Source organism: Ascidiella aspersa, chromosome 6 (assembly GCF_963924565.1).
Source record: "Ascidiella aspersa chromosome 6, kaAscAspe10.2, whole genome shotgun sequence".
Taxonomy (NCBI): Eukaryota; Metazoa; Chordata; class Ascidiacea; order Phlebobranchia; family Ascidiidae; genus Ascidiella; species Ascidiella aspersa.
In genome coordinates, this window is record NC_139452.1 from 26,146,131 (window position 1) to 26,218,219 (window position 72,089).

The 72,089-nt window shown below is 37.0% G+C and overlaps 1 protein-coding gene and 1 pseudogene across 1 annotated transcript; one reads left to right on the top strand and one right to left on the bottom strand.

The window, feature by feature from the left end:
* Positions 1 to 713: 713 nt before the first annotated feature.
* Positions 714 to 7,141, bottom strand: LOC146141022 (homeobox protein SIX6 pseudogene; annotated as a pseudogene).
* Positions 7,142 to 12,758: 5,617 nt separating this feature from the next.
* LOC146141023 (nephrocystin-1-like) lies at positions 12,759 to 42,384 on the top strand. Its single transcript, XM_083393107.1, has 19 exons — positions 12,759 to 12,906; positions 15,492 to 15,632; positions 16,339 to 16,413; positions 17,046 to 17,167; positions 18,602 to 18,754; positions 19,279 to 19,518; positions 20,603 to 20,647; positions 22,135 to 22,177; positions 22,624 to 22,812; positions 24,195 to 24,323; positions 25,527 to 25,613; positions 30,163 to 30,273; positions 36,202 to 36,284; positions 37,100 to 37,176; positions 37,799 to 37,898; positions 39,044 to 39,230; positions 39,898 to 39,942; positions 40,240 to 40,356; positions 41,535 to 42,384. The coding sequence occupies exons 1-19, from the start codon at positions 12,832 to 12,834 to the stop codon at positions 41,688 to 41,690; spliced, it is 2,175 nt and encodes a 724-aa protein (XP_083249233.1). The 5' UTR covers positions 12,759 to 12,831; the 3' UTR covers positions 41,691 to 42,384.
* The last annotated feature ends 29,705 nt before the right edge of the window (positions 42,385 to 72,089 follow it).

The following is a 72,089-nucleotide window of genomic DNA, read 5'->3' on the forward strand; positions in this document are numbered from 1 at the left end:
AATTCTACGACAATAGGGGGGTAGGTCCAGGATTTGGGGGGCGAGGGCATAAAACAAAATTACGTCATAAAACAATTAATCCTAAAAAACCTGTTGTTCTCGAGCGAAATCGCGAATGTGCAGCTGGACTTTGTAGCGTTTACAGGTCACATGTGCAACATGCCTTAGTAAGCATCTGACTTTTGGGAAGAATAGATTTATTTAAACACTAAAATGTTCATAAGTATGAAACTAAACAAACACCTTTAGGCACGCCATTTTAAAATTCCAGTATATCAAATTTGCGGTATTTATTATGCGGCCCCCAACTACATGACATTATAAAGGTGAACATTAAAAATTACCCTTCCCACAAAAAGTGTCAGAAGGGCTCACATTTGGGCCGCGGCCCACAGTTTGCCGAGCTGACAATTAAGTTGACGAATTACTGATAGCCTAGAACGCGACGGGTAACTGCGTACAGGCTTGCAAACTAGGATATTCAATCTACCTTCAAATCCAACCTTCCAAAACTCCCCATATACTTATTTTCCGCCTGGGGCTATCGCTCGCACAGGACTTGACATTGAATTGCTATAACTATGACTTGACTGGGACTTGAATTGCGACTTATTGAAAAAGACTTGACTTAGACTTAAGTTATTTTACAAAAGACTTGACTGGAACTTAATTCATTTTAAACGGACTCGTTTACAACACGTCGGTATATATACTTACTTTTTCGACTGCGGCGATCTGTCGCGCTGCCTGCGGTTCTTGAACCAGTTGCTGACCTGCAGTACACTGAGGCCGGTAATCTTGGCCAGCTGTCGCTTGTCGTCGGGGTTCGGGTACTTCTGTTTCTTGTAGCACTCCTTGAGCGCGTTACGCGACTTCTCCTTGAAGCAGTACACCATCTCCTCGCCGTCCCAGATGGTGCGAGGCAGCGGCTTCTTGCGTCGGATGCGGTACTTGTCCACCGCGCCCAGCCGCCTACCGCGCACCTTCTCCGCTTCGGCGTAGTGCGCGCCGTACCACAGGCCCTGCAGCAGCTGGAAATTCCAAAGTTGTGAGGTTAGTCTGAAAGGTTCCAACACTGTGCTTAGCATTTTTGAAACCGTATAGACCAGGGATGTGCTAGCTTTTTAACCCAAGGGCCAAGCAAATGGGCTTTGCCTGGTCAGATCACGGGTCAAATACGTGTATGCGGGTTGGACAGCGGCTCAAACGCATTGCTAATCGACCAGATATTGGTTAAGCAAAGTGCTGACCACTAAGGGCAATTCACCTGTGTTTTCATTAACGTTTTTAATTTAAGTGGGCATGAAACTACTATAGTTTGAGGATCCGTATATAACTTTTAGTGCTTCTCAGCGTTGGGAAACTAACTTTTATTGAACATATACGGTAATTCAAAATAAGTCATGTATTGCACTAAAGGCAAAGGGCTGAAAAGGCTCATCACAGCATGCTGCGCACCTATAAAGCATTAGAAGACTAAACAAATAGATCATATCTTTGATTGCTTTTAGCTTGCAGTTTTCATTCAAAATTCATTTTGTTACGTCACAGTGGTAGCAGCATAACTACTGTCGGCGTCTTCGCGTATAGCTTTTATTGTTTAAAGTCTAATGCTTTTTTGTGAAAGGAAACAGTGCTCCTGAAAGCCTGGGCTCAGAGATCAGAAACCTGACCCTTTAATTACCACCCAATGAACTGCCATTTTCATGGTTTGGCGATGCCCTGTTTTCAGAGGCTCTAATTTCAAAAACGCAATGTCACCGCAAGTATTATAGGTTGTGGTACGTCGTAATTACAACACCACTTCATAATAAATGGCAAAATGTTTGTTGAAATCATAAAATAACTTTTATCCGATAAAAATATCAATCGTCTTAGATCTTTTAACTGAAAGACAGGTTATAAATCAATATTAAACTTCTAATTAAACCAGTTTATGCCAAAGGTTGCTGGCCAGTAGAAAAACTACACAAAAAAGAAAAAAATCCTTATTCCTTGAATTCGTTCATGGTTACCAATTTACGTGAATAAACTTTCGTTTTTTTTTTAGCCTAACAAAAATATGTTTTTTTGTTACTCGACTTTTCTCAAGTTCCTAAAACTTGCTGGCAACAGCCGGACTGAGAATTCGGCAAATCTGTTGATTTGACTGAAACACTTTATCGCAAGTGGATTGCTTAAAATGCACCAGATTTTACGAATAAATAAAAACACAGGGCTATTGAGACTCGGAGATGAACTCGGGACTTAGCGAGTCGGTTATTTGACTTAAGTCGAACTCGTGACACCGGAGCCGGACTGGACTTCACGATTTCGGTCGTAGTCGGATTCTTGCTGTATTGAAGCCCAGTGTTTCGCAAACTTTTTTCGCGGCGGTCCGAATTCTAAGCGTAAGTAACAACTAATCTCTGGCGACCCAGTTGTTTTCAAAGCATTTTTTTTAATCGGACAAAAAAGAAAATAACATTAATAAGTTCCAATATTATTTTATAATAATCAATGTATCCTTATGGCTTCCGCAATTTGCTCAAATTCACAGAGAAATTTCAGAATTAGTTCAAACGAAGAGAACTACCGCAGTCGGCGAGCCAAATTGGGTGGTGATCAATGAGTTGAGGAACACTGTATTAAACTGACCCCGCAACCCTGCTGGTACCCCGCGTTATTTTCCAAGCAGCTGTCCAAGTCATTCACATGAACGTTTCGCGAAGTAAAAACATTATTGCATAACACCTTTTGTTCGCTTTAAAAGTTTTATACGGGACGCAAAGTCTATAGGAATTTTATATCAGGTGATGTGTTTTTGTTTGATTTACTTAAACCTATTGCCTATACATTGTGAAAGCCAAAAGGCTCTAGTCCCCATTCCTTTCGAGGCTAATTATGCCTAATTGCCGCATTGGTCTATTTTATATATCCTCACAATAAAAAAACCTTTTCAGGATAAAAACAGATAGGATATGATTAGTAGACCAGATATTTTTGAACCACATGAGAAGTCAGCAATGCTGCACGAACCTTATGGTTTGAAGAGTCAAAGGTGTGTCCCTCCAGTAATCGGTAGAGTTCCTGGAAGCGCTGTTGGTTGTAGGCCACCATTGCTCGAGCCTTCAGCATGTGTTCGTCAGTACCACAAAGCAGGTGCTTGGGCAATGAGCTGATCAGCACGTTGAGACGGTCAAGTTCTCGTCGCTGCAGAAGGTCGTGACACATGCACGACACCTGTCGGCCCCAAGAAAGATCAGATTTGCTCGTCTTTTGGTGTTTTTTTTAATTATTATTGGGAAACACTTTTTCGTGACATTTTGATTTGGATGACTCCGCGGCGTTACAGCTTATCGCTTACTTCAGCGACGTCTAGAATTATTAATTTTAATCTACGTTCTTTCAATTTTTTACTTCTCAGTATATAAGATGGCTAACTCACTCTCGTTTTAATTATTAACCCTGATGAGGTCAGCTGGTATCTGCTGCCGAAACGTCGGTTTATAATTCGTTTACACCAGAAGAGCGATTTCTATCTATTGATATGTTGCCTGGTGGAGCTAACTCTATTTTAAAGTTGACAAGTTGGATTTATGTTATATATTGGTGCTGTGAAAGCTGAACTAAGTTACATTAATTGTTAATGCATATTTTTAAATCTCCGTTTAAAGAAGATAACCTCAGTGAGATCGCAAACCAGGTCTGACAAATTTATTTTTGGATCGGCAACGCTGTTGTAATGAGTCAAGTCAATGACTTCACTTAAGAACACTTAAGCCAATATTTTCAAGTGAATTGACTTGGTCGTTTTGTTAAAATGGCTTGATGTGACTTAAGTCATTGAGTCAAGTGACTTCGGTCAAAATAAGGCGCCTTTAATTAACATCTTATGTCAAGTTATTTGTCTCTTGAGCTATTTAGCTAAATGATTAGATGTAAAACGATTAGACTGCTACGTGTTATTTTGTTATTTTTTATTTAAATTATTTCTTGTAATCAGACTAATTTACCAATTTCAATACATTTTATATTAATTTTTATATCGGTGAATTTACTTGAAGACTTGCTCTATAATGGCTTGACATCGGCAATTATTAACTTTCAGTGGGACTTGGCCTGAAGTTTATGAAAATAACTTGAATTGGACTTGAGCTTCTCACAAATAACTTTGCTGGGAATTAAGTCATTCAAAAATTATTTGCTTGCAACACTGTGGCACCAATGCCAGCGCAATACAGGAAAAAATGTCGACGCTACAAATTGGCATCGCGTATATACTCCGAAGAAGACCCTGTTCATGCGACACCATACTTTTATTGCAGTGGCTTTATGCAAAGTAAGTGGGTTTACATGACCCTAGACCAGTTAAGTCGTCAAGTGTGTTTCACACTCGGCCTATAGGCACCAGGAAAACCACCCACATGCCATTGGCGTCAGGGAAGCTACAAAAGGTGTAATACGATCTTATATATACGCAGGCAAGCTAAAAAGGGCGAAAAGCCATTCATACCCTTGAAGGGCGAGATCGCGAAAACATTGATCGTTGACCGGGCTCGCACAAAAAAATAACCACCATCAGTTGGTCGGTCATAGAACGTTAAACTCATGTTTGCCGTGATGTAAAGAAGCATTTGTTTTGTTTAGTGTTCTGGGAAAAAATACCTGGACAAATAATGTGGCGGCACGTTTAGACCAAAATCAATTGGGATTAGGCATATGTGAAGATCCTCTGTAATTGTGCTGCTAATTAAGGTGTCCCGTACTCAGTGTTATAATGACTTAAATCAATGACTTGACCTAAGTGCACTTTTGTCACTATTGTTTAATGACTTGACTTGACTTAAGTCTATTTGAAAAATGAATTGAGTTGAAAAGAAGTATTTTCGATGAGCATTTTTTAATTAAAATCGATTAATGATCTTAGTTTTCGCATAACACTATTTGCCTGCTATATTTTGCGCTTTGTGATGTTTTTATTTGAGATATTTCTCATAGTAATCGATTGAGTTTACGAATCCTAATAATTTAACGTTTAATTTTTGACAAGGACTTGAGGTGGAATTAACTTTCTCTAATTGACTAGTTTTTCTCTAATTGTACTTGGACGGGACTCGACTTTCTATTTATTCAAAAATATATGACTTGTACTTACGTTTTTACAAATTGTTTTGTCTGGGACGTAAAATATTTCAAGATGTCTTGTTTACAACACTGCCGATATTTGAAATTTGATTCCTATACCGATCCCAGGTGTTTTTGACAAAATTATGATGACCCGAAAACCGACCTCGTTGTCCCGAAAGCTTCCAGTTTCCAATTGAGTCACTGTTCTACAACGACCCATCTCATTTCCAATATACAGGAGCGCGATTGGTCCGGGCTGATTTAAATACAGCTCAGGTTATATGGAGATAGGTACATCCGCCCTTTTCGGTTTACATCCAAAGTTGCCAATCTTCAAGAGACTAATTACAATCTCCCGTTTCCCGAGTAAAGCGAAAGCAGCGAAATTCAAAGCACATCGAATTATGTTGAAAACAGTGGTTCTCAACCTTTCTTGTCGCATACCACTTATTGGCCTATTTAACTGTCCCTACGTATCTGTTTTAAAAAGAAACTATTTTGCTTCAATTAACTTCCATTAGTTAATTAAACCCAAATCGTCGCTATAATTAGCCGTGTATTATGGGACGATCTTATGGAACTGAATTACGCGACTGACGATTACAGTTTGGGCGAAATATATACTGTATTCCTTCAAAAAAAGGTATGATCCTGGCTTCACTCGGGCCTGGCTTCACTTACAAACTGAGTTTTATTGGTGTTTTACGCGTCAGGGGAACAGAAATCTTCTGCCAATCGTTTTGGGTTCTATGGAAATAGGCCTTTTTTAGAACGATTTAACGGAGCAAGAACATTTCTGGTAACGTTCGTCATGCGAAAACTTGCGTAATTTATGATCCTCACGGAATACTCAAGGTTTCGCTTATGCTTCTCATTTTTTTCGCCACGACCCGAATGCCATCGTAAATATGGCAGCGAATTTTTGCGACCTATAGTTCTATTCACAAAACTTTTCATAAGTGAGCAAAACATATATTCTAATTTAATTAATATGTGGCATTTCTCCGTATTTAAGCCAAAGTTTTGTCAATTTTTGCATGAATCTTGCCCTGAACCTATCTTAATAAATCTAACCATATAGTTGCGTTTAAGTATAGAAAATACGCTGCACATGCGAACAACTGTAGTCGGCGACCAGACCTAACTAAACGGCGACAAAATTTCGGGTCTCGACACATAGGTTGAGAAAGACTTGCGAACCACTAGTACGTGTGTTATTTTTTGGACAAAAGTGATCTCTTAAATTACCTAAACGGTCTTTTAAAATATAGCTTAATTCAGTACAGTGGGAAAATTAATTATTTATCCAGGAACTATAGCAGGATTATTTTATATTTGTCTGCGATGGCTTTCAGGGTACTAATGCTATGTTAGCCGTAATCGTTGATCAGAGAACAGCAAGAGCTACATCACAATTGTTGAACATATATGTGTTTGAATCTTTCATATTTATATTAGGCCTAAGAAATATTTGCTCTTTCACCAAAAACCTTCTTTGAAAAAATATTGTCCTTGCAAAAGTTACCGGTTACCATAGTCAAACTTTAAAATGCCCGCGTATATTAGACAACTTATATATTCTATTTTAGATGGACACATCACCAACCTGTTCTGCGTTAAATATTGTGCTCCTTTCTACGTTGCTCGGCTGCGGGACAGCCCCCGATGCTTCGAGACCCATCTGGGGCTGAATCCGATGCAGAAAGGGGCTCGAACTCGCGGCCCCCTGACCCACGATCTGCTGCTGTTGCAGGCTGTTGTTGTTGCTTACGTTTCTCGACAGTAGCGAGCAGTCGCTCTGGCAGCTCGCAAACGCACTTTTACCGTCATAAAGGGGCTTTGCGATAAAGTCAACTGAAACATTGTAGTTGTTGCTGCTGCCGCTGCTGCTTCCGTTGCCATGGAGCCCAAACGCCCCGGGGCTGTCCGGCGCCCCGTCGCCGCCGTGGCCTCTTAAATGGGGAAATTCCTTGCCCGGGGCGCTGGCCACTTGCCCCCCTAGGACCGCTGTCGGGGCGGCTAGGGCGGTCATCGCTGGTGCTGGTCGAAGGTACGTTGAGGTAGTTTACATCTTCTTTCGGTCTCTGATGACTGTGCGAGACGCAATCTAATTTAGGTTCAGCAAGTTTATTTGCAAACTGCAGGGCTAAATTGTTCTCTGCAATCAAAATGATGTTTTTGTTACACAAATTAAAGTTTAGGCGTCTAATATAAAAGAAATCTCCAATACACAGCAAGAAAATATAAGTTCAGCACGTTTATTTACGAGGTGCAGGGCTTAAGTGTTATCTTCAAGCAAAATAGTCTTTTCACAACAATCAAATTTTAGAGGTCTAATTTAAAAAATAACCTCTAATACACAGACAATAAATATAACTCCAGCGCGTTTATTAGTATGAGGTACAGGTTTTGTTCTCTGCATAAATAACGGTTTTGTGTTACAAGAAATAAAGTTAACAGGTTTAATAAAAAAAGGCTTGAATACACTTTCTGACCGCTGAAACAGAAATAAACTGAATGTTTGTGCGGCTAACTTTAGAGATTGCACTACAAAACCTACCACTTCTATAAACTGTACCTTACTATAGTACAGTGGTTCTCAACCTTTTTTCTTTGGTGGCCCATTTACGTTGCAAAAAAATTCTGTGGCCCCATAACTTTTTTGAAAGAAAAAAATGTAAAATAGGTTTACAACAAAACACAGCAGGACATATTCCAAAACAGATTATTTATTCAACCGTGCATTAGTGAGATACTTGCTGCTGAACAATAAAGTTACATTCCTTTTTAATTCCTCCCCAAGCCATTATTCCTGTACAATTAAATATAATGACACAAATGAAACTAAATCTTGCGTTTTTAAATTGGTCTGTGGCCCACCTCAAATGTTCTTATGGCCCACCAGTGAGCCATGGCCCACTGGTTGGGAACCGCTGGTCTAGACCAAATAACCATAAAATAGACTGTTCAAAAGCTTGTCAGTGTTATCAAATCAACCCATTTTTCAGGTGAATAACTTAATAGTATTTTGGTTCTGAATAAGATTCCTTTTATAAAACAGACCGCTAGGTTGATTTAAAATGGATGACTGTTTCCAACAGGCTTGTTGATGGAGTAACTCTTCATAATCGCTGTTTTTAGGCCCGACTAGATTCCATAACTTGTGGCCGCCAACGATGCGTTTCAAGAAATATTTTTGTCAATATCTTCACCTAAAATTGTGCCACATCCCAAAATGGTATAAACCTTATTTTAAATTTATCAGGCCCGGCACATTTACGCCGAATAACGTCAGTGCAAGGTTTTGCGCAAGTGTACCACGCTAAAGATTTCGGTGGGAAGGCTAAGAATGCAATAGGGTTTGGGCAGTTGGCTTCGAGAACTTATGTGATAGTTTACTAGTTTCGAGCCATGGCCCACTGGTTGAGAACCGCTGCTATTAACCTATTTGTAGGTTCAAACAATTTCAAAATTACTGTCGAAATTTTTCCTATACGTAAAGTATACGTAATTACTATAGTTAATATACTTATTTGTTGGTTGAAATTTGTTTCTTGTTTGTCCATTTAATTGACGACACTCGTTTTGTCCTGACAGATTTATAACTCAGCTGGTATTTTTTAATTAAGGCGATTTTCCAGTCTTAGAAAAAAGGGCCAGTTTTTTTTAATTCGGATGGGTCACGACGAAATAATTCTTAATTCCTAGGAGTAACTTTTTTACGCTTTAACCTTTTTATTTGCACGCTTAAATTTTCATAACACAAATTTATGAGTGATCCGTAAAATGTCGTAGGACCACTCCTGGTACTTTTTGGACCATCTTTTATGTTGCTCCGGAGGTATTAAAGCTAAACGAGTCGATAAATTATCCAAATTTAACTTGATAACATATGATTTTTCTAGAAAACTGCAGTTTCACATTTAGCGAAAAGCGTGCGGTAATTTTCCACTGATGCGTTTCCAGTAATCGGCAATACGTAACGCGGCATTTTCGCCAAAACCGGCTCTTCTGCGCAATTTTAGAAGCAACATTTTGCGCGATAGAAAATACTTCCACGAAAATTACCGGGCCCGTTGGCCCGTTCTACTGGATGCAGATCATCCGACGACATGCGCGCGCTACGGCAATTATGCTCCATCCATCAAAGTTGCGTTAACTAATAGCTTTTTCAGTCTGCGCTTCCTTTTCGTATTTTCACGTCGCGTAGCCGACATAGGCACGATATAGTTTGGCATTTTTGCCCCTCATTTTTTTAAAACATTTTATTAGGACTATACTTCACCTTGACGATAGCGATTTGAACTGGTTGCACAAACGTTGGTTAACGATTACAAACAATTGTTTATATCCGCGTCAGCGGAACTGTGATCGACAAGCAGAAACCTGCTGCCAATGGTTTTGGATTCCATAAAAATACGCCCTTCTATGTATTAACGATTACAATTACCGGAGGACCAGTTTTCTTGATTATTAGTACTGTACCTGGTAGCAACAGTATATATATATATATATTCCATTGTTGCGTGGACAAATCGACTGCTTACAGTTCGGTAAACCAGATTTTACACTTTTCGCAAAATTGCAAGCAGTACTGCTGCATCTATTGCTTTCGCAATAAGCTATTTTCTTGTCCTTTTCTTGGCAAAATAACATATCTGTTCTTTTTGCATTCCATATGCAAAAATCCCACATGCTACCTTTTGTATAAAATAAATGAGCCAACAAGAGATACTTAGTAGAATTAATTCACATAACTGAACGCACATGCGTGTTGTTGCGCCAATGACTGAACCTCATTTCTCATAACAAAGTAAAGTAAAAACACAACAAACCTATCACTTCAGTTCAGGGGTAAAGCAAGTACTTTCAGTTAATTGTCTGGATTCTTTTTACTTTTTAAATCAGAATAATTAGAGTATTTGCTGTTATTATTTGTGCATTAATCCATCAAAACGCTTTCCTTGTCGAACAACTTTGCTAGACCTGACTCGAACTATGTTGCTGATATTCTATTAAAAAACTGATACCATCACATTATGCATGGTTCGCTTCAACCTTGCTGCATTTTTAGCTTATCAGGACTAAAACATAACTTCTCTATTATATTTCTGCGTGCTTAACAGATGGAAAATACTCTCTACGAGGTCGTCACAAGACTCCAAGACTATATATACACATATATATACGCACGTGTAAGCAGCTATTTAGTAAGCCGAAGGTGAGTCGCTCGAACGGCCGTCCCAATTCAGGCGCTCGTCTCTGGGGTAATCCTACAAGCAGAGTCTATAGGCGCAATCGAAAAGGCAATAAAGAGTGGGATTCCTGTCGCCGCCGCGGACAGCCCAGATCCCCAACACACGCGACTGCAACACAGCGCCGCGTTGTCCGACGAACTCCAGCTCTGAGTCGTACCTGCGTCTTTCTGGAGGCAGCAAGCGGCTTGATTGACTCGCACCCACCCCTCCCTTGAAAAAACCTAACGCGGCTACTGTTGCCGCTGCTCGAAAAAAGGGGGCCCTAACATCGCGAATAGTTTCCTTTTGCCCGTATCGAATTTCTAGCCGAAATGGCTTGCTCACGCCAGCACACCAGCCCTATGATGCAAATATCCCTGCTGTAGGCTTTAGAATACGACAGCGGCACGGTTCTTGCTGTTTGCGCCACTGCATTGTCCATCGCAGGGTTTCCTAAACTTTTCTTACCGTAGAACTTTTTGTTTGTTTAGCGTGAGCCAGGGTCAGATTGAATTTTTTAGAAATGGTGTCATAAAATGACCTCATAAGACGAATATAGACTTAAAAAAAATGTGCTGTTTTCAGTCCAAAAAATGACTAACTTAAATGGTGTCCAAATACATTCAACAAGATAAGGCCAAAGCGTTTTCAATAAAACTATGTTCTGCTAAAATTGTAATTCTATTTTTTTAATTGGAGAGACATATATCAATTAGGCTTTCTTGTTACCCTAAAGATTTTCCACCATAACAATTTAAGAACCCCTGGTCGAACGCGAATACATTTCAATGTTACTTCACTATGCAGTATGGCTTCATGTTGTACAAACATTTGTGAATTGTATGCATTCATTTATATCTATTAATGAAAATATGTCGAAAGTGCCCCGACTGCTGTGATGTGCTTTTTTGCAATGCTATCTTCTGTGCGAACTTCCGAGCAATATTCGGCTTTAAAATGATGAAGTATGGCGATACAAAAAAGTAAATGGTCGTTAGCTGCATCATGAGAGCTTTTCTATTATAATTTGTTTTTCTTATGCTTTTTTGCCAACTTATTTATCAAACAAACAAAAACACACTTTTGAACAATTAATGCTGCTATATTTCACCCAGCGTAAAAAATTATGAGCAACTCGGGGGTGAAAAACTCGCGGCCTGGTTGACGTTTTGATCGGTTAACCGAGCGACCAAGCTATGACTTCCATCTCATTTAACCCTTATTATAACAGCATTTTAAATGCTTAAAGTCTTCAGTTAAGTGTTCGTCACACGATGACAAAGTTCAGGTTAAAAATCAATTTATTTACGTGTTGGATCTACGGTTGCTTGCGATATGCTCAGTTTAGAGCGTTTGTGGCCTATTTAGGATATTGAAGCTATTTTTAATTGGTTACTGTTTATGGAAGTATTTTCCTATACGAAATGGTTTAACATGACCTACTTATCAACACTGTACGATGTTTTTCGTCTTGTATAGGCTATATGCTGGTTGGACAATTACATTCGCAGGAAACGACTCTTTTTTAATTGCGAAACAGGCTGGGTAGGTTAATGGTAGCACATCGAGAAAAGCATTTAAGTTCACAAAGCGTTTTCGTTTCACTTAAATTGACAGTAAATGTTGGGCTACTCGACATATCATAGGGCAAAATCACTTGACTTAGACTTAAATATTTCCTATGAATATATTTGGTAGTGTGGGTTAGTCTTTCACCTCAATTTCTTCTTGTACAACAATTTGCTCGTTAAATGTTACGTTTTCGTTGTTATCTAACCAAAACATCGCCAGGATCAGGCGAATTCACCACTTTTATAAATCAATATTTTTTTGGTGCCAATAACTTGACTTGGACTTTTTACTTGAAGTTCGTTTTTTCTCAGAAAGGCGCAAAAGGTTTAGTGCGACCGTCTGCAGAGGTCCTCCGTTCTCTACGGTAACTATAGATTTTTTGGCCATTTTGTTTTTCTTTATGGTCGTATTGCAAATTAATTTGTGAATATTATCTTTTCAGCATGTTCAATAACAGCAGTGTTGTATTTAAAAATTTTTTTTTAAACTGATGTCATTGATGAATTATTTTTTTACATCGTAATATTCGAAAACAATTGCGCGATTTAAAAGGTGTATGACTGAATGGATAATTAATTTGTCAGTGTTTGTTATCCACTCGATAAACAATAACTACCTGAAAATAGAACCATTGCACAATACATTGTATTAGACACTGTTTTTCGGTTTAAACTGTTCTGATGCATAAACATTCATGTTTGTATTATCAATTTCGTAAACTACAATAACCTTACCAAACGAAGTATAATTTAATAGCTTCACGCTTCGGTGCCCTTGGTTGCACCGTACGCTAAATTCCAAACAGTTTAATATTTTCAAACTGTTTGTTAAATCCTTTTGTAAAACGGCGTTTTCATATTTTGACAACAAACTGGTTTCAAATATGTGGTTATGGTTTAATTAAGGATTAGAAATGTCATTAGCTCCGAAGAGAAGTGATGGTCCGTTGGGCCAACTCCAAAAAGAAGGCGACGTTTTAAAAACTAAAGTAAGTCCAATCTAAACGAAAATTAAAATATTCTTTACTTTAATAAGTTTAAAATACAGCATTATAACAGGTTCCAAATTCTCCCGTTGTGTTTTAAATGCTCCCGGTATATATAAAGTAAACTTATTAGTAAACATTTTAATAATGTAAACCGAATATATCATAAATTGACTTAATAATTTGCCATTTACTGATGCTGGTTAAACGATTTAGATATTTAAATAATGGTCTGATAAGCCTGTTTGCATTAATTGGCAGGTGCACATTCGAGATTTAAAAAAAAAAGTTGTGTGCACACTTGAATTAGTAACTTGCATACCTAAATTTGGTGCATTATTCACAAGATATTGGCGTGAAATGACATGAAATGCAGACTGGCAGTTGAGTATGGCAAGTGTATCCATAAGTTTTTGAACAGACCAAACCTGTATCCCCAAAAGTCATGGAACACAGATTGAACAGAATTCCATTTACATGCCATCCCTACTGTTTTTCAATTCACCCTCTAGATCAGAGGTTGCCAACGTGGGCGTTACTGCCCCCCCCCCTGTGGGTGTTGGCGAGTTCTAAGGGGGCGTTTTGAGTCTTTTCATGATTTGGGGGGCGCTGAACGCACATAAGGGGGCGTTACATGAAAGTACTTATATCAAAATTTTATAAAAAGTTCACATACAAATAGTAACAAACAGCACTGTAGGACGTAGGTAACTTTTAACCTTAAATGGCAACTTCCGTACTGCGAACTTGTAGTAGTTTCTCGACCATTGTTACGTAATAATTGGCTTTCTTATGTAAAGCTGTTGATTGTTGTTGCGTTTCACCGTTTTATACTCGTCAAAATGTTTGTATATTTAAAGCAGGGGTCGCCAATCTATGGCCCTCTACCCGCCGACTCTTTGACAACTAGACACGAGTCCATTTTAAATACTTTTTGACTATTTTAACTTAGTACGGGAGAAAATTTTTCGCGCTGCGCGAATAATCTTTCTACGTCCTGTTTGTTTACGTTTTGATGCTGTTTTTGGACTAGATCAGCGCTTCTTTACCGTTGGGACGTGGAAGGCAGCAAAGTGTGTCGCGGACAAACGGAAAACTTATTCAAAATTATTAGACATATATTTTTTAACATTTTTTATTTTTTCGCCAATGTAATAAAAACTAGCAGGAAATTTAAAAGAAATGCCGTTATACCCCCAAAAAATCGCGCTCGCTTCGCACGACAGGTGCGCCCGGACTTCAAAACATTAACAAACACTATTACACTTTTCATTATTAGAATGGATAAAAAAAAATGCGAGGCCCGCCTGATTCACAGTTGTTGTAACATTTTTCTTATTTAACATTTTGCGCGGCCCACAGAGACATTTATGAGTATGGTTGCGGCCCGCGACTAGAAAAGGATTTAAAGTCTTGGTGCAGAAAGGTATGAATTTTTCCAGGTAATGACATAACCTGGTGAAATAATGTATGTATAAATTCCAATAGTGAATGTATGTTAGGCAACCTAAAATATCACTGACAGCTTATCGAAACGAAAGTGAAGACAATATGATGTTAGACAAAGATTAATATAATACTTTACTGTAAAGCAAGATGAGGGGGGCGATATGAAATAATACTGCGCCCAAGGGGGCACTAGTGTAAAAAAGGTTGGGAAACACTGCTCTAGATCGTATCTTAATCATCCATAATTGCCAGAATGATATTTTCATGTTTCTGCATTAAGCTGGGGTCACCAAAATTTTTTCCTTAAGGGCTGGATAGCTGTAAGGCCTGACCATCGCAGAACTAAGTCTGTATTATTTAAAAAAATGCATATTACGAGGAGGAAATGTTTATGCAGCCTAAAGTTGCGCAGCTGCAATGAAGTTTTGCGCGACTGTAATAACATTCTTACTAAAATTTGCACTGAATTAAGTACTATACTGCAAACCGATAACTTGAACTTGTTCTCTCAAGCTATTTTTCATAGGTGAACAATTTAGGGCGATTTTTCACCGCAACTTATTTTTCCAACCTATGATTTATCTGATTCTCTAAATTGCACACCTAAAATCATTGTGCCGTGTTGGCATAAAACACCCCAGGTTGTGCATAAAATTCACCGCGACTTAACTTTCCAACCTCTGATTTATCTGATTCTCTAAATTGCACACCTAAAATCATTGTGCCGTGTTGGCATAAAACACCCCAGGTTGTGCATAAAACACTAATTACTAACTACAACCTTAAAAATGTTGTACTTCCATACCAGTCCGAAATGCAGACTGGGGTCAAGCCTGTCTGTAAAGTATGTAATATATCAAAAAGATCTTAAAAATTCATAACTGAAAAGTCAAAAAGACTAGTTGTACTTAAGATACAAAAAGTTAACTTCATTAAAATTAATATGGAAAAGTCAGGCTACATGTGTAACTTTTCAAAGTGCTGGTTTGGTCTGTTAGAAAAACACTTGCAAGTTGCAATGCTTATCTGAGTTGAAATCATTAAACTTCACACGCATGAGGGATTAATTTATTTGCCATCAAAGTATTAAGTTTATGTAAAGGCCTTTTTAAAACCAATTGGCTTGTTTTGTATTTCAGATAGATGAAATAACGGGAATCAGCAGCAAATGGTCCCCCCAAAATGCTTCGGACCCTGATGTGGTATCTGCCCATAAAAATTGTGTGACATTCAAGATCGAGGCGTCTTCACTGCTTTTACGAGCAAATAATTTGCAACAGGTGAAAAAACCAAAAAAATAACTCCTGCGTAACATGAAAAAAATTGCTACAACTCTTATGTAAAAGTGTTTCGACAAATTATTCAAATTTCTAATTATAAACTGGATTTATGACAGGTTTTGGTTTGGTGTCCAAGTGTTTTTTAACCTGTATTTGTATAAATGTGCATGATGCCTTTCGATTATATTTAAAACAAAATATGGTGCAAATGTTTTAAAACTGAGTCAGAATTTTCTCAATAATGTTGTCTCAAGGAATTTGAAGTACTAATTTACTAATTCGGTTTGTTACATATAATTGGATGCTACCCTCTTTCATGTTTGTCTCAAAATCTTTGAATCTTTTTAAGTCTTTAAATGTTGAAAGACCATTATGTTTTTTTCCCAAGTCTTCGAGTTTTTAATATCCAGCTTAACTCGGGTGTCTAGAAAGTGGCAGCTGTTAAAACCCTTTTTAAGTATTTGTTATCATGATACCATTTAATGTTTGGTATTATCAATATTGTTTTTAAGTTTTTGAATGTCATTAATTATTTTTGATGAATTTGTTTGACAAATCAAACCTGAACTTTACATTAGTACCTATAGTGCGACATTCTCTTTGAATTCTGTGAAAGCAGTTAGTTCTTCATAGCAGTTATAATAAAAAGATATAAATAACAGGGTAAAACAGTGTATAAAAATATTTTTTCTGTTTTTTAATTTAGCATGAAGAGCCAGATGGGATAACGAATTTCAAACAAAAGAAAAGCGATGAGATTAAAAGACTGGAATTGTTTCAGGTAGGCATCTAATGGTTTCATTGCCTAGTGATGTGTGCTCGCATTTTGAAAAGGAACCAAATAGATTTGAATCATATCAATTTAAAATTTTTGTAGCAAAATAAGTTTGTCAGTCATGGTAATAATGTGTTTTGAAAATCTTTTTGGTTTAAAGAATACATTTGAGTTATCGTATTTTGGGCTGTCAGAAAACACACAAAACAAACAATAGTTCTCCACTGTATGTATAGCCATATTTAAAGTTTTGATTTAAATTTTGATTACCAGATATCATATGTGCAATATATATACATAAACAAAGATATGCATGATTATATATATGATTGCTGGAAATAACTAAATATTGAATCAGTTAAGAAACAAACTATTTCTAACTGGTTTATTTAAAATATTTTACTATAAAGTACCTATACCTCATGCCTTAGGAAACTATATTGTTTCCTAATACCTGTTTTGCAGTTGCACCTTGGTCAACTAATAAACAGCATGGAAAAAAAATTCAACTGGGGTCGCCTTTAAATGCTGATTTTTTTTGTTTAATTTACGGTTAATAAAATAAAAGGTTTGTTAGTAAAAAGGTTGGAGATCACTGCCTTAAGAAACTGTATTTTTTCATTGTACCTGTTTTGCAGTCACGTCTTGGTCGACTGATCAACAGCATGGAAGAACTGGATGAGGGCGATGAGCTCAGAAGTACACGGAGATCTCTACTCGACGAAAAGAGTCCAGATGATGGCGCCGATGAGGATTTAAGGTATCCGGCTTTGTTGCTTATCTTAGTGCTATTCAACCTTTGCCAGTGTATCGTAATCAATAAACTTTGTATAATATACCCAGTGTTGTTGTGAATTAAGTCACTAACTGTTATTAAATGACTTGACTTGACTTAAGTCATTTGGGCAAAATGACTTGACTTGACTTAGTCATTTAGACAAATGACTTGGATTGAAATGAAGTGTTATATATTTTTTGTATAAAATTAAGTTATTTATCATAATTTTTGCACATAAAAATTGTTTGTAATGTTTTTTTTCAGTTAAGTTATTGCTCATTTTCGAATGAGATTTAAAATTCTGATAGTTTAACGTTTATTTTTATGACAAGGCATGACTTGAAGTTAATTTGCTCTATTAATAACTTTACTGACCACTTGACTTGGGCAATTGAGGACTTGGACAGTACAAATTGTTCTTCTTTGTTGTGCCCAAGAAGTAAAAACTATTAATTAGTTGTTAGATGGTTACATCTGTCTGCGAAAACCGAACGATTTCAAATAGCTGTTCTTTCCTAAAAGCTTCGAAAAAATGTACAACATAGAGAATAAATAAATAAAAATTTTCTCTCGCAGTTGTGGCATGCACTAATGCTGACCTAATTTGTATGACTTTTGTCAGTTGTATACCCTAGCTTCGATCTGGCATACACTTTGGTATACAGAATACCCAGTTGTATAGCATTGGGTTATGATTCTTGGAAATCCTAAGCATTTGTTTAACGAGTAAAAGCTGTTGTTATTAGCCTATCTGTATATTTTTCTTAACCTCGTCTAAGGGCCGGAGTATGAATGCTTCGTAGCAAGAACCAGGGCTGCTAGTTGGTTAAAATAATCCTAGTATGCCTCTCGAGTCTGACTCTGGCCAGAAAAAAGAACCTTAGTCCAACTCCCGAGTCCGACAGCGGCGAAATGTGCGATTTTGTTGAGTCCTGACTCCGACTCTACAGCTTGTATTTGACCCATTTACCAAACTGAAATAAGTTTGATTTTCAGAAATTCCCTTATAGGAATGTTATATAACTCATTATGTATTTGAATTAGCAAGAAATAGTAACATATGGAGAAAATAGTGTTTCAGGCAGCCGAAGCCTGGATCAGGCATGGCACTGAATGATGATGATGATATGACTCAACCACTCACAATACATGGTAGAAAATTTTCCCACAATATGCTTTTCCCCCTTAACAATTCACAGTTTGCAGTCTTCTCTGTTTCAAAATTTGGTGAATTTGGTACTGCACGTCATACTCTGGAATCGAGTAGTTTTACGGGGTCTTACTCAAGTTCCGGAGCCGATTCCAGCAAAACAAACCGGCGAGTCCTGAGTCCGACTTCGCAGCTCTGGCAAGAACACTCACTATTGATTTACAGTTGAAGTTTTTTTATTTTAATCTAATTTTCTGTTTATTCAGTGAAGATGAAGAGGATTCGTTGGGTTACGAAGAGGATGAAGAAGACATGGAAGAAAACGACAACTTCTTTGTTGTGATCCATCCCTTCGCCAAACAGGAAGAGGGTGACATGAGTCTGAGAGTCGGAGATGTTCTAGAAGTTATTGATAAAAAGTAAAGCTATCTCTAATGTTTATATGTTTTGTGTGTGTTGGTATGACACAAGCATAATCATATGTCAAAAATGATTTTATTTTTATGATCCAGAATAAAGTGGGTCGTCCCACCAAATATCTGAATTTTTATTTTGTAAAAAAAATTTGGGGGGCGGGGGGGGAATTATGATTACATGCTACACAACGAAAAATCTATTTTAATTAGCAGCTGATAATTTTTAATAATAATAAATACTATTTGTTGTCAATTTTTTATTTTTTTATTATGAAACATCATTATTTATTTTTAAAAAACTATGATTCGTTTGATAAATGTTTTTTTTGTAATATTTGAAATAGCGCTGGGTACCATGCAAAATAACGTACCTCATACCACTGACAAAAACTTATTTTCGAAATCACAGTTTTAACTGACATTTCATTCAAACATAATTTTGTCCGTAACAATTGATGTTACATAATAATTATCTTTAAAATGGTGTTACGTTGCATGCTCGGAAATAACAAGAAAATGTTTTGCAGCGAAAATGGCTGGTGGAAGGCGAGAGATGAGGACGGTTTGGAAGGTTTGGTCCCTTCCAATCACCTCAAGATTTACGAGGACGAAGAAGAAGAGGAAGAAGAAGAAGAGGATCAGGTTGAGAAGACAGATGTTCCTCCGTTGAAGACGGACACTGTAGCGAGAGTTTCGCCGGATCATCAAAACGAAGATCAGGATGAATCTGCAGCTGGCGAGTCCGAAGCCAGGAAATCCCCTCGAAGGTGAACTTTTTTTTCTAAAAAAGGGCGATCTTTTGTGGAATTTGAAACCAATGGCAGAAGGTTTCTGCTTGTCGATCATGGTTTGGCAGACGCGTATATAAACAATAAAACTTAAAAAGACTTCATTAAACACTATTTTATGACGTCATTCCCGTCACTATTTAAAGACGTCAGTATTCATTAACGTCGGACGGAAAAAAAGGGACCTTTTTTAGGATTTATGGATACCCTCCTGTATTACTGAAATGTGTTCCATGCTGAAAAAATATGCCATGGGCGGACAAGAAAAAAAATATGTGTGCCTTTGGAAGACAGAAAACATAGACATGTCCTGAGCAGATAAAAACAGTTGTGTGGACATCGGGCTGATATTTGTTTTTTACTTAGTTTTATATTTGTTTTGATGTTTTAGTCAACTAAATTTAAAAAATGTGCAAAAAAATACCTTCTTGCCCTTTTGGTGGGAAACTTTGCTTTAATTAGCTAACTGAGAAACATACTATTTAAAACAAAATAATATATCATTTAAAGTATATATATACATTAATTTATATATGATATATACATTGGTATATATAGAAGGGCGTATCTTTATGGAATCCAAAACCAATGGCATCAGGTTTCTGCTTGTCGATCACTGTTCCGCTGACGCCTATATAAATAATAAAACTCAAAGTTTGAAAACCAAAATAAAATCAGGATCAGACATTAAAAAAAAAGGAATATATTTTCGCCTATACCAGTAAAATACATAAAATACAATACTGATTCCTTAATTTTGTGACCTTTTTATTAATTTTATTATTTTGCTTTGTATTTTATGTATTTTAAACTTTGAGTCTATTATTGGTATATATATATATGCAACAAGGATACATTTTACTGCAAATTTTGAAGAAATATTGTGGGTTATTTATTTTAGGTATTAAAATATTTTTGTTTTTGTTTTTGCTGAAACGTTTATGATTTTTTGTTTCAAATTGCAATAAAGTGCTTTATGAGTAGCAGTGACAGTGGCAATTTAATATGCACGATAATTTTCCTCCTACTTTTTTCTTTTAATTTATTTCTTGCTTCCCTGAAGTCTGCAATACTGGACTTCTTCTATGGAGTGGGATTCTGTGGACAGGTTTGCAAAAAGTGTCCAGTTTTCTTGGCACCAAATGGTTTTCAACGTTGCCCACTCTCATCACAGGGTTGCTACAAAGCCTTTAAATGTCTAAAAGTTTTTGGATTGATTTTGTTTTTTTCTCTTTCTGTCCGTTTTTTTTTCACGTTGTCGTTTGATGCCATTCGCTAGTTGCTGCTTTTGCATCTGACATCTGCAGGTGTTTAATGATTTTAGACCTATACGCAATCCTACCATTTTTTTAGGTATTTTACTTTTTAACTACTATATTGGCATTTTTGCATGTTTGTTTTTGTACAGAAACTGACAATGCCTTATAGGCGTAATATATATTTCTGAAAGATCTTAAGAAATGAATTTATGTTTTATCTGTTTTAATAAGTAAACAGTTTTAAGAATTGATTTTGGTTTAAAAAAGTGTTAGAAAAACCCTATTTTTTTAAACCCCGAGTATTTTTGTCTTCTAATTTATTATATATATGAAACTTCAAGCTCTGTGTAAAATAATTACGGTTACAAGCATTTTTTCCATCATTTTTTTATTGCTTGACTAAGATATAATTTGTTTCCGAACTATATTTAATAACGTGTGGCGTTATTAACCCAATTTTTACGACCCAATTTCCCAATTTTTAAAAGGGTGTAAGTTTTTCTTCAATTTTTTTTTTCACAAAACTGTGTGGCAACCCTGCATCATATTTTTACTATATTGAGCAGAATTTTACCACCCCGCAAACACTTCATTGTTTATTGTGAGAATCATGATATATATTTTCTTGTGCATGTTATTGCATGGCACTTGGGTGTTTTGTGTTTTGCAACTTACAGTTTATAGTTAATTCAGAGACCAGAGTGTTTTAAAAATTTTTGTTATTCTGAAATCGACCTCTGAAGCTATAGTGCACATAAAAAATTCTTAAACGAAAATCATGCACATTATATCTGTTGAAGTAGTGGGGCAATTCGAAATCACTATGATTAATTGCAGTCTGCGTTTTTTGGCAAAACCTACCATTGTTAAACACTTAAACTGCGCTTAATTTATTACTGATACGTCGGAAAAGTTAAGGGAAAAAGTCTCAATGGGTCCTCGTTGGGAACGGTATTTTATGTACGATATAAAATGCATTGCCTTATGAGGTAAAAATTACGTGATTTGTGAAATTTCTTGTGTGGGTTATTGTATGACACGAATGTTGTGTATAGTGCATATTGCAACTTCCAGTTTATATCAGGGTTACAGGGTCAGAGTCAAGCTCTTGTTCCGGTACTCAAAGGAGTCGGCTCGGGATTCGAGTAGGAATCCTGAGTCCAACATGCGCATGCGCAGATCAACTGTTTTGTGTTGTCTATGTTTTTGTGTTGCTAAGCATGTTGTGCCTTACATTATCCTATATGAGTGATTACACTTATTAGTATTTTGATAAGTTCTAATTACATTTGTTCTGTTATTTTTTGTCAATGACATCTTGCCCCTTGTTTCACAGTGGAAAGGTGCTTTGGAAAGGTGTCAAGGACGTTGTAGTTGAGGTAAAAAACATTGTCAATTTTTTCAACTTTTTCTATTCTATTTTTTTGCTAGAAATTCAAAAGTTAAAATAGTTTTCTGCAATCTCGCGATCCAATAGCAAATGACTTTACTGGTGTTCTTAAAAAGGCAAAATTAATAAAATGAAATTGTTGAAAGGTAATTTTTTCCAGGTAAATGTGGCTTATATCTGTTTTAGGGCCCCTAGTTTTACCCCTAGTTTTTAACGTTGTGTTTGGTTAAAATAATCTTTCAGAGGTGAATATCTGCGGTTTATTATTAATCATAACTGCACATTTTTTTGGTATCGGATCGGCACCGATACCACCGAAGTATCCGACGAGTAGCGACGTTACCTTATAGGATTACAGGTGTAGTTTTGATCCTATACTATCATATACTGTGGCAATAGTAAAAAATCAACTTAGTGTCATTTTTTTCTCACCAGCCTCACAAAACTGATGTCACGGACGTCCTGGCCGCCATGGGGGCGCTTCCGGCCGGGTTCCGGCCCTCGACCCTCCACGCCAAACTGGCCAAAGGCACCGACTACAGGCTGAGCAACGCAGTTTTGCCCAAGCTCTCCAAATCGCGACTCTCATTCGACGATCTCCATCTAGATCCGACCACTAGCCAGGTTTGAAGATTTTACAAGATAAAACAAAATCTAGTTGCTCAAGTTAGAAATCTTCAGGCATATAGTTGGGCGTGAGATTTTTGGCACAGATGTCCAATTTGGCGTTTTAGTTTGATTTTTACCCGGACTCAACTTGATTTCGGTGTATTTCTCCATCTAGATCCGACCACTAGCCAGGTTTGAACTTTTTTCGAGACTCCTAAACAAATGTGGGCAGCTAGATTGTTCTGAGGTGTTCCACATTGTTGTAAACAAGTTATTTTGAAAAGATGAAGTCCAAGTCATGTCGTTTGTAAAGTACTTTAAGTCCAAGTCAGGTACTTTTAAAAATACCTTTAAAAAATCAAAGTCATTTTGAAAGGACTTAAGTTCAACTCAAGTTATTTTGTAATAAATGACAAGTCACGTTCCAGTCAATTCATGATTGGGGCAAGTCAATTCCAAGTCAAGTCCTTGTCATTAAAAAGTAAACCTTAAACTATTAAACTTGGCAAACTCGTCCGATTATGAGTAATAACCCAACTAGATAATACCAAAAAACGTATCCTACACCAACGTGTTGTTTTACGCCCAAAAATTGTGATAAATAACTCAATTGTGCGAAAAAAAGATTGATGAAACATTTCATTTCAACCCAAGCTATTTGCCTAAAAGCCTTAATTAAAGTCGGGTCATTCGCCCGAAGAACTTCAGTCAAGTAATTTGAAAATAGCGACTTAAGTGCACTTAAAGCAAGTCATTGACTTAAGTCATTGCAGCACTAGTACATTATTCATGTATTTGTTTTGTAGCTTTAAAATAAATTTCAAAGTAGCTTTAACATAAATGTTCATAAGTGAGGCTTGAATAGATTTTAGTCACATTCGACTTATGATGATACAAGTGCGCTTTGAAACCTATTTGTTAAGATACTTTATGGCAAAAAAACTTATGGCATGCATACGATAGGTGGACGTGAGTTTTTTTACAACAGATGTTTAATTTAGCATTCTATTTTGATTTTTGCCCGAACCTAACTTAAACCCCTTGTATGAACCCCCCAACGATGTTATCATTTAAGCTATGAATGGTAATAAAAAAAAATGTAAGTCAAAAAATTACAAAAATACAATTGTTTATAAATATTTTTTTTCTTGCTTGTGTGAGGCGGCTGCTGTAAACAAAATCAAGTAGGGTCCGGACGAAAATAAAAATAAAACGTCAAAATTAACATCCCTGCCAAAAATTACACAACTACCTATGGTATGCTCATGCCAAATGCATTTAACGCCACCACTATTAACAAATGTTCTGGTTTAAGAATACTTATTAAAAAACATCGAATTTCTTATTAAAGAATAGTTCATATCTCCTGAGTTTCCACCCCTTCCTCTTGTTTCCAGATCCGTAAGTTAGTGACGCGCGTGCTGCGAACTTGCCGAGTCACCAGATGCCGCATGATTCCCACTCCGGGCACCGGCGTCGAAGTGCTGAGTCATCACGTCAGGCTCTGTCTTTTCGATGGAAGCAAGGTTGTGTTTTTAAGAGAATGTAGCAGGCATTTGTGTATGATGGTTTCTCGACTCGCGCCATTCCGAGCCTTTGCAGCTCTGTTGGTACCGCGGCGATCCCGGTATGGCCGGAGGTCGTGAGTTCGAACCTCACTGCAGGCAAGTTGTTTTTATTTCTTGCATCATTGATCGACAGATTCGGTGAATGTTCGATGGCTTTCGATGTACTAATGCTACGTATGCCAAAATCGTTGGTCAAAAAGCAGCTTCCGAGGGGCTAGATCACAGTTGTTAATCAACACATATGTAAGCGTGCCTTCCATTGTTTTTGTTTTCGTGTAATTGTCTCATTTTATATAAGTAAATGGATAAAATACACTTCAAAAGGTTAAAAATGTCGTTTCACGTTCAATTTTAATGGTAAGTTTTTAGTTTTTAACTAACTTTCGATTAACCTTAAACGTGAAACATCCTTTTTCAGTGTATTTTTTCTTTTCTTATATGCAGAGACTCGGGATCGTTTAAACAATTTTGGTATATTGTGCCTTAATAGTGTTTTCAAACGTTTGAGGGTATTTTCGCCATGCGGTACTAATATTGTTAATTTCATTTATTATCGCCCAAACACGATCGATTGTATGCCGTACACCAGGGATGGCGAACCACTGTACCGCAGGTCACGAAGTGACCCACCACAGATTTTTAATGACCCACTTGTCTCTCTATAAATACTTAAAAGTTTTCAATGATTTACATGAAAACAACTGTAAAAAACAGTTCTCCGTTATAGCACTATACTCTTTAAATCGTTGCCGGCAAGTATGTGAGGTATTCGTTCTTAAACCCCCTGGTTAAACCAATAAACCATGCTAAAAAGTTTTCTGCTGAACCCCTGTAATCCCATAAAAATTGCATTTGTTGACGATTTAGCTTCTTAATATTTGTGGGATTCCGTATTTCGAAATCATCCAAAAACCTTAAAATATCAACCCAGACAATAACACGTATAACGACGCAGCAGAGTTTCGCACAAAATTAGCCAATAATTAAATGTATGACCCACTTGTGCATTTTGTAAGGATTAATTTCGTGTTTGTGACCCGCGCGATGAAAAGGTTCTCCATCTGCCCTACACCTACAATCCCGAGATTATTTGCATTTAACCGTTTTGAAAGGCTTGCTTGGTTTGTTGCTAGACTTTAACTTTCGAGTTTGAATTTTCAGATTTTGAGCAACATAGAAACGGTGCGAGCGACCATTGACCCGACCAAACCCAAGCTGTGGAACTTTTCGACTCGATCTGCAACCAGAGTGGTAGGTTATTCGGTTTATTCCAAACATAATTGTGAGGCGATAAAATTAGCCAAGCTGAATGAATGGATTATTTTAAAGAATAAATAATTCGCAAGTCAAATTTCTTCATTTATTAATTTAGTTGCCACCTGAGAAATTCTAACGGCATATCGGTGAATGTAACGAACTTTTTAAACATGCCTTTTGTTTTTCGTTGTGCAAAAATAGGTTTAGGGTTTATCTTGTTATCTCGCGTTTTTACATTATTTTTGTAAGCCAATTTTAATTGCCCCACAATGAAATTTATTTAGTTCAGAACAACAAAAAACTATCTCAATTAGGATTTTCTTTACCGAAACTAGAAATAACCAACATATAAACACACTACCCGTCGGTCCTCGTGTCTAAGCTATGTTAATTTTCTTTTTAATAAAACTTTATGTATAATGCTACGGTATTAGGTGCTTTGTAAGCCGCTTAACGGATTTGTGCGCCTGTCGTTCCCCAAGAACATGCGATATGCGTCCAATATGAGAAAATTTTAATTTAGAAGGAGACGCATTGATTAAAATTGTTAATTTTAAATAAAACGGCCAGATTACACTGAGCTACAATGGTGTTGCTATCCCAGATATTATGCTGTGAATTGGATCTACTTTTCTTATGAACCACACTTATTACCACTCATCAGTCTCATGCTGTGAACTCATTTTCAATTATTCTAGAATAATAGGTTTCGGATCTAGAATAACGAATCCAGAATATTGATCCTTTTGTGATATGTCACCATCCGTCAGAAATCAGTTCAGTTCTAAGCAAAAAGGTCTACGACAATCAGTGCATCCAAAGGATCAAAAAGTCCGACTTTTAGACTTTGAGGTCTCAGACGACGTACTAATTTTAATCACTCTTAACACGCAGGTTATATGTAAATTGCACCCAAAATACTCGATGGAATCATTTAGTTCAGTAGTTATCAAAACCAGCGGCCGCGGAGAAGTTTTAAATTACGTCTTTGTAACCTTTTCATGTAGTTGCGAGCTAAAGCCAGACTCTGAAAGGTCTCTACGGGCCGCACTAAGTTTAGACTGAATTTTTCTTTTTAAGATTTTTAGGCGTTTTTATATAGAAACTTTTAACCTAGGGCTGACCTAGGGTTTTGTATACAATTGAAGCCGGTTTTCATCACATTTGAAGAGCGTTCGCGCAAAGCAAGAAAAAGAATGAGATTGTTTGTTTGTTTGAAACGGTGTTATAAAATAAGTGACACACGTTTCGTATTTTAAAGACATAATAAATCCGTGCGAAGCGCAGTAAAATGCATTCTAGTATATATTTTAAGGCTTAAGTAATGTGCTTGTGCTTTACAGTTGCGCTTTCCCAAGCCAAGTCGAACTTTTTTTTTAATGGAGATCGGCAGATATCACTTTTTCGGACCGATACTGATATCAGATTTTTTTTAGTTTTTTGCCGATCGATAACCGATACCGATTGTTTTTATTAATCTGCAGAAAATAAAATTGAAATTTCATTTCAGTTTTCCTATGTTTATTTTATTTTGCATATTAAGTTGGCATGAAGCTAAACGTATTCTTTCGTTGCAAAAAAGGGGGATTTGTTTGTCTTTGAGGAAAAGCTATACCATATTATCATAACAAAATATTAGCCAAATTTACCGAAACCGATATATCGGCCGAAATTCTCTCTCTATACTTTTTATACACCGCAGTTCCGCAACTTCTGCAATTATCTGCATTTTCATAACTTTTCAAAACGACTGCTAAACGCCCTGTCTCCCTTTTCTCCTCTCAAACCGCAATGCGCTTGTTTTACTCAGGCTGTAAATCCGCTTTCGCCTGTTAACTTAACTCCGTTCCGCCCCTGTCTCCGTTTTCCGCAATTCTTCACGCCGCTAACCGCCAGACCGCAGGCACTTGTATGTCATGGAAGATCGATGGCTCTATTCCTCGTGGAACTTCATGTCTCCGCTTTTGGCAATCGCAATTTATGACTTATCGTCTGCCGGATAAATAAAAAAACGCAGGCCAGTGTTAAAATGACTTAAATAACTCTTGCTTGCTTGCGCGTTGTATTAGAGACGATAACCGATACCTAGTGACAGTATCGGTACTCGTCTGATATTTAGGTGATATCGCTGCTGACCCGATACCAAACTCAAGGCATTTTTTTCAGTTTGCGGCAAAAAAAACTTCGAGTTACACGAATTGATATAATCACTACGTTACAGCCTTGTTTTGCGATTCACGCAACGTTTTTCACTTTTTATTATATATTTCTGAGAAAATCTTGTTTTAAATCAAAGAAAAGTAGGTTCCTAATACAAAAAAATATGTCGGCCTTACACCCTAAAAAATCTTAACGCCTTTGATTTTATTAATTTTACTTATTTGACCACAGTAATGACGTCACTTGATATCGAATATTTTTTAAGAACTTCTATTCATCATATGTTAGTCTTTTCGACTGCCTTTATCCAAACATTTAAGAAAACGATTAAGTTTAGATCGGAATCAACATCTCTTGACTTTTTTCCACACTGAGTAGATTATTTACCGTCTGTGGCACTCGACACGGCTAGTTTTATCTCGTGATTTTTTTAAATCGCCACCTAAAGTAAGTTTTACCCCTCGAATTATCCTTTACTAAATTTCACAGTTTACTTTTTACAGACCCAGCCTAAGGGTCGCGTCTCAAAATTGGGCATCAAGCACTACCTAACGTTGTTTAGTTGGCAAATTACTTGTCAAGCTCCATGTTTATAGAATAACCGAATTGTAACAAAGCCGCGGTATGTCACCACCCTCGTTTTGATAAACACACACAAAAACAATTGATCGCAACCAGAGTACAGTGCACAGCCGCAAGACAACAAGGTGTAAGACATATCAAACTCAGCGTGCAAAATATCAATTTACTCGCTGCAAACCCTACAGCAGCAGTATACACGGTTTATATTGATTAAACGATTGGCAACAACACTGTGTTTACATTTACTTGGTCACAAAGCGATCCTCCTTACATTACGTTGTTTACGTTTTGTGGTACTCGACACGGCTAGTTTCATCTCGTGATTTTTCAAAATCAGCGCGTGAAGTGAGTTTTACCTTTCGAATTATCCTTTAGTAAATTTCACAGTTTACTCTTTTACACACCCAACCTAAGGGCCGCGTCTCAAAATTGAGTCGCCCTTTGATTTGGTTGGGTCGCCGACTCCAGTAGTTAACATGGCTAGATATGGTGAGATTGGTTCTGGGCAAGATTGCTCATAAAATTTTGAAAAACTGTAAATGAAATACGAAGATATATCCCGGTTCAATGAAAATAATAACCAAAGCTTTGCTGTTGTACTTATGCTTATATTATTTGGGTCGCCACGAAAAAATGATTGCCAGCACTCCTTTAACATTATACCTACTAAAGGGGAAACTTTCGTTGCAGCTTTATTCTAATTACAGCGCGATTTCGATTGTAATTACGGTAATTGATATTCTAACAAACCAAGGCAGAGAAAAAAAAACTTCACTATTTCATATGGAAATTTTTTACTAGTCATATGGCAAACCTAACAGACAACCATCGTAATCTCTACTGTTTTCCATCGATATGCCGCAGTCGTATGCTAATAGCTTCCGTCCAAGTTGTAAAACAATCGATGAAGAAAAGAGCGAACAATCTCGATTTAAACTTTGACCTTTCGCGTCACCGCTTGACCCCGAGCCATTTTCAATGGTTTCGCTTTGCCATTGTTACGTCACAATACCGACGGAGTTTATTTGGCCTGACGGACGCTTATATTTTTCCTGACGAACTATGTAAATTGGCCAAGACGTGTTTGTTAATTCTTTCAATTGTTTTCATAAGGCGTGTTTCAGAAGCCAGCTGTCCGCTTATAACCAAAGGTCAAAAACATATTATTTTGAATTTTTTTATGTATAATTAGCCTGTGAACATAAATTTGGATCTTTAGAAAGAAGTTAGATCCAACTTATGTTCAGATGGTTTATATATAGTAATTCGTATGGATATACGAGTATCGCATTTCCTACTAAAATGCACATCATTAGTCTATTGATTAAAACAGCTTCAAACTAACTTTTATACAGAGTATAATAATAATTTAATCAATCTATTGCAACGATTTTATTTAACTGAATAGTTATACGTATATAAAATATTGCTTCTTCACCGTATCACATGCATTATAGAAGTTCATAAATATACTTTTTGTGTTTTGACGCAAAATACATTTTTCAGGCTTCTCAGGACTGCCATCCGTTGCCCGATGAATCATTTGAAAAAAAAAATACATTTAGAATAGGGTTTTTGCAATGTTTTAAAATGATCACTACAAAACAACAGCAAGAATGGAGTTTGCCCGATAAAAAAAAACCTGTAAAAAAATGAAAATTAGGTATGAATGTCGCAGTGTCGCAACTTTTAAAGCTGTTGCGAAACGGCGAAAGCGGCAAAAATAGCAGCAGCAGCAGCAGCAGCAGCAACAGCAGTAGTTAGCGGCTTTACAAATGAATTGCTTCTTAATTGACAGGCATCCGGGCTGGCGGGCAGCTTGGCTGATGGACTGTTTGTTGTGCGAACCGGCGCCAGCCATTCCAACGTCGGCGTGCTTTTCGAGCTGGGGGTGACCTACATACGGAACGTGAGTCGATATTTGTTGTTTTTTCCCAAGTTTTAATCCCTTCGCCAACGTTTTTACTTACGTGTTCTGCGGTTGTTATTGTTTTTTTCGCCCCCCCCATAAATGGAAAAAGTCTAAGTTTAGAAAATGGTTGGGCAACCTACTGCCCCCGGGCTAAATCCGGCCCGCCAACTCGTTTGCAAAATTAAAGATATGTCTGATATTTGTTGGCTATTTTAACTGTAGTTAGCAAAATAGTTCAGCCAAAATGCGTAATGTTTATCTTCGATTGGAACTGTCAACAATGGAGGTTTTGCCAACTCATTGTATCTGAATGCATAAAATGATTGTTAGTTAAATTTAATTGATGAAGTTATAATAATATTATTATTATTATTTTTGTTAATATCGGGATCTAAGCCTGCTCCGACATTTCTAGTTGTTGATCTTTTTTCCATATCATATGATCCAAAAAAAACCACAAAGGTTGTAAAAGAGATCTAAAACAACTTTATTCAACAAAAGCAGAATACTATATAGTTACGCAAAAACGCATCATCAGTTATAATAACTTAATTCGAATGAATTGCGTAACTGTATAGTATTCTGCTTTTGTTGAATAAAGTTGTTTTAGATCTCTTTTACAACCTTTGTGGTTTTGTTTGGATCATTAGTTAAATTTATTACGGCCCGCACAGACTTTTTCGAGGTTGGTTTTTGCCCGCGACTCGGAAGGGGTTCCACACCCCTGGTTTAGAACCATGCTTACTCCGGTGTTTTTCAACCTATTGATCGTGACTCAAAATAGGTGTCGCCCTTTGGCTTGGTTGGGGTCGCCGACAGCAATATAGGTCACATGATAAAAAAATATATATATAGGTCACATGGTAAAAAAAAAATAAAAAATAGAAAAATATAGTTCACATGGTTAAAAAAATATATCCCACACATGGTTAGATTTATTAGGATTGGTTCTAAGAAAAAAATCTCTAAAATGTGAGAAAATTTCTCACAATAGATAAACCTGGAAATCCTCATTTTTCATATTTTTTTGGCTTACATAAAGTTCAGTAAAGAAAATCGTGTCGCCAAAGTTCGTTGCGAAAAGAGGTTGGAAAACCCTGGTTTGAAAATACAGAATTTAGTCCTGTCGAAATTGCCTTAAAATTATTTAAGTTTACTCAAACCAGCTTTGTCGAAAACAGCGCTTGAACTAAACGTTTGAATAATATTATGTGAAAACTACTAATATGTTAAAATGCAATAAAATAGTGTTTTTTGTTTTAATTCTCTGCTTTTTTGGTAACGGTGTAATTGTAAGGTAATGTGACTAAAAGGAAAAACATTTTTTTTTGGTGTGTGTAGCTTGATTTACTGTTTGATGTTATTGAGACGACATTAAAAAAAACTTTTGTCTTTGAGACTTGAGGCTTTATACCGCCGCTGCTCTAATTGGTTGGTACCAGGAATTCTTGACATAATTCGATAGAAAGATTGCAATCCAATACATGCGAAGTCACAGGCTCTGATTATAACAATACAACGGCCTCCAAAAGTTGATTTCCTAGCGCTATAAGGGTTATGTTTTCACCTGCCTAACGAAAATGTTTAATTCGGTATTGTTTTCTACTTTATATAAATCACTTTGCCTCGATCAATTTGTACCCGTTACGCGATTTCTTCTTATTTTGTGAGACTTAAGTCCAGTCAAGTAATATTGCCCGAAAGACTTATGTCATGTCATTGTTATGTCATGTCATTGAAAAACAGTGACTTCACTGCATTCAAGTCAAGCCATTTGTCCGAAGGACTTAAGTCGAGACAAGTCATTTGAGAACAGTGACTTAAGTGCTCTAAGTCAAATTATTGACCTAAGTCATTACAAAAGTGCTGTGCACACACGCACGTGTCCCATTCGAGTGAAAATAAAACTGATCAAAATTGAGACCGAACGTTGCCCGATTTTTTGCAAATAAACGCAAACCTGCCCCAAAAGAGCATCCAGTCCCGACTTGTGCCTCGTATTCCAGCCGCCGCGTCGCATGGTGCGGTTCAGCGACGGACTGGCTTGCGAATACAGCAGCGAGAGTGAAGATGACGATGACCAAGAAGGAGAAAAAGGGGCTTCCCCTTCGCCTCAACCAGCCTCAACGTCCAGGCATCGGCTCAGGGTATTTCCCCGCCATATGTGCCCGCTTTCACCTAATCGCCTTTAACCAGCAGCTGGTGTCACCTGTTTTAGCCACTAATAGCTCGCCGGGACGGTGCGGCAAGATTTGTAGTTAACGGTGATTTAGCGCTTACTATAGAGATGTGTGGTCTGGTGGTGTTTGGGCGTGTGTGGTGTAAACTCGTGCTTCTCCGTGAGTTGTAGGTTAAATTAGAGATGTCCGAAGGTAATTTTATCCAAAAATAGTAGGTTAACAACTGGAGATACCTCAACTACTTAACACTAGAGTACATTTTGGCCTTATGACGTGGATAAAATTATATATAAACGTTTCATTTTATCTGTTTGTGCTTTTTTTAGCATAGTTATGACGTCACTGTGTGTTGGATCGGATCGTTAAACGTTTTGTCCAAAATATCGGATATCGGTATCGGAATATCAAGTATCGGACATCCTTGGTTTAATCATATAACTTAAAGTGATGGTTCTAAAATTGCGGTTTGCGCTGTGTATATGGTGTGGTGCTGCTGGTAGAGATTTATGTTTTTTGATTTATACACAAAAACGAATTATTTGGTCTTGCGTTCTTCACTAAACGGTCTTTTGGAACATGTTCTTTAATGCGAAACTTCAAATATTTGTTCTCCAAAATATCGAAGTTTAATTTAAACAAGGAAAGCGTTAGGAGATTTCATATCATTTAATTTCAACCAAACTTAATATATTCAGCCTTCTCTATTGTGTTAATGTAGCACACTTCTACTTTGAGTAACACAGAAATAAGATAAATTTTTACATATTCCACAAGTAAAGTAATACAATTTTGCTGTTTAACGCTTTTGAAATCCAAATCCTGCCGACTGTCCGACGTGATCTAAGCTTCTCTTTTCCGGAAACCGTGATGTTTCCCTCATGGTTTCGTCTGTTTCTGGTAAATTTTACAGCAAATGTTGATGTTCCTGCTGGTAAATTACCGTTTAGCGCTGATGGAGATAAGCAAAATTTTGCCGAGGCAATGCTATTCATTGCGGTTTGAAATGCGATGAAAGTATTGCGTTTGACTAGAACAAAAACGTTGAAATTTATATTTTTTGCACAACAGGACATTACTCTCGTAAAATCGCCGGTAATAGTCTTAAAATTTGTTGTTTTAAATGAGATAGAACTCATGTTTTTTGAATAAAGTCCGAACAGACACGTTTAAAATTCCTCGCCTTTTATTTTCATGCTGAAACGGTTGTAGATTTTTTTTTAATTTCAATCCATTGGTATTTAAAATAAAATAAAAAACTGTTCCTTTTGGTTTAGATAAAAAAGTCTAGTTTTTTTCATCAATAATGATTCGTAAAAATGCGAAAACAATTCAAGTAAACCTTCGCAAGGCGTTGTTTAAGATTTGCTGTTAAGTTACATTTTCTTTACTTTGGTTATACTGCTGAACGATTTTACAAAACGTTGATCTTACGTTGTCAACTATAGTAGCAGATTTCGGTTGCTACAATGTGGCAAGTATTTTTTTATTAACATTTCATTAGTTGATTTGCTTTCTTCTCTCATTTAACGCAACCCCAAGGCGAAACTAACATCAGGCTGTATCATTTAACCTAACCCTACATTTCATTTGAGACAGGTCGCTCGTGGTGTTGCGTGTGTGCTGTCGAACAGATACGATCCCGAAATTAAAATACACTCATACACTCGTATGTATAGCTTGCATGGTCAGTGGTCATCAATTGCCATTTCAGTGGTCACTACTGTAAAAATCACAATTTCTCAATTCTAGAAGGTAGCTTTACAGTTACTGTTTGTAGATTCAAGGAGGTGCTTTTAGATTGATTTAACTCACATGACATTGCGCACTAATAAAATGTCGCTGTCTCTATTGTAGTTTTACAATTTACTACACTATGGAATTATAATAAAATTAATGATCGTTCTCACGTTGCCGACCACTAATTTAGTTTTGATTTGATTGCTGGGATGAATTCTATAATCACGTAATTTGACAATCTTTAGAGTTTACTTACTACTAAGAAAGTGTATAATGGGTTTACCGTGTTTTTACCCAGAATATCTGAAAAAATATAAAATTAACAGAAAACCAACTAAAATTTTGATTTATTTAAAATACGCTTGGAAAAACAACATAATTTTGCAGAACAACAATTGTACGAAAATAGAGGGAATTTGCCTTATAGCAATGATCACCGTTGTTCGAACAACTAAAATAAGCATGCAGTAACAGCAAGCCCTTAAATTTAAATCCAAGTTAACGAAAACGTGCGTTTTAATATGTTTTTCTAACTAACACCAACAGGAGCTTCATATTGTAATGTAAAAAATAATGGTATACTGATGATACAACGGGAGACTTCAAATAGAATAACCGAACCAGTCGATCATTATGCAAGCAAGACAGGTTAGAAAAACAACTAGCCTGAAGTGAGGTTCGAACTCACGATCTCCGATCATACAGGGACCGTCGCTCTACCAACTGAGCTGCACAGTCTCAGAGGGTAGCAAGTCAAGAAACAACTTTGAAATCAATGCTTGCTGCAACAATTGATGGTATACTGATACGAACACTATAAACGTGGTCCAATAATAACTATAATTTTTGATTTAAAAAGTTTCACCATGTTTAAAAAATGGATAATAACAGGGGTTATTTCATAGGACGGGACTACCTATAGTTTGCCTAAGCAGCGCATACATCGTAAGTTAGCATATAGTTTATTCTTGTCGAAAATAAACTTTCTTACACTTATAACTGCGGTAAAACTCTACGTATAAAAGCGCCCAATCTCGGTTCGAAAAAGTCATAGGCCGCTTGGTGTTGGCATAGAACCGCGAATTATTCCGGCTTTAGGAACGCTAATCTGCTCGGAATCAAATTACCCGACACCGCAATGAAGTCATTGGAACCGCAGGGCGGCGTCATTGGAACCGCAGGGCGCCTTTGGGAAATTCCCGACACCGCAACTGGCCCGAACGGCCGCGAAACCGCGACGGACCGCGCGATTGCGAGAATAAGAAACCCGATACCCTGCCTATTGTTCATCAGCGAAACGCTCTTTTTAATTAAAACCCGGAGCCCTTTCGTTGCGGCAAGTTTTATCGTTCTGTTGATGATACGGGCGTTGATGTTTATTCGATTTTGTGATGTACGTCACAGTAATTCGCAAGTTAACTTCAAGTCAAAGTTGAGTCTTTTGCAAAAAATAAGAAGTCAAGTCCAAGGCAAGTCATTATTGGACCAAGTCAACTTCAAGTCAAGTCTGTCATAAAAGTAAAACGTTCTGTTAAAACTCGTCCGATTAAGAGAAATAACTCAACTTAAAATAATAAAGTCGTAACAAAGAACAAGCAAATTATTTTACGTGAACAAATTGAGATAATAACCCAACTGGTTAAAAAAATATTAAATAAAAAAACTCTTTTTAGCCCAAGTAATTTGACCAGAATAACTTAAGTGTAAGTCAAGTTATTTGTCCAAGATACTTTAATCAAGTCAAATCGTTTTGGTCAAAAGACTTTAGTCAAGCCATGTCATTTAAAAACAGTGACTTAAGTGCCCTTGAGTCAAGATATTTACTTAAGTCATTTACTTACTTAAGTCATATACTTACTTAAACCATTAACTTAAGTCATTACAACATGTCGGATTCTGTCTGCACCGCGCAAAAACAACCAGAGTTAGAAACGCTCCACGAAAATGCACGTTTAACAAGCCGCATTTAACGCGAACATTTCTAAACCGATCGATTTACTTCCTGCAGCAAACTGGCGAGAGAGGGGAGCTAAGTTGCGGCTGGATCCATCTCAAGCTTTTCGACGAGCAAGGAAATCCGATCGCCAACAAGTGAGTTTTAGAAATGCGTATTATGCAAGGCAGTGCTTCTCATCCTTCCATGAGTGGCATACTACAATGTATAGTGGTTTTTACTCTTGCTGCGTTTCACCTGTTTCCGAATGAAACCAATGGGACAAACAGCGATTATAACTTACAGCAGGTGCGGGCAACTTCTCGAAGAACTTGGCGGCCCCTATAGGGAAAATGGATTACTTGGCGGGCCTGATTTCCGATTCAATACAATAATCGTGTATTTTTCACCCTATACAAGTAATAGATCGTATTTATTGTAAACTTTAAGTTTAAAGCCAGGTCCGGCCCGTGGGCCGTATGTTACCCGCCCCTGACTTACAGAGTTCGCCACAAAGCCTTTCAATCTCTAAAAGTCCTTTATTATCATTGAATTTATTGGCAAATGATAAAGTCCTGGAAAAACCATATGAAAGTCTCTGAATAGTTTTTGATTTTTTTACGTCCAGCTTAGGTCATATATCTGTTTAAAACCAATCACCAAACAAGTGAGTTGGTAGAAATGCATATTATGTACAGCAGTGATTTTCAGTCTTGTATGAGTGGAATACTACCTATTATAGTGACTTTTACTCTTGTTTCGTTCCACCTTGTTGAAGTGTTTGAATTTATTGGCACATAAGTCTTTCAAAAACCCTATGTTTATTCAAAAAACGGTGAGGTTCTGTGTCAAGAAATGTGGCGAAAATTCACTCTCAACTGTATTTGCCATGAACTAAATACTTGACCTACTTGAAAACAACCAATAGGCTTATATTCCGGAATACATTAACTATTGTTTTTTTGCGTTTTAGGTCGTACGATGTGCCGCTGAACGGGGGAACCCCCTACGAGCAGGGCGTCGACGTTGATCCGTCGATACTGCGCAGAGGTAACATGTTAGTTGTCCAGCTTGTCAATTTTGATGCCAAATATCACTAAAACATTTTTCGCAAGAGTTAGTCAGTTTAAACTAATTCTCTATAGCTGTTGCATATTTAAAAAAGAAAACCGAATTTAAAACTACAAAATAAAATGAATTTAAAACTAAAACATAAATAAATTTTCGGCCAATATAAAAAATCAATATGCAACACCAATAGAGAATTAGTTTTAAATTCTATTTTCTCTTTTAAACTTGTTTTCGAACCAATGGCAAGTTGGACTGGCGTTTACATGTCGATATTGCAATTAAATAAGATTAATCGATTACAAGTAGGGCTGTACAATATTTGTTTTTATTCTAATTTCGATAGAGGATGTTTCATGCAAAAATACTGCTGTATATTTAATACCAAATGACGGCATCACTGTGGCCAGTAACATCGATTGGTGAAATTGGAGGGTAAGGTTCTAATTTTTATTAGGAAAAGTTTAGGTGTAAAAACCTTGTTTTTAAATACAAACCATGGCTGTATCTAAATTGATTTAGTACCTGGTTTTCACCGATACTCCCAATTCGGCATCGGTTACCGGCTCCCATGTAAAGTTATCACATATTTTTTTTATCACAGCTTCTTCGAACCGCTTCAAAGCCCTGATAGCTGGCAACAAGCAACCGACCATCACCGTGCGGTTCGGCACGCCGTCGGTTGAGAAGCGAAAGTATCTCGAGTAAGTTAAGATCTTATAATCCCTTTAGACCGTTTGCTGTGCCTTAAGTATGCTTACTAACTCACTCACTCACTCACTCACTCACTCACTCACTCACTCACTCACTCACTCACTCACTCACTCACTCACTCACTCACTCACTCACTCACTCACTCACTCACTCACTCACTCACTCACTCACTCACTCACTCACTCACTCACTCACTCACTCACTCACTCACTCACTCACTCACAAACTCACTCACAAACTCACTCACTCACTCACTCACTCACTCACTCACTCACTCACTCACTCACTCACTCACTCACTCACTCACTCACTCACTCACTCACTCACTCACTCACTCACTCACAAACTCACATGCTAACCCCGGTCCACTATAACTAAATATTTTTAGGAATTTGTGTCATATAAAGTTTAGGAACCCCTTTCACAAACTAATGTTTTTTTGCAATGACATTATAGGGGATGCCTAAACATCTTAGTTGGGACGTGAACCGAAAACAACTTAGAAAGAAATAAAAACGAGACTATTTGCCCAAGGTCTAAATATACTTGCCTTATGTGATCCACATCAGAATAACGAACAAACCTTTTGTCGTATAGTAAGTAATGAAATGTTCTGCCTGTATGAAAATATAAATATCTTGCCTTTAAAACGTGGCAATAAGTCGCTGGAGGATTTAGTGCTTCACTGGGAGTCGAACTCGTGTACGTAGGTATACGCGGCCACTGCACTACCGACTGAACTCTCAACGAAGAATACTATAAGCGCCCATGTCGTGTATGTGTCACAGAAGTCTTTATTCGCCAAGGAAGATAAAAATAAGCGGTTCTTAAACGTTTACCTACTATATTATCGTTTTGACGCGGTACTGTATTTGCATTCAAACTTATGTTACTAAATAATAAGAGGTGACCTATTGTCATTTTTAGAAACAAACAAATAAATAAATTAACTTCGGTGTAATTTTTTCCCTGTAGCTTGGTACAACAAATTTTGCGAAGGGCGTCGGGAGAAAAAATGAGAACCACTGCGCTGTGGGGTCAAAAAACGCTCTTTTGTCGCCATTTTAATTTCCCCCAAACCAACTTGGGTTAACAAAACCCCCCAAAAAACCCGCCTATTTTCTTCTTGTAACAGTCTCCTGCCCGAAACAATTGTGATCCGGTCACGCTTCGCCGAGCTCGCCGCCTTCCATCGTCGCGTATTGGCTGACGCGCTGGTGCGTGACCGTCTCGCTCCGATGGACGCCGACCTTGTTCACTCACCCGTGATATCGGCCTTCGTGGCCGCCATCGACCAACCAGACCTCGTCGAAGCAATGCAGGTTAGTTCACCTGTTGGTCAGACGCGCTGGCGTATTTGGCCGCCATTTTGTTCTTTCGGTTTGTTAACTACGACATGCAACACTGTATGACACTAGTCAATTCTTGGCCAAAATTAACGTTTCTCTAATAATTTTGTCCGTTTTTTAATTTTTTTAATTGGAGAAAATACGTATGTGTATGAATCTTTTATTTACTGAATGTGTAATTGTAGATCCTCTTTAGTAAAACGCTTTGTGTACTAATAGGATGCAGCATGCATTGGCGTATGGTTGTTTGTCGACTGGCTGCCCTCTGAGCCTGTAAAGCTCAGTTGGTAAAGCGGTGGTCCCGGTAAGACTAGAGGTCGTGAGTTCGAACCTCATTGCAAGCCAGTTGTTTTTTAGCCTGCCTTGTTAGCATCATTTATCGACAGATTCGGTTCATATGCCGAAGGCTTCTGGTGAAATACTTTATTGTATCTTTTCACATGTTGTAGTTTTGTACAAGCAAAAAAGTTCCTCCGAATAATTTCCAACACTCATTCGTGAACTTTCCTTCCAAGATGAATGCGTTCAATTCTAGCCCTGAAAATTAGCCGAAACCTAAAAAAATTTTGGTCTTTGTTTTTTTGAATTCGCTCAAAAGCTGTTTCGTGTTGATTTATTTATTGTTTCTTTTTTTTTGCAGCAAACTTGGGAAGACAAGAAAAGGCCGCTCACCAGAGCAGACAAGGTATATATCGCCGTTGTCCTCCTTCTTTGTGTATTTTAGTTTGTTTTTACTTTTATAGGAAAGTTGCGAGGTTTATTTTTTAATGTTTTTTTTCACCCCTGTTTTAAGTCATTGACCGCTGCTATTGTTTTAACATTCCTGATTTACTAATTTAATTTGTTCATGTTTTGCATGAGAACAAACACGTAGGTCGAAAGGAAATCTAAACTTTATAGGACATCGCTAACCAATATGTAAAACATCAGCTTCTATTGTAAAGTTCCTCAATACGTAACTAACTTTTACGCGTTATCGCAGAGAGACAAGGAAAACGTGAAGAACATCTTCAAGTCGGTGGTTATGGAAACGGCGTTCCCACTGCTCCACGTCACTGGCCTGCCTGAAGCCAAGTGGGCAGACACACAGAGTGACATGGTGAGCGGCAAACTCGAAACAATACAGAGCAAAGGCAGCACATGTCGCTTTATAAATGCATCCATATGCAGTGTTGCAGTGTCCAAAGCAAGGTTTTTAACAGGGTAACTGTGTTGGCTGGAAAGGTGTACCCAATATAGGGATTGGGTAAAAATTTCAACTCTGTATCGTCACGACTTTCGGAGATATTGCCCAAAACCAATCTTGCAGTGTTGCAATGTCCAAAGCAGTTTTTTTTTCATATACTGAGGACAAAGGCAGCACATGTCGCTTTATGACTTCGATGTCGCCAAGCAAATCCATACGCAATGTTGCCTTTCTAAAGCAGGGTTTCTTAACCTTGGGTACTCGCACCCCCAGGGTTACAAACAGTTTAATGAAGTAATTGCGATCCCAAGGCTTTGCTGTAATACTTACTCTTAGTATTTGGTTAAGAAACAAAGAACTAAGCTTTCATTTAATAGATAGAAATCGCTCTTATTGTGTAAACAAAGTTATAAACTCCTGTTTCGGCAGAAGGGCTGACCTCATTAGGGTTAATAGTTAACACGAGAATACATTATCCAGCTTATATGCTATCAAGTGCAAAATAAAATACCATGTAAATAAATAATCAATTTAGACGTCGTTGAAGCTTAATAATTCGTTTACACCAGAAGAGCGATTTTTATCTATTGATATGTTGTCTGGTGAAGATAACTCTTTGTTTATGCTTTGATTTAATTAAGATTCATGAGCGGTCACCAAATGCCAAACTATAAAAAAGCTTAAAAAATCTAAATCTTCGTTTATCCCATTGCTGTTAACCGGTGCCAGAACGGCTTTGAAAACAAACAGGCGATATTTGCGCAAAGGAACTCCAGCCATAGGATCGAAATAAGAATCAACGTCGAAGAAAACACAGCTTGAAACAAGACAAAAATGTGACTAATACCTAATTGTGGTAATAACCCATAAATCAGAATATGTCTTAAATCTGTCATAATAAGACCTAAATGGCCGGAATCAGGCCTATACACATTTTACGTCACCGCAACCCATAATGTCGTTGGTGTTAATACTATGCTATTATAGATTTTTTGCTTTAGGTTTTGTTGCTTTGTAGGCTTATCGTATGATCCAGCGAAAAGTTTCCCAAATGAATCCTTTTTTTAGTAACTTTGGGCGTTTCTTTGTAGACCCGGACCCAAGTGATCCAGAGCACACTGCAAGTGACCAAACAGCAGAACGGCGTCCTGCGTCATCTGCTTGCGCCCTCTGGTGACGTGGAACCCTTTGACATCAGCGAGGTGACCTTTGACCCGATCAGGGGTCACGGAAGGTCACTTTCGTGAACTTTGGGCATCCAGGAATAAGGAAGTAACCTTTTTCATTGGCTAAATCAGGGTCATTGCAAGATAATATATTTAAAGATAAGTAATCAGTCCATAACAAGCGTAAAAAGTGTTGATAGACATTTTTAAGGTTACTTTATCACATAGACGGTTTTCCTAACATTTATAAGGTTCGGAACCAGGGGGTTGACAAGATTTTTATCCTACTTACTATTTGAGATATTTTGAGACCGTTTCAAGGAAAGGCAATGGGTCATTTTAGCCCGTCATCATTTACTTTAAAAAAATTAACAATTTATTGTATTTGGTTTGTGTTAACACATGTCTTCTAAGATACTAATTTGAAATTTAGGGAGAAGACAGTATCCGTGTTGTAGAGCTCTACTGTTTCTATGACGCTAACGTTAAAGTTGATTGCTTTTCGAATTGTGTTTTTCTTTATTTGAACGACCGATTTTGTAAAATCCTTTTAATTTTGTAAAATATTTTATAAAATGTTGTCGTTTATGTGCGTTGTTTCGTGTTAGTTTTATTGGTGCCGTATGCGAGTACTCAATGCTTTGTTTTACTGAAGGAACTGTTCCGAGTTGGCTTTTAATAGGTTGGTCCAATCAATTTGTGCCGCGGGACGTTTCTAAACAGGGTGTCATCACGGATTTAGCGCTGAATATTTAAAAGTAACTCACAACACAAAAACTATCACAACACAAAAAATACATCCCGTTGCCTTTTTTACTTGGAGCAAAACACTTCCTCATCGTCACTGAAAAGAGTAGGCCTACTTGTAGCCTATGTTTGTAGCCAATAGTCGCGTTTTTATTTCGGTTTGAGATGTATATGCGATCGCTTTAATAAATAAAGCAACAAACTTTTTATTGCAATATAATTTGTTATTGGAACAGTTCTTCTGTGCTGTTTAAGACCAAAGTATATATCTTTCCTAACCTAAAAATAGAGTCCCTTTTAAATTAAAAGTTTCTTTTTTGAATCTCTTTCGTTAATTCATTCTCTCTCGTTTTGGTGCTGGAATGAATTAAGTTCTCTCGTTTCTTAATCGGTCAAAAGTAGTGGTTCTCAATCCGTCCGCCGCTTAACCTGTTCGTTTTGCGGACGGCCGAAATCGTTTAATGTAGAATGCCCTGCTTTAACGCAGTAAACATCACGCCACTTTTGGGGCATTTTGACGTAACACGAACGGCTAGTAGTGAACAAATTAACAAGCTCAGCGCATAAAGAAAGAATATTACATACACTCGTTAGATACTAATTTGTGACAGAGGGGCTGGTCTAGAATTCACAAAGGATGCGGGTTTGGGTAGGTTTAAATAGTAATAATTGGCCCACCCTCACCCAAATATTGTTTAATAATTATCACAACGCTGTGGTAGGATTTTAGGCCAGCGCCAAATACAGTTTTCATTAGTCATGTTTTGTACATCTCATCACCTTCTTTTGTCCACTTTGCCTTGTATATAGCGTTGACCAGCCCACATAAGCTTAACTTTCCTGCACTTATATTCTGTGTGCCAGGTAAACTGAAGCACTATACAGTCAAAAACATACTTCGGCAAACTAAACTCCATCGGCAAACCAAACTCAAGTAATCCTTGTTTTTTTCAATTTTAGGTTTATAAAAACGAACAAGCAGCAATAGATTGCTACCGCAAGGAGTATAGCCTAAGCCGAAAAATCGGTTGTGATTTAGAGGTTTACTGGAATATTACGTAATAATGCATATCACTGCAGTTTGTACACTCAAGCTGGCTTGAATTTCGCGCCATGTAATTACGGCGCTGAAACGGAATACTTTTCAATACGGATTGAACCTTAATCTAATCTTCCCTCGAAAGATGTGTAAACAGATGAACTCACGACCTCCGGTCAAGCCGGGACCGTCGCTCTACCAACTGAGCTATGCAGGCTCAGAGAGGAGCGAGTCGAGAAACAACCATGCGCCAATACTTGCACATTTTGTTAGTACAAGCAACTTCACACTGGGGGATCATCAGTCCGTATCAATCAAATTCACTATTCATTAGAAGTATGAATCACGACGTTTGAACTCGAATTTTAGGCCAAACAAACGCCTTTTTTCGTGCTTTGCGCCAACATTTTGCTGTCTCCTTAAAAGTAAGCCGATTTTAAACACACGATATGACATGATTTCAAACACATCATATGATTTGAAATTTGTATTTAGTGACACGCAGTGCAAACGTTTAGGCTTAAATTTCGCAGGTTTATTTGTTATACGCATTCTGCGTCTCAGCAATGCTTGTCACACCCCACTGCTATATATTAATGGACAATTCGTTACGGCTTTATAAGTCTTGGGGATTTGACTTGGAACTAATTTCTTTTTGGGCTCACCATCACTTACGGGCTGACAAAGTATCTTAACTGGGCACACATAAAACTCTTCTTTTTATCGACTTGTGCTTGTCTACGGCTTTGATATTTGCAAGTAGTGTGTCGCCGAACTATAGTTTGAACTGGTTGTTTGCTTATTAACTTAACTTAAAATATGTTTGACGTGCTTATCCGTTGGCTATTTAATCCTTGCAGCGGTTTTAATAGTAGCCAATTTTCAGTTTCAACGAGATTTTACTTACGTTGGAAGAAGTATGGTACCGGGATTACGTGAAAAGCAAGGGTTAATAGTTTTTCTGACGTAAGTTGCAGCTTAATTTGGCGATTAGTGCAAAGGTTTACCATTTTTCACTTTTATAAACATACTTTGAATAAACATCAGGAAACTTACACGCAACAAACCTTACCAGCAATATTGTGACAGTGATTGAGGCCTAAGCCTAATGGCTTCTTTTTACAATGTGTGCATCCACGCAATTCTTGGCAGAGTTAGCAAAATATTGCGTTTTTTGCAGCAGTTTTATTAGGATTCTTTCATGAGGTACTAAGACACTTACACAGACACGTACAGCAACCCTAACCGAGTATAAACTACGCAACATTTGGCCTAAGTTTGCAAAATATCGTGTGAAGCGGTTTGAACACAAAGCAAATTGTCTTTTCAAGCGGGATTTTCTTTCGTTGGATGCATGGTACCTACCGGGATTCGTATTTGCTTAAATTTCGCGCATTTTAAACAATTGCTGATATGACTTTTTTACGTTTGTTAGTTTTTTCTTTCAACATATGTCACAGGTGTTTGTTGATATTATGTTTATTGCAGCGGTTTCCTTAACATTCTTTTATGAGGCATTAGGACGCTTACACAGACAACGTATAGTGAGTATATTCTAAATGAGTATATTCTACGCAACATTTGGACTGAGTTTGCAAGATATCGCGTTTATTGCAGCGGTTTGAACACCAAGCAAATTTACTTTTCAAACGTTTTTTTTTTGTTGGATGCAGTATGCTACATACCGGGATTACGTATTTACTTGAACTTCGCGCAATTTGAACAATTGGTGCTACAACTTTTTCACGTTTGTAAGTAATTTTTGATCGACATATGTCACGGGTTTTCGTTACGTAAAATATGCGAGACGTCTTTAGCCAAGGTTGTGTGTTTAGTAGCTCCATTTTAAAAACACACAACGTTGCAATTTGGTTTGATGTTAAATGTATTTTTTAAATACCGGCTAAAACATATAGTGGTCTGAGGAAGAAGATTATACAATCCTGGTAACACGTGATTAGTGATTAAATGGTCAGAGCGTGTTCGCGCCTTACCTTTAGTGACCTATTTCAGACACAAAACTGCTTTTTATACGTTAATTTTACACTGTTTTACTCAAATGCAAAATTTACAAAACGTTTAGGCATAAGCAAATTTGTTATGACATTAAAAAAAATATGTTTGCATTATTTATGCCTCTTAGAAAGTTCTTACGCTATCCGTAACATTAATTTTTGGGTATATTTTTATTACCACATTTATCTTCCATATTCATGGTATATAACATGAAGCCAGCAGTTTAACATGTAACAACGTAACGTACAACAGCGATAACGAGACCACAGTATGTTGGATTGTTTCATTTTGTTTAATCAGACAACATTCAGGTAGACTTCGTACATTATGGTGATAGTTGTTGTGTAAATAACTTTTAACCAGTGGTAAATATTCTATTCAACCTGGGCAACGCCGGGTATTTCGTCTAGTTTCTGCTATAACGACATATTAAAAGCTTGAAAAGCGCACCGCTCGAACAAAAATCAGTCAGCAAAAGTCTAAAACTTTTAATACAATTAATAAAATACATTCAAGACGAACAAAGACAAAGACAGTCAACCACCAAAGTAAAAACAAAAGCAAAAGGAGCATGCGATACGTGTAGCGGCCGCAGAAAGCCACTGATGAAAACACGGCCCAGGGGGAAGCGGTATGAGAATCAGTGACGCAGCTAAACACGGTAGATAAGAAAATAAGATGACGGTGGAAAGGCAAAAGCAAACCTAAAACAACAGTTAGACAAGAAACAGCATAAAGCTCACTTCCCGAAAAATGGAACGGTACAACGCAAAACGAAAACACAAATCCGCAAAATTATATATAAAAAATATATACAAAAAGGCTACCGGATTTCGGTAAAATCATTTTTTGAATGTTAATTGAGACTCTGGTCAGTTTGAGCCATTTAGCCTCACATTCATGGAGCTTGCTAACGTATTATCGAAATAGGAAATGGGATAGTTACACCACAGAAATCTGACACAACAAATACTGTTTATTATATATGTCTAAATTAGAGGTAACCTAGTATATTCCCAAAAATATTAAGCAAAAAAAAACAACTAGATCTGAACCGAATGCGATAAACCAATCCTGAGTGGTAAATTCTGCCGACTCACGTAGGTATGCCGTATATTTCTACTATAATGACATGTTATAGTTAAAATATTAAACAATTCAAATAGTTAAAAATGTAGTTTCAAAATGTCGACTGATTAAATTTAGAACTGTCAAAAACAATACCTTTGTCCAGATGTGGTATCTGTTATCGACGACGTATTTGATTAAGTCTCGGTGCAAACATTGTGTTTGTTTTCAGATAAGCCTGCAAAAATGCTGAACCGCGGTAGCAGGTAATAACAAGTCAATTGTATGACTGCTTTGCTGGGTGCGTATTTGCTAAAAGGTTGCGCTCATGTGATGTCCTTATTCGGCGAAATTGTTTAGGAAACAAAAGGCAGATACTTACTTGCAGAGAGGGCAGTATTTCTCAACCCATGAGTTGCCACCCAAAATCAGGTCGCCGTTTGATTTAGTCAGGTCGCCGACTGCAGTTGTTCACATGGTTAGATTTATTGAGATTTGCTCTGAGCAAGATTTTTCAAAACTTGAGAGAGTTGCGGAAGCAATAGAAAGGTATGGATCATTTTGATTAAGTGCGAAATTATTTGTGCTAATATCTTAGAGGTATGTTTTCACTTTAAGCTTACAAAACAGATCAGTGAAGAGAATTGGGTTGCCAAAGTTCCGCAGTTAATACTTACGCTTATATAGTTTTGGGTCGCCATCATAAAAGGGCGAGTAGCACTGACATAAAGTTACTACAAGTGAGGTTATCTTTTATGAAAAGCAAAAACTCTTATTCAATTAAACTTGTGAATTGGAATACATAACGTCTTAAAATCGTGCGTCAAATCTCTTTACTGGACAATTTATTAGACATCCCAATGGAGCAGCAGTTCATAGTGGAGACAATATTCTATTTGGCTGAAGTTTAGAAGCTGGCTGTAAATTAATAAACTGTTTGATAACTTTTTGCAACGCTGGGGTAAATATCAGATAGTTGATTAAATAAGGCTTATTGCCGTATTCTTTCCTGCATAGAATAGGGTTTCAACCGAGATACGCAATCTTCAAATAATTTACTTCTGAAGACATTATTTCGTTTCAGGCTGTTAGCATAATATATTATGCAACACTTTGTTTTGTCACTTTGCCTATAAAAAACGTCACAAAATAACACAAAAACGAAACCCTCCTATTAGCGTTTAACTTTGTTTATTAATTATTAGGTCATAGGCTAATAAAACCTTTAGGCCTAGTCTGTTTCTGACGAATGGCCGACGTTATATTGATAGCTCGTTAAACTGAATGAACGATGAATGTAGTTACGGTTTATGTCACTGATATTCCGGAGGGGTTTGACCTTGATCAGTTAAAATCTCTCGTTGAAACAAAGCTAAGGAATAATAACGACTTGCTTAATATCACATGGGTGGCTCCTTTGGACGGAATAGTGTCATCGGCAGAGCTACAACTGAAGAACAATAAGTGTGAGTATCTCATTTGCCGAATGTTTCAGTAACATTTATCCGCCATGAAGTAAATACTTCGAGGGTTATTTGTTTTTATATTATCATTGAGACATTACTGTTCGGAATGCGTAAACCTACAACAAATGCCAATTACAAGTTGTTTATTCCGTATAGTTTAAATATGACAAATAGATTATTTTCAGTAATTGGTGGTTATTATACTTTCGCTCTGCCATGAATAATTCCGAAGCTCTTGATTTAAAAATATATATAAACTTTAACACATCTTGCATATTCCTTGTGTGTTTAAGGCGCCCAAGCTCTGATAAACAAGAGCAAGATTCCTATAATCTTTAATGGGGAACGGCACCTCCTAAACATCACTGAAGGTGACACAACAAGTTGTTTTCGCGAAAACGAAATTCCGCCGCTTCAAAGTCGACACGGCACCAACGAAGAACCGAAAAATGAAATTGAGGAACCGATTTCTGGTCACCGTCACCAAAATTTATATATAGACCCCAGCCAGATCACTCATGCCGGCAGTAAGTCAGGTATGCACACATTTGTTTGCACAACACACGGTATATTGTGCAAACAGCCCTCTCCACAAGTGGTGTAATCTAGTCGGTTATTTTCCATTTTCAGCGAACTTTGGCAAATATTAAACCATAGGTCGGCGTCATTCTAGGTCACCAAATATGCCAGATACGCTAGCGTCAAAGCTCGTTACCTTAAATGTTTCGAGAAAAAGTAGCTACTGAGGGCAAACCAAAAAAACAACATATATACGACCCTTTATGTGTACATCTAATTATTTTGACAACTGCCGTTGTGTAACGTTGTTTAGAAACTAATCAGAATAACCGCTGGTGAATTAAATTTGAGCTATGTATAGCATTTAAGAAAAGTTTCGTTTTTCTTTATACGTTTAACCATGTTTCTGTATACATGTTTGTACGCAACAACTTGATTTGTTGTTTCAACAGCTACCCATGAGCCGATTTATAAAAATACGGAGCCAATTTACCACTCTGTTGGACCAGGGAGTTTCTTATGTTATGAAAACGTTTCCCTGAGAAACAAACCACCACGCGTTGATCGAAATGTAAAGCCAAAAAAATATCAACATCTCGGCATTCGTACAACCACTTCAGCGTCTTCAAAGCGTAAGTAACTTTGCGTTATGTTGTTTTTATAAGACATCATAAATGAATCATAAGTCTTTGTCAGTGTTTCTCAATCCTTTTCTCCGCCATCGAAATGCTAAAGTGAAAGTGTAACAGCGAAGGCTTGGCAACTTAATTATATTCCTTGATCTTTTGTAAGAGATTAAAACATAAAAAAAATAGTCTGAATAAATTCAAATTTATTTAATATGAGCAATATCCTAGTTGTGCCTCTCCAATTATGTCAAGTATTGTAGAAATCTTTAACGAGCTAATCTTAATGAATCCAACCATGTGAACTGCTGCAGTCAGAAACCTAACCAAACAAATGGCCACCCTAAATTGAGTAGTGACTAAAAGTTGAAAAACATTCCACTATGTTAAAATATCTTAGGTGAATAATCACAAAAACGGACATGTCTATATTACAAAAATCAAAACTTTTTTCCGAAGCCCTACTCAGTCACATACCTGATGTTCAAATTTAAATTGAACATTAACAAAAAAACCTATACTGTTTATCATTCTATAGGATATAACTTTAGAGCATGTACCCTGTTGGCTATAGTGAGCCATGTACTCCTTTATATTGTTTATACATGGTTATCGATTAACGCATGTTAATTTGATTGTCTGTAATTGCCTTAGCTACAATGATTTTGCATATTTTTTACAGTTAACTTCACAGCAATCATAAATTGAATTTAGGTCGTTTTTGTTTGTTTTAGAACAACTCGTAACCGAGTTTGAAGAAGTATTGAATTATACAAAGGACATTATAACGTTTATTGTAAAATCGACAAATGGAATTGGTCCATTAGCTAAAACTTTGGAGGGTGTGGCCCAATGTGAGATCTATCAAAGTAAAAAAAATGAAAATGGAATTAAATACAAACCCAACATCCAGGTTAGTCATTTGAAAACCACTAAAACTGGTGCAAAAATTGAGCAAACACTTGTATGTTATTGACTAGTTTAAACATTGATATCACTGATTGTTCGTCGAAGGCAAAATTGAAATAGGATTATTAAGAAATAATTGTTTTTTAAATTTTACGTTACGTTTTTGAACCTAGACGATAGATGAGAGTCTAAAACATAATCAAACAAAGTTCGAAGCAAAATGCAAAGATGAGAGTCGTAAATTTTTCGAAAAGTATGTGTCGCGATCATCAAATTACAACCACGACATACTGTCAAGTTTAAAAGAAGAAAATTCGTGGAATGAAAGCGAGCACATTGTCCAGATGGGATTGATTGGCAACTTTGATGGGGAGGTATATGTCAGGTATGAAACGAATGCTAAGTAAATAATTTTAGTTGGATAGGATTAACGGGCTAAATCCAAACTCCAACTCGAACGCCAACCCCATTTTCAATCCGATTCTGAACACAACTTTACCCCAAATCCAACTTCAAATTCTAAATCCAACTCCAATTTCTAACTGCAACTCCAAACTCCAACTCTGACCATGACTTCGATTACAAACACCAACTCTAACGCCCAACCTTAACTTCGAATCCGATTCTAACTCCAACTCAAATTCCAAAGCTAAACTTTAACCTCCAACTCATACTCAAAATAAAAACTCCAACTCATACTCAAAATAAAAACTCCAACTCATACTCAAAATAAAAACTCCAACTCATAACTCAAAATAAAAACTCCAACTCATAGTCAAAATAAAAACTCCAACTCATAACTCAAAATAAAAACTCCAACTCATAACTCAAAATTCTAGCGCTAGCTCTAAACTACAACTACAACGCCCAACTTTCATTAAACCGCGTTATTCCGCTCTTGACATTTAACCAAATCAGCCGTTTTCAGGTGGGACCTGCGTTCGGGTTGCGTCACGGCTACTGGCATTGAAGCTGACGTTAAATGGTTCCTTGGATTTCTCAAAGCCAACTGTGACATCACTGAAGAAGCGGTGCATTTTTCAAAACAAACTTACAGGTAAGGTAAATCCCTTATAATTAGCAATAGGTATATGTCACAAGATAGTTGTCAATATTTGGTAGCTAAAATAGCAGTTGTCTGTCATGTTCCATCGTTATGTTAAAACACCACGTTTCATAATAATATTAATAATATTATTCTTTTAAATTTGTGTAATTTGTCGGTGAGGGTTTCCAAAAGTGGTTAAATGGGTGATGTAAATAGGTATGGTTTTTGTTAAACATATATAATTAAGTAGTAAGTGACAGCCAGGGTATGGTTTTGGGGTACTATTGAGCACTTTGGTGATCGGTCAATTTTTCTGAAACTGCGCAGTAGAATTGTCTTTCGGTTTTTGCTTTAGTAACTTTAATTGATGTTTGTTAAGGGCTCTGCAAGAGTGCAATGTGATTCACCGAAGCGAGATTGCGATGAACAAATTTGTGACCTTGACACCAAAATGGGAAGACAATGGCGAACAATGCGTTGTTTTGTTAAGAGGTCCCAGTAGGGCTGTTAAGAAGGAAAAAGGAAACCTTACCGCCTTTAAAAATGTGAGTGGTGTTGATATTGGCACGATGTGTATGGGCTGATGACATATATGTAATAAGACAGTAGTTCTCAAACTTTTTCAGCTTGCGGCACACTAAAATAATCTTAAATATAGTGATTTTACAATCGCCCTTAAAACACACCAAACTATATGTAAATGTCTCAATATTATTAATTCGTAATGAAGAAGGGTTATTTACATCTAAAATGCTTGCGTATGACTAAAGGTAAGACAAGTAACTGACAAGTAAAATTTTTAAAAATGATAAAAAGTTTCGCGACACACTTGACAATCTCTCGAGGCACACAGTTTGGGAAATACTGAATAAGAGGCTCATTGTTGCCGTATCATGGAAGTCTCAAATAGGATGAGTTCATATTTGCTCTTGTGTGTAAATTTTAAAATTTTTTGGCTGGCATTTGCTCCCCATGCCATTTCCGGTGCATAAAATATGAGTTTTCAGAAACACTTAAAATAGGGTTACAAGATAGTAAAATTATTTGAAGATTAACTTTAAATAAACGGAAGTATGTTTATGTGTAGCGTTTAAAGACACACCTTCTGCCAAGAGAAGATAATTTGACTAAGTTCCTTCTATCTTCGCTGAAAAACGAAGCAAGTGGCATTTCGAAGGGACAAGAAGATGTCAGGCAAAAAGTGCAGAATAAGTTTAAAGACGAAGATATTTATGGTGAGTTAATTGGGTTTATTCGGACGATTTTGCTATCAAATGCAAAACTATAGGCTTGGTTGTGAAGTAAAACAACATTAGTAACAATAATCAAGGCCAATATTTTAATGGAAAAAGCCCTATTGGTATTCTTAAAAGTGTTTGCGCAACATTATTCACTTCATATTTTGAAACATGTTGCTTTGAAAATGCGACGTCTAGGTGATTAATAATTAACACGCCAGTGGTGTTAACAAGTGTATGAATGGCTGTAGCCTACTTATAGCATGGGTGTTGCTTTCAAGTGGTAAATTTAACTAACTTTCGTTGAGTGTTGTTATGTTGACTTAACTGCACTTGAGTCACGGTTTTTAAATGACTTGAGTTGACTTAAGTCGTTCTGCTACCATGATTATTTTGAACAGAAAACTTGAGTCATTGATTCAAATGACTTGGGATAAAAAGGTCCTTACCCTTAACATTATTTCATGAAATTGAGCTGTTTATCCCAAGATTCGTATTTTTTATATTGCTACATGCTGTTCTTTGGTGTTTTACCAATTTTAATACTTCACTGTTTAATTGAGATATAAGTGATTTGACTTAGAATTGACTTCCTCTAATTCTGACTGGATCGGGGCTGGACAATTTTTTTAAATTAGAGTTGGACTTGAAGTATTTCAGCAATGGTTCGGCTGGGGCTTAAGTTATTTTTAAATGACGTGTTTATAACACTGTTTTCTCTACATTCAATCATTTTTACCCAGCTTCACTCCAACTGAGAAAAGGCGAGGTTTGTCTGTTTTTTGTTGAACACAAACATCGCGACCGCGCAACGGAAGCCTTCAAAGAAATTTTTAAAGAGGAGATCATCGAATTACACCAAGAAAACGACCAACTTGTCAAATCCAATGAATGGATGATGCGTCGCAAAGACATTAATTCTGGGGGGACGACGAAGATATTCAGCAACGTTGCGGTATTAGACATCCGTAAAATTAACACAACATAATTATGCCTTGATAGAAAACTCTCTCTGGGCAATCCATTTTAGTAGGCTTTTAGACTTAATGAGAAAAAGAGAAAACTCTGGTAAGAATGGAATAGGCACTTTAATAAAATCTTAGGTGTCAGGAATCCACATGTTCTTTCAACCTAGAGTATTTTTATTTTTATTTTATTTTTCCAGTTAAACATTAAACCAATTCACATATTGGTATTGTGTTATTGTGAAAAAATTAGGAACCACTGTTTTAACCCATTGCGATACCGAAGGATGCTAATTTATATTTTCCTACGTATAATTATGAACGGCTAAATAATGTTACAAGGCCGCAAAACTGATCTAATTTTTTAATGAAACAGGGAGATCGAACGTCGATTGCTGTCGTGGGCCTCTGGGATGAAGTTCAACCGAACTTAATCAAAGTTAACGAGTATTTCGACGAAAACAAAGTCACCTCAGCCGAGGTAGCAGTACTTCCCGTCGTGGTCCAGTACTTTGAGAAGTACTTGCACTTGTTTAAGGACTACAAGGCCAAGACCAAAGATGTCGAGTTGACATTCAGCAATGGAAAAAGACCGGCGATTGCTGTCAAGGGAAAACGCGAACATTTGCAAACAGGTAAATCGTTATGTCTTCACAATTAGTGAAAAGCGTTGTGAAATCGAGATTGTGGACACAAACAAATTGGAATATTGAAACGTCCCACCAGGGCCTCGCAATGCACAGTTTGATTAGTTCAATTTTCAGTCCTGCTTAAATTTTCCCAATTAGCTAATACCAAATGATTTCAAAGTGTAATTTTATCGTCAAGTGGTAACTATATGCTATAAAATTAAATTAGTCTTATAATTGTAATCGTTTTTACAGCAATTGCTTTTATTAAACAAAAATAGCTACCCTGTTTACTTTGTTTTGTTCTCTGCGTTTTGTTCGCAACGTTTCTTCTGTATGTGCTTAATTTAAATATTTTAAATAAGCACGGTATCATTATTATTTGCATTATGATTTATTTTCAAGTATTGAATGTTTTATTGGGTCTATTAAAACGAAAATCGTAGACCAGTTCAACAAAATGTTTCCTTGCCCATTTTTAACCTATTGCTTTTTCATACACATTTGTTGGCATTTTAATATGCATTTTTAGCTCTTAAATGGATCGAAAACAGTAGATCACAAGTCGACGTGTCAGTAAGGCAGTTGCTGGAACCGGGAATCCCCGCCTATTTTCGCACTGAAAAAGGAAGAGAGGAAATTGAACATATCGCAAACGACAATATGTGCATCGGGATTGTGGATCCGGCTGCGGAAGCATATCAACCAAGTAGTGAAGAAGAATGGAAGATAATGGTAGGACTGTATTACTACAGTTGTTATAACACTAAAATAACTTCAAAGGGTGATAATATGCCCAAGTTCGATTATAAGTTAGTTCTCTTTCAGCGTACAATAGTTTAATGCAGAAACTTAAAAAATAGGCCATGTAGTTTGTTTATACGAGCCTGTCATGCGTAATTGGACTTAACAGTTTTGCTAAACATTGTTGGCATTATGCTGCGCACGGAAATTATGTCCGTGAATCACAAATATATTTGTCTGGATTGTACACATCCTTATTGACTTAAAAATCGGGCGTTTCTATTTCAGCAAACAACACTTAATCGGCACTCCGACATAAAAGTTGAGGAAGGCCCAACAGTCGACGGAGTCAAACTTCAACTGGTAATCGATGACATCACACAGGTAAACTGCGAAGCAATCGTAAACACCTCAAACAAGGAACTAGAATTAAGAAAGCGAGGAATTTCAGGGAGCATCCTTAAAAATGGTAGGCTTTTGATGAAAAGGGGAAATTTCAAGTATTTTGTATTATCTTTTAGGTTGGAAATTTAATTGTCACTCAGTTAAAGCGTCTGTATATGATAAATCCATAATGCTACCAGGTTAAATTAAAAGAAGGATTTATATTGCCGTGTTAAATTATCTCCGCTATAAATACACCATTTATCTTTAAATGTAACCAGCTTCTTTTAACGATATATAATACTAGAAGGGCAATTGCTAAAATTGAAACAAACGTTTTTAGGTGGTCCTAACATTCAAAAAGAGATGGACCAAGTGCGTAAGGTGATTGGAGGTCAACTTTCAACAGGGAATGCTGTGAGCACAAGTGCTGGAAAATTGCCTATGAAACAGATCATACACACTGCAGGACCGCAATTTTCCTTTGTACCCAGGTAAGACCTTTCTAAAAATTAAATTCTTGATGTACCAAACAGTATGTAACTTACACTCAAGTGGGCCTAAGTTCTGGTTGATAAATAATGTTCCTTTGGTAAACTGGAAACTATACGCATGCACAATGTTATGGGCATAACTACTTGTAATCTTAAATGTTTATTAACTGTGTTACTGAACCACAGAAAACAATCTAACGTACACTGAAAAATATATAGGCCTACGGAAGACAATTGTTTGTTACAGGCGGCTTCTGTATGGTGCTGGTCGCAATATTAAAAAATTAATGAAATCAGTGTCAAGTTGCATGGAAGAAGCAACGGAACTTAACATAAGGTCACTCGCCATCCCAGCAATAAGTTGTGGAGTATTTGGAGGTGACCCCAAAGTTTGTGTTCCAATTATTGTTCAAACTGTCGTTGAATTTATCAAGTTGAACCCTAACACGTCTCTGGAAGAGGTACTTCAATTTTGTTTTCCACATATAAGATTTCTAAACGATTTTTTAACATACAATAAGTAAAAAAACATTACAGATATTCTTTCTAAACAGTATTGTACACAAGTGATTTTGAAATTAGAATGATCCTATTCAATTTTGTTCAAACAGAAAAGGTCATTAGCATCCGGAGTAAATGCTTTAAATCAGTGAATTTCGATCAATGGACGCGATCCAAATTTCGGTCGCCGTTTGAATTGATTGGGGCGCCGAGTAAAGTAGTTTTATATGGTTAGATTTATTGTGAGTAATTCTGAACAATATTTCTCTAAAACCTATGAGAATTTCGGCAGCGGTAAAAAGACATGGTTTTTTCAGGCTATTTTTATTTTCGGGATACTTATCTCAATTTTTGCCCGTAAAACAATTATATTGCTACATATTGAATTGTGGTTCATAATCAGATGAGTTTACCAATTTAAACGTTTAGTTTTCTGATTATATTAATGCGTTTATTTGGAGATCATTTGTGTTAATAATGATTTGACGGGGACAAACTTGACTTGGACTTAAGTTATTTCACAAACGGCTTGACTGGGACTTTATTCATTTCAAAATTACTTGTTTACAACACAGGCAGTTTTTGTTTAGGTTGTTTTTGTTGAAAAACAAAATAAGAGTATAATTTCCGAGTTTCGAAAAGCTCTACAATTGATCAACAACGAGAGAAAAGTTCAACGTACTACACAACCTATTACAGCAGCAAACAAGGTTAATGCTTGCTTTTGTGATAGTTTTATGCTCTAGTTTTATGATTAAAACATTTTAAAAACATATATTTTGAAATTTTAACAATTATTTAATTAAACGTATTTATTTTTTCAAGTAAATCTTTTCATCATCCTGTGTTGAGCTGGTTCCATTTTCGTTAAATATAAAATAATTTTATTTTAAAAATCATTTTTACATAAATATTAATCAAAAACATCTTACTTTTATAGTTTGCAGCACAAGGACGACCAATTAAAAACACAGTTGAAATAACATTAAAGACCGGAAACATCGTAGAGTTTAAAGTAATGTTGCTATCTATTAAACACAACACTCCTATACAGTTGTTTAACCCTAATTGTGATTCTAAGTGTTAAAATTACAGGTTTAACTTCAAATACAAATATAGGTTTATTTTTTGCCTTTCGTATAATATAGGGCAGGGGTTCCTAAACTTTTTTCACAGCGCACCCCTAAAAATGTGTTTTGCTTCGCGTGGCCACGGTAAGCAAAATATTTTCAAAAATGACGTCATAGATTGACGTCACAATACAAAAAGACTTTACAAATCTGTAGGTTTCGGTCCACAAAATGTGAAGGAAAATAGAGTGTAAATACATTCAGTGCAAAAACGTTTCATTTTTAATTAAACTCTTTCCTTAGAAAAATTGATTATTTCTTAAATATACATTAAAATTTCAATTCGGCCTTCACGGACCCCTAAAACTAGTTCACGGACCCCAAAGGGGATCCCAGTTTAAGAACCCCTGCTATAGGGTAACTTTGTTTTGGTAAAGACCTTCTAATAACTACAGCAATAGCAAACTGGTCGAAAAAATCCGTTTAGGTTGCCCTGTTTTATAAGTCGTTTTATGTTTAAAATTCGTAATGGCACAAGAATGATATACTGATTTCTCCAACTTAATAATAAAAAATCTTATTGAGTTATGTAGCATTTGAAATAGATAACAAAAAACATCTCGCGGCATTCTCTGAAAAATAACGAATAACTTGTTGCAGAGCGATGTTATTGTTACAAGCACATCTTCCAGTAATTTGGCATCTGGAGAAGGATCAGCGATATCAAAATGTCTACTTAAAGCAATAGGTCCAGAGTTTCAGGTAGGGTATGTTGTTTGGAAACACAATTTTTTTCATTAGGACTGAATTTAATGCATTGTAATCAGTTAAATTGAATAGAAATTTACTTTTTAGTCCATGTGTGCGGCAGCCGCTGCCAGTAACCGCGCCCTCCAGCCTGGCGATGTGGTCAGCACACCAGTCATCAACCAATCATACAGCAGCATCTTGCACGTGATCTTAAGCAACTATGATGCGTCTACGGGCGAAGAAATGATCAAGAAGGCGGTGAACCAATGCTTGGCCAAAGCTGATGAGGAGTGCAATTACTCCATCGCGTTTCCTTGTCTTGGTTCTGGTGGTTTTGGATTCCCTGTTGACAAAGTGGCTGAGTGGCTTGTTGACGCCGTCCGTTCTTTCCAGGCCAAATTCCTCCGTAAAGCGTTCGTTGTAGTTTTGCCATCGGAGGAATATTCACTCTTGGTAAGCACTATACTTGACGTGTACACGAGTTCTTAACGGGTCGTATTCACCAACAGCGTATATAGTGAACTAAAATGATGCACAGTCAAGTAACCCGATTAATGCTAAACTTTTTAAATCCAGGCATTCCAAATTCAACTCGACACAATCCAGCATTCCCCCCGACAACTTTGTGAGCCTTTTAACTCTTCACCTATTGATGTTGCTGTAATTCAAGGAAGCATTACGTCAGCGAAGAGTGACGTAATAGTTAACTCAACTGTTCAGTCTGACCTTACAGGTATGCGAAAAAAATTGTGCATTGCTGAACCTTTAGGCTTGTTAACATCAGTCCAAACAAGGCAATGCTAATATAAAATGACAATTGGTTCAAGATCAAGTAAGGTTTGACATCAGGAGAAGAGACATTTTGGTGAAGCACTAATCCGTGGCCAGCAAAAATATTTCGCGACAATTTTAAAGCTATGTTTTAGCTGTTCAGGGAGTCTTTTTAGCCCAACAACGCCGTGCTTACCATTACACTCTCCCACTGGCATTTGTTGGATGTGATATCAAATTATATTTAAAAAAAGGAATTGTGCCGAACTAATCTAAATATGTAATTTTTTCCCCACTGCTGTAAACTGCGCAAATCAAAAATAGGGTACGTTTTGTAGAAATAAACATTATATTATTATCTCGAACTGTGTCGTGACTGCAGGACTTCATATTGAACAACAAATTTTCAAACTAATATTGGTGTTTTCACAGGCCAAATTGGCAAAGTGCTGGTCGCGAAAGGGGGGCAGACTATTGCACACGAATGCGCCAATAGCCCGCTGCACAAATCAGCCAATCTTCGCATCACAGGAGCTGGTACCTTGCCCTACCAGAACATTTACCACCTCAACGTGCCGAAAGACTTAAGCCAACTGGAAGATGTACTGCTGGAACTCTTAAAAGAAGCGAACATACGTGGCGTTCACTCACTCGCAATGCCAGCTGTTGGAACTGGTAAGCCAATTGAATGATATACCGAAAGCCATTGCAGACTCACCGAATCTGTCGATCAATGATGCAAGCAATTCAGGCTAGAAAACCAACTAACCTGCAGTGAGATTCGAATTCACGACTTCCGGTCATACCGGCACCTTCGCTTCATAAACTGAGCTACACACGGTGAAACAGGAACAAGTCGAGAAACAACCATATGCCACTGGCTACATTACAACTCAACAGTTAAGCAGGCTACCGGTTTCCAATACTTTTTATCAATGAAACACAATTGAAATAACCATAACGACCGGAAACATCATATAGTTTAACGAAAAGTTGCTATCGGTTAACTCAACTCTTTTATAAGGATGTTTAAAATCAGACCTAATTATTTAAGGTTTTAAAAATAAACGTTTAACATTCATTATAGGATATCTACGTTTGGGTTAACATCTTTTAATAACAACAGCAATGAGAAATTGATCGAGTAAACCTGTTTCGTTATCTCTGTTTTTATAAAGGCGTTTTTCTAAAATTATTAATCGCACAAGAACAAAATAATGATTTCCTTAACTTGATTATCCAGATTGTTTGATAATAAGTTGACCATATTTTATGTAAATTTCCATTTTCCATTTATCCGACTTGATCCAAATAGAAGGTATTGTTTTACTGTTTGAGCTGTAACCCCTTGTGTCAGCCCCTTATTTATAAAAATATATAGATTTATTTGTAGAATTTCCAATGATTTCTAAAATTGGTTTGAATGCTATGATCTCTTTGTTAGAGAAGAACAGTTACAGGATTTTTCCTCTTTAGGCAACATCGGCTTGCCAGTTCAAGCTGTGGCCAAATGCATCAGAAAATCCATTGACAAGTTTGAGCAAACTAAGCCTTTGACTCTGCGTGAAATTAGCATTCACGTTTTTGAACCGACGATGGTGGCAACTTTCCGAGACGAAATGGCGAAATCCACACAAACAACGGAAAATTTTTCAACAGCTAAAGTGCCACAGATGGGTTTGTTTTTCTATTGCATTAGTCCTGTTTTTTTTTTGAAATCATTCTGTCCGCACATAATTAAACTTCCTCTGTTGCTACCAGACCTGGTATACTAAACAGAAGATATCATTTGGTGAAAATATCCTGTTTAATTAGCCGAAATGTCGGCTAAAATAAATAAGTTTCGCAAGTGCTTCTTTTAGTACACATGCATTAGGTTGGTTTCAGAAGGTTACTAAAATTTTGTGTGCAAAATTTCGACGTTTCACCGATAGGGCCTTTCTGGTCAATAAGGACAATATACCAGTGAGGCTATAGAGAAATATATCAACCTGCAGGTTGATACCCAAATTTGACTCGCAGTTAAAGAAACTTTGAAAAATTTAAGATATTTAATAAATAGTTTCAATGGGTAGTGCAGTAACCATTTTGTTTTATTATTTTATCCAAATGATTTTTTGAAGGTCAATTAAGTCCGATGTCGACATTTAGGACTACACGACAATCAGCGGATTCCGTGACCGTTTTGTTTTGTTCACTTCCAGATAAAGTTAACAAGGTAAAGTCGATTAATTCGTAAAACACGTCGCCTTTCAATCACTTTGCATTCTCATCAAATACACGAATGGACTTTGTTCGTAGTGATTGGATTGTACACTGACCAGTGACTCTTACTGTAATAATCATTTTCAAATACAATGTGATTAGTATATATATATATATTAATAAGAAATAAAAAAGAAATTGCTTAAATCCGGCAGAATCGGTCAAAAATTGTTATATCAATTTGTTTAATTTACCACATTTTATTATCATTAGTTTGTTTCATGGGTAAGATTACAATATACTACTTACCGGCACGTTTGCAAATTTTACCGCTTCGAGACATGCATGCATATGTAAGTGAAATCTAACTTTAAATACATTTAAAATGGTTAAAACAGGGCATAGTCAGTTTTAAAAAGAAACAATCTTTTCACGGGCAGTTCCGGACCATTTCGGCCTACTTTCACTGCCTGGGTCTTAAACAAACATTTGATGGAGAATATTATTCCGAATTCAGGCTTGGGAAAAGCTGCATGCAAAAGTGGCCGACCTGAGCATTTCGCAACCGATTGAGAGCAACACACTGCAACATCTTAGCACGGCTGAAAAGGAAAGTATCATGGCACCGATTAGAAAAAGAGACGTTACGATTGAGGCAACAGCTAAGTACGGTGAAAGACGAGTGTCAACCGTTTTTATGCTTTTTTGAGTTTTTTTTAGAGCACATCCACCATTGGCTTTTAACTTTTTTGTTTGTGGTGCAACAAATATTTAAAATAAGTGTCAATCTTTATTTGGACCAATAAGCACTTCTGCCTGTTGACAAAATTGTACCCGATATTCACGATTTTATATTTATAGTAAATAACTGAATTAGTGTGAGTTCTATTTTATTCGATCCTATAGCGCTTATGTTCTACCTTAGTCAAAATATTTGCCTGATTCGCGTACTAAGAAACGTAACTACAATATGCCCCTTACAATAATTTAGGCCTACTTAAAATTCTATTAAACAATAAACAATGATAAAATACTTTTGCATAATAACACTTTTAGTTATGCCATAAATGCCTTTAAACCTGTCAATACAGCAACAATAACATTGCAAAAAATAACATGTACTATATAGACAATATTCGTGTGACCTCACAAGCTAGTTATCGTATATTGGCGAGATGGATATCGTGGTAACTAGCGCCTATGAAATGCACGAGCACTGCGGTAATGAGTGCTCAAAAGACTTAAGTCAAGTCAAGTCACTTTGCCAAGAAGACTTAACTTCACACAAGTCACAATAGTCAAATTATTTGACTTGAATTAAGTCTTTTGGGCAAAATGACTTGACTTGAGTTAAGCTACATTTTGCTGTTGAGGCAAGTCAAGTCATTGTCAAGTCAGTGACTTAAGTCATTACAACACTGATTCCTATGGATAATTATGAACGGCTAAATGATGTTACAATGCCCCACCAGCATTAAAATAATATTGGTTTTGTACACTCAGCAATATTACGCTCCGAGGGTTGAAAGTCGACGTTTTGGAATCACAAACTGAAGTTCTCAGTGCTATCAATCGTTACAAAGATGCCATTAGCTGCGCCGAACATGTCACCTGGAAATACGAGGATTCATCCACTCGAAAATGGGGTCAATTCGAGCGGATGGCAAACTACGAACTCGAAAATTCCTACAAGGCGAGTTTTGAAACTGTGTGTAGGTTTTTTGTTACCAACAATGCATTTTGACATCGTTTGTAATCAAGGACGTGGTGCCTCTTTTTTGCCACGTTTAGTGTTAAACCGGCACACAGCAATTAGATTACATTTGCAACTTTCGCTGTCCTAATGTTTACCACGAGTTTTGCCGGAGTTACACTAGGGACTCGAGTAAGAAGACGTAAAACTACACGAGTCCCGAGCCCGCCGTGCTCATGCACATTAGCAAATTTCGGAACTGAAACGGGAGAATGCTGTAAATTGTAAACGTGAAATAGCATATGGTGGAATACAGGCTGCAGAGTCGCAGCCGGACTCGGGAGCAACAATTAGGGTTTATTAGCGCCAAAAGGTAAATCCCATCAGCAATGTTTAGTGGTAGGATTTGTTTGTATATATGTTATGGCAAGAGAGGGTGTGCACGCTAACCAGTATATTTAAAATGGGGTGGTGATTTTGTGCACCTTCTTACACATTCATTTGAAAACCTATTCCTAGGTACTAAAGTTTAACTCATATAATAAGAAGCACTGATTCATATAGCACTGAACCTGCCTGTATTGTTTTTTATACGAACCGTTTTTCGAGTTCGCAGTGTTGTAATAATTTAAGTCAATGACTTGACTCAAGTGCTTATTTATATTAGGTTTTGCACGTAAACAGTGTGCTCGCTATATGTTGCGTTTTTCATTATTTCAATAACTTGGCTTAGAGTAGACATGCTCTAATAATGACTGGACTTGACTTGACTACGGCAACTGACAACTCGGACAGGGACTTGACTTGTTATTATTTGCGAAAGGCTTGACTTTGGACTTGATTTATTTCACAAATTTGACTGAGACAAGGTATTTCAAAATCACTTCTTAACAACGCTGCGAATTTGTGGTCATCTTTCACTTGCTCTCGCCAGCGCAACAGCGCTGTTGTGCGGCAGTCATAGAAAATAGTCCTTCACAAAACAAATACCTCTTGGCTGTCCGGTTTTACACGGCCCCTCTTCATATAAGACTGCCGTGCCACCAAATATCAAAATTTGGACCCAGGGGATGGCAAGAACGCCTAATTTTTTTTTTTAGAACGGTTTGAGAGAAGCCGCAGTGCGTCTTATGGAACTTTCTAGTGATGTTGTGCGAACTTATAATTTATATTTGCGTTTAAAGCAAATGTACGAAAAATATATCGCGCTGCTAAAAAGTATTGTTCTACAGGTTTTCACTGTGACTTTAGTCTAAACGCCCTGACCCTTTCCAAGATGCAGTATTAGCCAAATTAACCTGGTTAATAAACATTTTTGCGCGAACTGATAACGTCTTTGTAATTTAGCGATTGTGCAGTATGCAACATCTCTCTTACGCGAAAATTCTACGCCAATAAAACGCAGTCTATTATATTAAAATTTTTGACAAATACGAAAAGTTTTCGCGCTTCGCGCGCACCATGTTTCCCGGTCTCATAACAATCGATATTCAGAAGTTTGACGATAGAAGCAAGTTTCTGGAGCTTATATGTCTTTCGATGTTACTTTGTGACGTCATCTTTAAACATTTCATGCCCCGATTCTCCTGGTACGCATTTAGCCTACTTTATGTGGCCCGCAAAGAATATGCAAGAAATATTGTGGCCCGCGATGCTGCCAACCTTGGACCACCCTGGAGTACACCATCGTCATATTTCCTATGTTGAAAAATATTTTCGTATTTCTTACTTTTTAATAAAACCTCAAAATGAACGTGATCCCATTATTTTGACAGGATGAATACGTGTTCACTAACGAGTCGTCATCATCAGTTGGAAGTGAAGGAGCAAGATTGGAGGTTGGAGGATGCGTGATGGAAATCCCACCAGGTGCTTTGGATCGTCAAGTTCACATCAAACTTACTTCCTACTATGGAAAGAATGAAGGAGAGTTTGTAAGTGGATCAACTAATATATAGTTGATATAAGAGCGTTTAACAACAGTTTACGTTTTAAACGTAAAACACCCAATAGGTTTAACACTTAACATTTTGTTTTTAACCAAAACTTTAGTTTTAATGTTTGCTACTTTCATTTGTGAACCTTGCTCATCATCTATTCCTACTTGAAATGTAATAGGCAGGAAAATGTGCATTAAACCCATTCTAAATGAACAAATATTTAGTTAATACCTTCTGTGTTTTTGTGAATAGGGTTCCATCACTCCAATGCTGAAATGTGAACCGCACCAACTAAAGTTCTTGGAACCTGTTCGAATCACTCTACCTACTTGTTACGTCACCGAAGATGATCAAAGTGCTCAAGTCGTGGTGAATTAATTGGTCTTTCACTTAAACCAATAGTTTTAAAACCCAAAAGACAATTAACTTTTGTTAGCTAAAAATCTCTTTTTGATCAAATACATAAATGAAATCATAATAGAGCTTAATGTTTGGGAAAAGTTTCATGTTTTTAGCAATGGAAGCAAATGGTGTTAATATAAATGAAGTGAACTTTGTTTTTTTTAAGCCTTTAATCCTAGCATTGTTGCTCCCGGGTAATTTGTGGCGCACATTACTTTGTAGTTGCTGAAATGTTGAGAGTGAATATCGACAAAGATGTTCTTGTGTTGTTTGTATCAGATTCGAACAAGCATGAACAGATGGGATTGGAAAGATTTTGCCACGATCATGTATCGAAACGATCTGAGGATTTCATTTGACACAAGACACTTCTCATTGTAAGTAATATTGTTAATAGGGTTGCAAAATTTCCGGGAATTTTCAGAACCGAAACTTTCGATGGAAATTTTGGGAATTAACGGGAATTTCGGGAAATTTTTGGAAACTTTTAAAACAATCGTAGTTTGATATTGAAACAAAAATAGCCTAATGGTCTTATACTGTTTAGATTAAAAGTATACTATGTACAACTAAAATACCTAAGAACATACAAACACACTGTTTAGTTTAAATGAATCATCACCAATCTGTTTTTTTACAAACAAAAACAACACTGACCGGTCTGGGCCAAAATATCCCCAGCTTACGGTAGCTAAATCTTTAAAATTTGTTGTTTTGTGAGTTACAAAGTCGTTGTACTAGTTCAGGGGTCGGCAACCTACGGGCCGTCAAAGTAATTCATACGGCCCGCCGCCTATTTGATAAAATAGACATGAGTATATTTCACATACTTTTTGACTATTTTAACTACGTAAGTGCAAAAACTTTTCCCGCTACGCGCGAATGATCTTCATACATCCGGTTGGTTTACGTTTTGTAATGTCTTTTCAAAAGATTAAAGCTTCTTTACCGTTTCAGCGTGATAAGCTGACAAGTGCGTCCCGGACAAACGGAAAACGTATTTAAATTTTATTGACTTTTTTTAACATTTTATTATTTTCGGCAGCGTAATAAAAACTGGAAAGAAATTTAAAAGAAATATCGGTATACCAAAAAAACCGTGCTCACTTCGCTCGCCAGGTGTCTCCTCACTTAAAAACTTAGCAAATATTGAATTAGATTAACCAATAAAGTTATCGCGTTTCTTCTAAGGAGTTTCATTACACGTTTTATTAGTAGTATGGATGACGACGTGTGGACTCAAATTTTAATCAAACAAACGCTTTTTTCCTTGCTTATAATAGCCATTGATTGCTTCGATTTATTGTTATGCTTCTGGACCTTGTCTCTCAAACCTCGTGTTGCTGAGTTGTTATGTTCACAACGTTCGTTGTTATTTTCATACGTATAAAACGCATGTACTGTTTTCACATTTTTACTTGCTCTATTTATATATTTGTTAAAAAGTTTTGCCTTATTTCAAGTTAATTTAATTTTACCTTTACCGTGCAGTTGACTGGAAGGTCCATTGGACCCATCGCTGCTCCGGCCGTATCGCGCGTGAATTTGTTTTTTGTCATAGCTTACTTGTGTATTTTAATTTAAGCGCTAACGGAGAAATAAACATTACTTACTTACTTACTTAAGTCCAAAAAACGATACCCGCCTGATTGTTCTAACATTTTACTAACACAATTCTTAGTTAACGGCCCGCAGAGACCTTTCTAGTTTGGTTTAGGCCCGCGACTAGAAAAAGGTTGCCGACCCCTTTACTAGTTGCTGCCGGTTAGCATCTCCTCCTGCTCGTCTAGAACAGGTTTTTAATATTTTTTTTTTGGTTGATGAAATATTTAACAAATGTTTTAAACATAATAAATGCCAAATTTTAAAATTCCCAATTTTCCCATTATTCCCGGGTCCTTCAAAATTCCCGGAAACTTACCACCCCTTTCCAACCCTAATTGTTGATTGCAGCATTTTTGGGTTTTACTTTTATTTTATTTTTAAATAGTTTCAAAACAATGTGGAAAAAATTCAAATCAACCTCAAAAATCAAGTCGATAGTCTTCACAAATGAAAGGTGTTTTCTGACCAAAGGAACGCTGGCAGTCGATTCAACTCTGAGATTTTCCGATTACATTCCTGATGGTGAAACTCATGATACCGTCAAAATAAGGTCAGCGTTTGTGCTTCTTTATTAAGTTATCCTAACTTAATTGTCAATCGATTCATTTTAGAGAATATCAAGCATATTAGAACTGATAAGAGATTTTTTAAATACAGAAGCAACGAAGATATTGTCATCGAATTAAAAGCTGCAACTTCGAAATCTCAAGTAGACCCGGATTACAAACTTAATCATGAAAAGTTTAATGTAAAAAAACATCTTCCAGCGGAAAAGTTTTGTTTTCAAGTTGACAAAGTCTCAAAATTGTATCCTGATGAATTTCGCACTGGGATTCATTTTTCGATAAAAAACGCCCGAAAAAAATTGAAAGACAATTGGGTTCCGATCTACATAGGTAATAGTCAATCTACTTGTAATATAAACTACAACAGTTTAATTTGATTCTTTAAAAAGTGATATATATCTGGTATGTGGGCTAACTGTGTTGTTGCGTTTTGTTCAACAGATCCGCAAAGAATTCCCCAATTGCCATTGCGACCACGTAAGTTGCTATCTTACAGATAATCGCCTAACCTATGTTTTAAGGAAAACTTCCAGCAATTCAAACAGTTCTTGTCATTTATTTGTTTGTTTGCCTAACACTTTTGGCATAAATCTATGTTTAGTTTGTTTACCTTTATATGTTTTTCTTTACTTCTAAGTAGGCTCCGAGGGAAGTTCTGCTCAACCTGACGATGTTTCATCACTGGCAACACCAAAGAAAGGTTAGAACTGCATAACAGCTAATTATCGCCATATACTTGACTATACGCATAAATTTGTGGTACTTGTGATGCTTTTCTTTACTTTACAGTAGCCACTACTGGGAGTTCTGTACAACCAGAAGATGTTTCATCACTGACAACACCAAAACAAGGTAAGGATTTAATGTATTCAGATATTACAATTTATTTCTCTGTATTTACAACTTTTTCGAGTAAATTAAAGTTTGTTTAAACTTTTTATAATTTTATTTACTTCATAGTGGCCACTAGTGGAAGTTCTGCTCAACTTAAAGATGTTTCATCGCTGACAACACCAAAACAAGGTAAGGAATTAATTTTTTAGCATCATTGCGAAACGAGCGGGGACAGCGCACATAAAAAACGAAAGAAGAGGAATAAGAAAAAGGTTCACTTTGTGTACACGTATGTGGGAAATTACAGGGCCGCTCCCAGAAAGTGAACCTATCAAAAATAATCAGCGGTTGTACAAATGTTTGCTTCAATTCGTTGGGCAAAGCGGGTGTCGAGATGTTGCGCGTATGAGGTCTTCCTCGGCGGGGTGCTTGAGGTACCTCGATCGATTGTGTCTTGTCGATGTATGCTGGCGTCAAGCGATCAATGGAAATCGTTTGGTTTCGCCCTCCTATATCCACCGTGAACGTCTTGTCACTGCGCAGAATTACTCGAAATGGCCCGTTGTACGGCGGCCTAGGGGGCGGGCGATGCATGTCAACTCGTACGAAAACGTAATTACTCGTGCGAAGTGATGTAGGAACGTCCGTCTTTGCTCTACCGTGAGGCGACATCGGTGTTGGCACCAGGTGTCGAAAGAAATCTCCCAAAGCTGACAAACGCTTCTGTGGGCTGTCAGGCCTGGATGAAAAAAAATCACCTGGAACAGACAAGGATTGAACCATAAACTAGTTCCGCGGAAGATGTTAGTAAATCTTCCTTAGGACTAGTACGGATTCCTAGCATTACCCACGGTAACTCGTCCATCCAGTTAGGACCCTGTAAACGAGCCATCAGCGACGTTTTGAGATGCCGGTGAAAACGCTCCACGAGGCCATTCGCTTGTGGATGGAAACTTGTTGTCCGATGCACCTTAATGCCCAGTAAATCATTAAACGATGTCCACATGGCTGAGGTGAATTGAGCGCCTCTGTTGGACGAAATATCCTGCGGAACTCAAAACGCGAAATCCAATTAGAAACAAAAGCGCGCGCACACGTGATTGTCGTTGCTTCAGGCATTGGTATTGCCTCTGGCCAACGTGTAAAACCATTGTAAGAACATACATGTTACCTTGTGAGGGCGAAAGTGGTCCGACGATGTCAATGTTGACGTGGATGAAACGACCGCTGCACGTCGGATAGTTTGACAAGGGTGCGCGAACATGTCTCTGGATCTTCGAACGTTGACAATGAACTCATTCTTTAGCCCATGAACCAACTTGCTTCAGAAGCTCGTGCCATACAAACTTCGAAGACATCAGCTTCCTCGTTGTTCGTATGGATGGGTATGGAAGGGACTTTGGTACTATCGGGCGTGGCGAGCCTTGAGACGTATCGCAGAGAAGTTTTGTACCTGGCCGTCCCACCTCAATGTCTTCAAGCTAAGGGTTGGTTACTGCTGTACGATAAGCTTGAACCTCCGGGTCTTGCTGGGCTTTGGCGAACACGACGTGATCCATGTCGAGCGGAAAATGAACAACGTTAAGCGCTCCACGAGATAAGGTATCAGCCACACAAGTTTTCTTACCGGCTACGTGACGTACGTCAGTGGTGAATTCCGAAACGGCGCTTAGGTGTCGTTGTTGACGAGCAGACCATGGTGATGAAACTTTATTAAACGCAAAAGTCAATGGCTTGTGGTCGGTATAAGCAACAAAAGGACGACCTTCAAGAAAATACCTGAAATGCCGCACAGAAAGATACAATGCAAGTAATTCTCGGTCAAATACGCTATATTAGGTTTCCGGTAGCTGAAACCTTTGACTGAAAAATGCCAGTGGGCGCCACCCGCCGTCTATAAATTGCTGTAAAACGGCGCCAGCGGCATATTCCGATGCATCCGTGGTGAGGGCAGTCGGGGCCCGATGTAACGGGTGGTGCAGAAGAGTTGCATAGACTAGAGCTAGAGCCTGCAAACTGCGCCTCGGTTTGCTGGAACCATACTTTCGGCTGAGCAGTCCAGAATGTCGGCAACTTGAGAGCGACTGCGTGTTGCGATTCTATGCTCACGCTTCCGTTAGCAAACGAACTTGCGGGGTCACCAATAAGGCGACAACCAGTTTATTCAGCGATCAAAACGAAAAGAGCAAACGAGCGGTGCGCGCATAAAAACGAGAGAAAAAGGTCACTTCGTGTACAGTACACGTATGTGGGGGATCATAGGGCCGCTACAATCTTTGTATTTACAACTTTTTTAAGTAAATTTTATTTTATATAAGCTATTGGATCGGAAAAAAGAAAGAACAAAAGGAACGTCCAATAATCGCAAGATTTGTTTCGTATAAAAAAAGAAGAGAATTTATCAAACAAAAAAGATCTTTGTCGTCAAAAGGTATATATATTAATGAAGACCTCACCTATACCAGGCATAACCTGTTGTGGTATTTGAAGCATCTCCCTGGAGTGGAAGCTGCCGGAACATCAAACGGAGTAATAACTTTAAAAATTGACAACAAATGGTATAAAGTTGATTCTCCAGAGGACTTACTTCATACAGGTTTGGAAATTGACTGGTTAGAAATTGGCAAAATATATGAAGAACTCGCATAATGTTACGAATACTGGCGTAATATAACCTTTTTTCGCTTTTGTAATGGCAGCAAATATACCTAATAATATAAAAATTGCAAATATTCTAAAAGAAAATATAGCGGAATGCACCTATTATGATGAAAACAGTTTAAATTATACTTTATGCAACAATGGCCAAAATAAACTTTTCATTATGCACATAAACATACGTAGCCTCTCAAAAAATAAACACAAACTAGAGGAACTGTTAAATACTTTGACTGTAAAGCCAAATATAATAATGGTATCAGAAACAAAAATTCGGAAGGATAATTGTAATTTTGACGTCAATTTGAATGGTTATGACTTTTTTCATAATGACTCGCCATCAAATGCGGGAGGGGTTGCTGCTTACATCAGTTCTAATATTAAATCAACAATTCTACCCCACCTACAAATACATACAGATGAGGAAACACAATGTGAAAACTTATGGATTAATATAGGTATAGACAAAACTCAAAATACGATTGTTGGCATCGTCTACAGGCATCCAGGTGTAAAATTTGATTTATTTGAGGAAAACTTTGTTCAAAATTTAGAAAAATTACAAAATGAAAAATCAAATTACTTCATAGGGGGAGATTTTAACATTAATTTGCTTCAATCTACTATTTCCAGAAACACTAACAACTATATCACCAACATTCTAAGCACTGGAACAAATATTTACATTAACAAACCCACTAGATTTCAACATCACCACAATGACTCCTTACTAGACCACTTTTACTCAAATGCAATACATCAGCAAATAACACCAGGTATTCTAGAATATGATATCTCTGACCATCTACCAATATTTTTGATAGCAAAGAATTCCATACATATCCAGAATAGGCAACATTTCAAACGAGACACATCAAAATTTAATACAGAGCAGTTTTTAGAAGATTTAACCGTCAAATTATATTACGAACAACCAACTACAAATTCCATCAATGATAAGTTTATTTATCTAATAAATACATTTAACGGGACTTTTAATAAGCATGCACCTCAGCGCCTAATGACACGTAGAGAAAAAAAACTTTTATTAAAGCCCTGGATAACAAAAGGTATTTTAAAGTCCATCAAGATTAAAAATAAAATGTTTCGAAAATGTTACAGGACAAACAATAAGGATCTAATTCTTGAATACAAAGCTTACAACAATAAATTAACTCGTATTAAAAAACTCTCTAAACAAATGCACTTTCAAAAACAACTGCAAAAGAGTAAAAGCTCCACTGAAACCTGGAAAATAATAAAATCATTACAAAACAACAAGGAAACAAATAAAATAATTAACACAATAACACATAATAACGTGGAACTACATTCACCAATTACGATTGCTACAGTTTTAAACAATCATTTTAATAAAATTGGACCAAAAATGGCAAACCAAATACCTTCATCCCCGGGCTGTTTTGGAAACTATTTAAAAACATTAGACTCGCCTGTTGATTCCTTTTATTTCTCCCCTATTTCTGAATTCGAAGTGAAAAAGTTAATTGTATCCTTAAACCCGAATAAATCTAGTGGGCTGCATAACATTTCTATTAAATACATTCAATTATCAGTAGACATCTTAACGCC

Coding starts and splice junctions, on each gene's coding strand:
- LOC146141023 (XM_083393107.1), top strand. CDS start 12,832: ATGTCATTAGCTCCGAAGAGAAGTGATGGTCCGTTGGGCCAACTCCAA. Junction 18,755..19,278: donor CTAGAAGTTATTGATAAAAA/GTAAAGCTATCT, acceptor AATGTTTTGCAG/CGAAAATGGCTGGTGGAAGG. Junction 24,324..25,526: donor GTCTTTTCGATGGAAGCAAG/GTTGTGTTTTTA, acceptor TTGAATTTTCAG/ATTTTGAGCAACATAGAAAC.